Genomic DNA, 72,089 nt, shown 5'->3' with positions numbered 1-72,089 from the left:
GTTTCTATGATCAAATCATCTGTTTCAGAGCCCATCTCTATTACCCAAACAGTCCTAGGGATGACTGCTTCCATCCAAATTTCATCCTTTTTTATCACAAAGCAGATTTCCTTCTTATATTTGTCAACCATCTTTTGTGATAGTCTGATTCTCTTCTTCATTTTGGCCTTAAATGCTTGAAAGAAGTCATTTATATTATGTTCCTTGTCTTCTCCCATATTATTGAATAGTTTTGTTAATTGTTTGCCTACCGGTATATCATATCCAATTTCTTTGTAGCCTATACCAGGAACCTATTTGCATATGTGTAGCATTAGGCATACTAACAGATTTCCAAACTTAAAGGTTCCTTTCTTGTCCTTCTTGATTTTTCCAAGATTGTCAATTAATTCATCCTTTAACCATTCACATACATCAATCTTTGCATTATCTGTGACCATATCATAAGCTCTCTTAATGCATAAACTTGATAGTAAATTAAGTCTATTTGCATGAGTGGCCTTATACCCTAATATCATGCTGATAAATCTCACAATAATGTCTTTTACATCATTTACTCTTAGAGACCTTTTATCAGATGTGGCACCAGTTAAATCCATAACTAGGTCATTGGATACCTTCTTGGTTTTATCTGGTCTTTTCCCGGTGGTCAGTAAACCTGTGACAGCTTTCATAGCTTCTTTAGTGATTTTATGGATTGCATCTAGCCAAAAAAATTCTCCATGCACCCTGCTTAAGACTATCCTAATAACATCCTTGGGAAATTTGGGAATGCTAAGGATCTCTATGAATCCTAGGGTTTCAATGTGTAGACACCTAAAATTGTCATGTCTAATTAAATAAATATTTTATTTATTTAATTATCTAAGCCTAATTCTTCTATTAATTAAATAAATCTTTATTTATTTAATTAATTCATTTATCCTCTTCTAGCCTTATTTCTCATTTAAATAAATACATTTATTTATTTAAATTATCCCTTTCCTAAATTAAATAAATATCTTATTTATTTAATTGTCCTACTTCTTCTATTAATTAAATAGATCTTTATTTATTTAATTAATTCATTATCTTTTTCTACACATGACACATGTCATTCATCTCTTAATTCCTACACTACCTACCCCTTTCATTATTTTGGTATTTGTTATACCTACCCTCTAATCCTAGCCAACCTCTCTTTTTACACCTCTCAATCTTAACCCTCCATTTCATATTGTGTCTTCTATTTAAGGAGATGCTTTCTTCATTGTAAAACCCTAACTACTTGATCAATTGACTACACTACAATTCTACTTGCAACCACATTCCGTTCTTTGTTGAGCTCTTGTGCATACATAAATCTGAGAGCAAGCATATCAAACAAGATCAATGGAGATAGGAAGAATGGAGATCAAAACCCTAGTGGACATGTGATGGTATAATCTTTGTGATTTTGAGTTATTTGCATTGTCTTAGGTTATCTTCATATGTTATGGTGGATCTTTGTTCATTGTTAGGCTAGGGTTTAGTGGTTGAATCCATTTTAGTCTTTCAATATTGTTGTTATTTGCTATCCATTTTCACCATACACATTTTGGCATGCCCGGTGGGACTCTTGTCCCTTTGCATTTAACATTTTTGTTGCAGATTTTGCATTTTTGAAGTTGCAGATCGGACGATTTCGATGATATTTTAGGTTTTTTCCGCGTCTGCGAGTGTTCGGATCGCGTTTTTGTATTTCAGAGGCGTCTGTGATATCTTGGATCGCGTCTGTGTTTCTGTCATTTTCTATTTTTGCAGGTTTCCGAAAATCGCGTCTGTGATTCCGAATCGCGTCTGTGCATCATATTATCGCGTCTGTAGAAGAAAGAGGCGTCTGTGTTCTTAGATAGCGTCTGCGAATCACAGAACCGCGTCTGTGTCGGACAGACGCGTCTGTGTCTGGTATAACAGCGTCTGTGCATTCTGTTTTGCAAATTTTTCAAGTTTTTCGATTCGGGTTTTCGGATTTTGTACTTAGGGTTCCAGATCTGGTTTATTTTTGGCTAACCTTTTGCAGATCTAGCTAACCTGATTTGTGCAGCTTGCTTTGGAGGCAAATACGTTTTTGTTGAAGGCCCCTTTTCACAAAGTCTTTTTGGGTTTTCTAAAATTTACCTAACTTGTGTGCTTGCAGGAAGGGGTTATCATTTGAAACAACCCAAACTACTAACAATTTTGTTGCAGGGCCTTGGCTAGGGTTTTTGTAATTTTATTGTGTGCCTTGTTTTCATAGCTTAGCAAACACTTCAATTGGTGCACTAAAATTGAACCATTGTCTTTTGTGTCTTGAGCAATAGGCTCTTTTTGTTTATTCTTTAGAGGGCCTGTCTTCCCGTGTGGTCATTAGGACTACTAGTGAGAAGAGAACGACCCAAGTGGTACCAAAAGAAAAGCCATCTTCTTCCAAGCCACTATAATCAAATGTATTCATGGTGAAAACTATGAATAACATGTGCTGATTAGTTCATACCGACACTATGTCTCCCCATAAACCCGTTTGATCAAATTTATTTGATCATTTGTAGGGCGTAACCCCTACCGGCTGGGAGCCTTCTGTATTTACAGAGCTGAAAGTGCCGCAAGTATGGCCACATGAGCGGATGCCCTTACTAGCACCTCATTGTTTTAGATGCCCAAATCCTTCTAGTTGTTGAGGCAGGAGGTCGGACCTCTGGTAGCGGCCCACACACATACGGTTCTTAGTAGAGATACAAAGTTCGCCATGGGGAGTTTTCATGGGGACTGATGCTTGGCTGACCCGAGAAGTGAGTGCCGAGGGTGGAGCCAGTGAGGTCAAGCATCTAAGTATCCGCTCTGAATAGCGTAGCCTCGGGGGTAAAACCCCATGTGGGATCAACAATTATTGTCCTGGCCAGCCATAAGAATTGTGCTTGACTTATGATAAACATTCAAACACTCAAAACAAAACAGCAAAACATTGTGTCTTTTGTGTCTTCAAGTGTATGAAAAAACTTTTTACATCAAACAACACACTTTTTGGAGTCTAAACAGTCTGCAAACATTGGGTCATCAACACTGTGTCCTCTTGTCACGAAAAACAGTCAAAAAATCAGATTTGGTCACAGCAAAACAAATTCACAGATAGGAAAGATCGCACTAAGGTTACAGAAACGCGTCTGTGTCTGTTAAAACCGCGTCTGTGTCAGATAAACGCGTTTGTGAAGTACAGAATAGCGTCTGTGTTTTTATCAGCGTCTGTGTCGAACAGAGACACGTCTGTGTCTGGAAATCGCGTCTGTGAAGTATACAGGCGCGTCTGTGTCCACAATTGCAAAAAACTGTTACAGTCCCAGCAAACATCAACAGGAAAATCTCAGAATCACGTCTGCGTCAAACAGAGTAGCGTCTGTGTCTTAAAACCACGTCTGTGAAGTATACAGAGGCGTCTGTGTCAGGATTTGAAAAGTTTAACAGTCAAGCAAACAAAGAAAATCAGTTTCGGCATACTTGAGCTTCCTAGGTTGTCTCTTCAGGTTTCATCTAGCATTCAGCCTGTTCTAAGGTCTTACATAGTCCATCATTGCTTCATACCTCATTTTACATTCATACTTGTCTAAACTTGAGTCAAAAGGTCACTTGCTTGTCCTCATCATACTTTGTCAACACACTACATACTACTACACTTTGCTAAGTGGTCCCTCATTAAGGTTTCTTACCTTTGGGTCTCATTTGGTCTTACTTAGAGTCATGGTCAGCTTACCTCATCAAGAGAAACTATCCTCTCTTTGGAAGTCACACCTACTCTACTACATACATACTTGGTCTTACACTTTGGACATTGCAAGTAAACTTCAGATTCATTTACATTCCATACAACTCTTGGTCTTACATACTCTTTTCATTTTCGTCTAGTCTCTCACATATTGCTAAACACCTAGTTCATGGTTGAAACCCGTCTTCAAAAATCTAGGAGAAAAGCTAAAGAAGCTCAAGGGTCCGTAAACATGAGTTGTTATGAGTATGACAATGATGTCTTCTACAATCCTGAGCACACTACATTACTAGACATGAATGTTTATAGACACAATCCAAATGTGGAAAGCGCAAACGCTATAAACAACAATACTACACTCAATGATAATGTGGACAATTCTTCAATACTATCAGCAGACATACAAGAATCTATAATGGATCCTCAATTCAATAGATTGGTTGAAGAGATAATGAGGAGAGATCGTCAATACTTTCTAAACATGATGGCACAAAGTGGAGCCAAAATACCGCATGATTTTGACTTATCTCAACTTATGGAAAATAGACCTTTACAACAAACTCAACATAACATGGATCAAAGGAGACCAAATAGTGGAGGACCCAATAATATGATGTCGGAGTCACCATCAGTTTTGCTTCAAAAACCAGCAATCCCACATATACCAGCTCAAATATATGATACTTACACCCAAAGACCATCATGGAGGCCTTATGTTCAAACACATGCTCAAGATATGGGTCAATTAAGACAAGTGGATACACAAGGACATCCTCAAAATTTTGACACAAGGAGACCTCATGTCAAAATTGGGGGCAACACAATGGAAAATGAAAGGCCTATTGAATATGGTTTATACACACAAAACAGATATGGGGTCCCTCAACAAGAAATTATGCCAAGTGCTCCATATATGTCGCAACAATATAGACCTCCATATGGACATGTCTACGATCAGTATCATCCATATATGCAACAAGTTCCTCCTCAAATGGGTGTTTCAAACATGGGACATGCTACAAGAAATCCATCTCCTCCCAAAAATAATTTGGAGCAACAAATTAGAGATCTACAAAAGGAAAGTGGAAGACATGGGCACATCAAAACCCACATATACTATGAGAGATATATGCCCTTATCCCTTCGATAAGAGCATTCCAATGCCTCCGTTTCCTCCGCACTTTGCAACGCCGAAATTTGACAAATATAGAGGGAGAGGAGACCCCAAGGCACATATAAGACAATTCTTCACAGCTTGCATTGAGGTGGCCGCAGAAGAAACATACTTAATGAGGTTGTTCCCACAGAGCTTAGGAGATCAAGCGATGGAATGGTTTTCTCAATTACCTCCTGGTATTAAGTCATGGGGCGACTTAGCAGAAGCATTCATTCAGCATTTTTCTTACAACATTGAAACAGATGTCTCAGTTACTACCTTGTGCAATACGAAACAAAAAGAAGGAGAATCTTTTGCGTCATTTTTACAAAGATGGAGAAACTTAGCTAGCAGATGCTCTTGTGAAATCCCGCAGAAACAAATGGTGGAGATGTTCACACAAAATGTTAACAAGGCTATTGACTATGATCTCAGAAAAGCTTGTTTGTCTACATTCAAGGATGTCATTGAAAAGGGCCTAGCAACAGAAAAGGTCTTAATTGAACAAGGAGTTATCAAACTATTCAAAGAAAACAAAGAGGACTTTAAGGGAAAGGACAAACCAAAATTTTGGAACAAGAACAAGAACACAGTTAATGATGGTGTTGTTGATGCCAACACAGTGAGACCAAAGTTCGTCTTTTCTGGATCAAGTTCTACCAACAATCAAGTGAACAATCAAACGGCTGCTAAACCACGAAGGAAATATACTCCATTGGGAGAACCACTTGAATCAGTATTCAAAAAGCTTGTAGCAAACAAGGTGATCACGGTCCCAGACTTTCCTCCATATGAACCAAAGGTCAAACCAAATTGGTGGAATGATGATGAATATTGCGAATTTCATAAGAGCAAGGGTCACAAGACAAGTAATTGCCATCGATTGAAAAACATTGTACAAGATCTCATTGACAGAGGAGATATTGAGATTGAGGGACATTCATCTAATCAAGAGCATGAGGTGTTTAAGGAACCATTCCCAAAACATGACAAGGGAAAAGGCAAAGTCACAGATGATCAAGCCAATTACACCAGAGCATCTTACAATTATGATTCCACTATTAATCACATCTCAATGGACAATCATATTTCTACCATTACTATCAAAAATAAAAATCCTGAGAATCCTCCTCAGCGACCTAAAATTGTCCTAAAAGGTGTGGGATCTTCGTCCACATCTACCTCCGAATGTCATGTTACAACCCGTCGAGGTAAGATCACATTGCCAGGTACCTCTACTAAGAATACCAATCTTCCGTCAACTAAGCCTGAGTACGATCTTGTAGAGCAATTAGGGAAAACACCCGCACTCATTTCTATTCTTGAGCTCTTACGTATATCTCCTGCACATAAAGTTGTCCTTGACAAAACCTTGAGAGATACTGCTGTCCCTACTGATCTAAACGTGGACCAGTTCCAAGCCATGGTGGGATACCTATCCGTTCCACACTCCCTCACATTCACAGAAGCCGATGACGCCTCCATAAGTCAGCCTCATAATGCACCTCTACACATTGAATCCTTCATACATAAACACCGAATAAAGCGAGTCCTGATAGATGGAGGAGCAGGTCTTAATATTTGTACATTGAGCACCATCAGACAATTGGGATATTCTGACAAAGCTGTGAATTCTATGAACCAAATCACTATTAAGGCTTATGATGATGAAGAGCATTCGTCCAAGGGCACGGTCATCTTACCACTAAGAATAGGGCCAGTCACGAAGGACGTGGTTTGTCAAGTCCTGGATCTAGACCTCACGTATAACATATTGCTAGGACGTCCATGGATTCATGAAATGAGGGCAGTCCCATCAACGTACCATCAGTGCATAAAGTTTCCTCATAATGGAGTCGAGGTAACGGTCAATGGTGATCCAAATCCATTCATATATTGCAATAACTTAAGATCACATACTGAGACTATCATTCCTAGCAATCGTGAGGCTACTCCTTCTTCAGCATATATTGATCCTGAGTCATTAAAGCCCTCGACATCCAAACAAGGTGAACTTAGAGCCAAGTTTCAAGACAAAGGCATGGGAGAATACACTCTGAATCAAACAATGTTCTTACGACAAGTCATGAACTCCCCCAAGGAATATGGGAGGCCACATCCTAATAAGCAAATCTCCATCATGCTACTCAAATGGGATCCTACCGTCTTTCAAAAATGGGGCGAACTAGAGGAAGAAACTTTATATAAAATGCTATATAAGGACGCTGAAGATGATACACGTGATCAAATTATAATACCCTGTGAGAACTATGGCAAAGGTTTCAAAATTCTACAAAGATTTGGGTATGATGGAAAGAGTCCTCTCGGACTACGCAAAGAAGGTGTCATGGAGCCTCTACAACCTGAGCTAACTACAAGAAGGGAACGCTCTAAGGGGCTTGGTTTTCTAAATCCCAAGATTCAAAATAAGAGAACAAAACAGATATGGCGAGTCAAAGTGGCTGAAGTTCAACAAGAGGATAATTATTCCACAGACTCCAATGAGTGGGAATGGGGTTCAGACAAATCCTCCAGCGACTATGAACTCAATGAGACATTTAGAGAGCCAGATGAACCTACAGAGGAGGAGGAGTTTTACAAGAAATTCAGAGTCGGTCAAGAACCGACCCATAAGGATCTCGCACAAGCTTCATTTCAAGGCCCTAGGTCAGGATCACATAGGATGAGGACACCTGTCCCTGAGGGTGCTACTAGTGATGATAATTTGGACTCACTCACGATCGACACTGATGAGGAGAGTGCCATTGACGACCTCGATGACTACCTTGACATACCTGAATATAACCACATCTTCACTATTAGCCTTGCGAACTCTAAAAACACTAAAGACCTTCCCCTCGTTCACCCCCAACTCATTGACTGGGATCAGGATGGACCACCACAGTTTGATACATTTCAAAATGACAAAGCTATTGTTGATTATCTTGGCATTCGCGATGATCTTCCTCTTGGAGACCATAAAGCAGGATATGCCATAGAGCTTAATAACATGGCATACTTTGGTGAGGGTGTCGGGCCTTCTAGTCGCAAAAATGTGAAAATAAAAACAAAACAAGGGTCTTATGGCGAAAACCACACTGTGGCGCTCTCTGACTCTAAAAAAGTAAAAAGAAAGGATGTATCTAAGGGTGAAAACCTCTCTGAGGCACCCGAAGATGGAAGGCTTGACATTCTCCCAGCATCATACAAGGAAAAATCATCCATGTTGGTAGAGGAGACTATAAGGACAAACATTGGTACAGTAGAGGTTCCACACAAAGTATTTTTGGCTCAATCATTGACAGAGGCTGAGAAAGCAAGGTTCATAAGCTTCTTTAAGGAACGACAAGTCAACTTCGCATGGTCTTATGCTGATATGCCTGGACTAGACCCCGACTTAGTAATGCATCATTTAACAGTCAAACCGGGGGCAAAACCAGTAAAACAGAAATTGAGGAAAATGCATCCACAGGTGGCATTGCTAGTCAAGGCAGAGCTGGAGAAATTATTGGATGTCGGATTCATACGCCCAATTGATTATCCTGAATGGATTTCCAATTTAGTACCTGTCAGCAAACCAGATCGCAGCATCCGAATATGTACAGACTTTAGGGATATCAACAAGGCTTGTCCGAAGGACGATTTCCCATTACCAAACATTGATTTAATTGTTGATCTCACAGCAGGCCATGAGATGTTATCTTTAATGGACGGATTTTCTGGATATAATCAAATCAAGATTGCACCTGAAGATCAACATAAAACATCATTCACTTGTCCATGGGGAACCTTCTGCTGGAATGTCATGCCCTTTGGGCTAAAAAATGCAGGTGCCACGTATCAACGAGCCATGACTACTATCTTCCATGATCTCATGCATGTAACGGTGGAAGATTATGTTGACAATCTTTTGGTTAAATCAATAGACAGAAATACACACTTGGATATACTTTCAGTTACTTTTGATAGGCTGGAAAAATACAAGGTAAGATTAAACCCAAAGAAATGTGTCTTTGGAGTAACCTCCGGGAAGCTCCTAGGATTCATTGTGTCTAAAAGAGGAATAGAAGCGGATCCAGCAAAAGTCAAGGCTATCTTGGACATGCCGCCACCCAAGAATATCAGTCAACTTCGGTCTTTACAAGGGAGACTCCAGTCCATACGAAGATTCATAGCACAACTTGCAGATAAGTGCAATCCTTTCCAGCACCTGCTACACAAAAACATCAAATTCAAATGGGATGAGAACTGTCAACAGGCTTTTCAGGCACTTAAAGACTATCTTTTGAACCCGCCATTTTTGATGCCACCAATTCAAGATCAACCATTGCTACTTTACATATCAGCTACTCCAACAGCACTGGGGGCACTCCTAGCACAACAAATACCTGACGGCAAGGAAAAAGCAGTCTACTATATCAGTCGCACATTGGTGGGATATGAGCTAAACTACACACCAATTGAGCGTGCACGTCTCGCTGTGGTCTTCGCTTCACAAAAATTACGACATTACATGCTTACTCACAAGACCAAGTTGATTGTCAGAATTGATCCACTAAAATATCTTCTCAACAAAGCTACACTTACTGGGCGACTGGCCAAGTGGGTAATGATTTTGAGTGAATTCGACATTGAATACGTGGACAGAAAAGCAATCAAAGGACAAGCCATCGCAGATCAACTGGCAGATGCTCTCATGATAGATGATGTTCCTCTACAGTCCGAATTTCCAGATGAGTCCATTCTAACAATATCACCTGCAAAGCCATGGCAACTATACTTTGATGGCTCATACACACAGCATGGGGCAGGAGCAGGTATACTCTTTATAACTCCCCAAGGTGATTCTATACCAAAGTCATACCGCTTATCATTTCCATGCACCAACAATATAGCGGAATACGAGGCATTAACAACGGGGCTAAGAATTGCAGTTCAGTGGAAGATCCAGGAACTTCGTGTTTTTGGCGATTCTCAACTTGTCATCCGTCAAGCAACTGATGATTATCAAACAAAAGATGAAAAGCTAATGCCTTACAAACAACTGGTAGATGATCTGAAACAGCACTTTGCAAAGATAGAGTTTGAGCAGATACCAAGAGAACAGAATCGTGCTGCTGATGCCATGGCTACAATTGCTTCGCTCATTGATCTACCGCAAAATGAGACTCGTTATGAGTTCCTGGTTGACAACTTGCTGATTCCGTCATATGAGATCACTCCTACAGAAATGATATGTGTTGTTGGTCCTGAATCCCAGTTATATGGTTCCATATTCACATACCTTCGCGACAAAATCTTACCTCCCGATTTATCGAACAACCAACGCCGCACTTTCATCCGCCAATCCTCTCGATACGTTATCCTAGCTGATATTCTATACCGACGAGGTCTAGATGGCACCCTCCTTAGATGTTTAGAGAGTGACGAAGCTCAAATTGCGTTACGAGAAGTACACGAAGGGATATGTGGTCCGCATACTAGTGGTCCTACCTTGGCCAAGAGACTCATCAGGACTGGATACTACTGGCCTACTATGGAAAAAGATGCATATCAGTTTGTCAAGAAGTGTAAGCAGTGTCAAATTCATGGAGACCTTATACATGCACCAGCACAAGAACTACAGCCACTTGCATCTCCTTGGCCCTTTTGTCAGTGGGGACTCGATCTCATAGGCAAGATTCACCCTCCTTCTTCCAACGGACATAAATTCATTATCACGGCCACAGAGTATTTCACAAAGTGGATTGAAGCCGTGCCTCTCACACAAGTTACTGGGAAACAAATCGCTACTTTCATCCTGAACTATATCATTTGCCGATACGGGATTCCTACTTCCATTATCACCGATAACGGGCGTCCTTTCAAGAACCAAGATGTTCGTGAACTCTATGAGCGCTTCCATATCTCTCACCGTTTCTCCACACCATACTACCCCCAAGGTAATGGCCAAGCTGAGGCGTCTAACAAAACAATTCTCAAAATCTTTAAAAAGACAGTCGACGACGCTGGCCGTAACTGGCATGTCCAACTCAATCCAGCACTTTGGGCCTATCGTACCAGTGTCCGCACACCTACAGGAGCTACACCCTACTCACTTGTCTACGGTGCTGAAGCCATCTTGCCTATTGAGGTTGAGTTACCTTCTTTATGGGTCTCCTTGAGAAACATAATCAACGATGAAGACTACAGGGTCTCTCGCTTACAAGAACTAGAACTGCTGGAGGAACGACAACACACTGCTTTTAATCATCTCAAGGCTTACCAACAACGAATGAGTCGCAGTTACAATCACAAGGTCAAGCCTCGCACATTTGAGGTAGGTGACTTAGTACTCAGAGAGAACCCCAAGAATCAACAAGACAGAGAAAAGAAGGGCAAATTTGAACCCAACTGGCTTGGTCCTTACATCATCACAGCAGTATATGGATCTGGGGCATATCAGCTCTCAACTACAGAAGGTGAACCCTTGGAGGATCCTATCAACAGCATGCACCTTCGCAGGTTCTACACATAAGCTCTTTGGAACATCCTAATTCAAAAATACAAAAAAATCAAAAAAATTCAAAAAAAAAAAAAAAAAATCAAAATAAAAAAAAAAAAAAATCAAAAATTTCAAAAATACAAAAAAATTATAAAAACAAAAAAATCGTTACTTGGTGAAAACCTGGCAAATAGGCGCCTTGTGACAGCAAAAAAATTGAAAAATTGAAAAAAGTAAAGAGAAATAATTTTGTCCAACGGTGAAAACCACTTCGGTAGTGCCCTGGGCAAGTACCATGGTGAAAACTGGGTTCCCAGCGCCATGCGTAGGGACTTTGCTCCTCCCTCCTTCAGGATTCACTTTCATCCTTTCACTTTGCACACACTCACAACTTATTCGCTCACAATAAACTTGCCCATTCCCATCATGGCTTGTTATTGATCTACCTAAGATTGGTTAGCCATCTATAACCCTCCCCTTTCACTCCCTTTTCCATCCATACTAAATCAAATCCTATCTGTGACTATGGCCAATTCCTACGTCTAGTAATGGGTGTGGAACTAAGAACATCACATGTTTCGAGGAGTACAGTTTCTTTCAGCTTTCTTCAGTCTATCTGCGCACAATCCGCAATAAAGCAGCATTTGCATCGCAGATCCGCAATAAAGTTCCATATTCTCTGCAATAAAGTATCAGTTTCATGGATTCAGTCAGTTTCAGATGAGACACAGCAGCAACAATGGGCTTCAACAAATCGAATCTTTCAACAGACTCAGACAACATATGGTTCAGTGCTATCTATCCTTTTTGTGAAAGTGAACATTGTGACCACAATCGAATAAGACTTAAACAAGTGACAAGAGACACTAAACTTGAGGACTACAGTGGATTTTGGTGTCGAGTCTTGGTTTTCTTTTGATTTTATCTTTTTGGTGACATGTCTTTTAGCTTTTCCAGGATGTCTTTGACTAGAGATTCTATCTCCAGGATGTCTTTGACTAGAAAGGCGAGGATGGGGTATCGTCACCTATTTGCATTTGTTGTCTATGGATTGTCTTTTAGTAATGCTATGACTTGTCCAAGGATATGAGGACACTGTGAGTCTAGTGTGAACTGGGGCATTCCTTGTTTGTGACTGTCTTATCTCCATGCAAACAGGTACAATGACTTTCTAGGTCAAACAAATGCCTTGATTGTCATAACCTATTTTGCCATAATAAAGCTCAATGATGATAACGCACAAGAAGCTCTTTCACGTTCATATCTTTTGTCTTCCATCCCCCTTTCTTGATTGACTTCCATTGTCCTTCTCGACTCTGCGTAGCCCGCTATCACATGACTGAGTATAATGACACACCAAAAACATTTGCATTTCATGTAGTTGCACCTGCATCACCACATATAAGCATTTCATACATACATATAGATATCACAATTGCATCACATCCTGCATACAACACATGTTAGCACATCTCACATTTTCATTATGTAAATAATCATTTGCAGTATCATATTCATTTGCATTACATACATTCACATTTGCATCATGCATCACATATACAACATAAAAGAACAAAAATATATTGCATCATATACATATTTGCATCCATCACATAAAGAACATCTCATCACATAAGGTACACATGCATATAGCTGCCGCAAAAATGAATAATCTCATATATAATCAAATGTGTCATAATACAATGATGTCAAAAGAATCATATGGCTACAAAAGAATCACCCGCAGGTGTCTACAATACAATAATGGTACATATACTGATACAATGGGAGCCCACTATAGCTATGAGGAACTCCCTCCCTCGGAGCTGCCTGGCCTCGACGGAGTCTGAGCTGTAGATGGACCCGCTCCAGGATCCCCCTGTCTCTCTGGTGGTGGTGGAGGACCCATGACCCCACCGCTGGATGCCTGCCTCCTACGACTCCCTCCCGTAGCCGTCGCTGTGCGCGACGATCTATGGAAGCTCCTCGCCCGCTGATCCACTGGCATGGCACCATAGTATAGATCCCTCCAGTAGGCGATCTCCTCTCCAGCTCGCAAAACATATGCGTAGCCTGCCCCTGCATCCTCTGCTGCCCGCCTACCTGCCCTCAGAGCTGTCTCGGCCTCTGTGTATCTCTGGATGGCCTGATCCCTCTCCCGCTCTGTGTCTCGGACCCTGATCCTGAGGTGGTTCCTCTCTCGAACCAAATCCTCAATCTCATCTGCCTGGCCCTGGCAAATCTCCCGCAGCCTCACCACCTCATCCTCCTCAGAGTCTCTGCTCTCCGCCTCTGCCTGTGGCTCCTCCTCTACAGGTGCCTGTCCCTGTGCCTCTGCCTGCACCTGTCCCTGTGCCTGTATAGGTACCTATGGCTGTACCTGTCTTTGTCCCTCTGGCTGCACCTGTCTCTGTCCCTCTCTGGGACCCTATGCTGCTGGCACCTGTAGGGGCAGTCCACCCCGTCCTCTCACCACTGGAGCTGCTCTCTCCTGTCCTCCCTCCCTCCAAGGTGCTACCCGTCTCTCTCCCACCACTCCCCTCCGCCTCCGCCGGCCCCTACCTCCATCCCCTCCTCCATCATCATCCTCTCCTCCACCCTCTCCATCTAGTGGCTCTGTCGGATCTGTCAATCTGGGAAATGGATGCTCTGCCCAGTACGCAGAGTACTCTGCGTCCATCCCTGCATCATCTACCTCTGGCCACATGTCCCATGGCATCGGCATCATCTCCGCTAGCTGCATCACTGCCTGATCATATGATAGCAGTGGGCCAAACTGCACCTGATCTCTGACCGTACGGGCATACATGCCCGAGCCTCGTGGCATCCGCTGGATCCGCCCAAACTGCCTGCATACCCTATCCACCAGCTGTCTCTCTAGTATATAGGGCGTCCGCCCGATCAGGTACCTACTCCGAAAGGTGTAGGGCAGCTCCACTGTGTCATCCTCCCACTCCTCGCATCCTAGATACGGCCTCCAGATCACCATGTCAATATCATTAATAACTCTCCTCCAGTGCTCCAATCTCCCAATCCGAGGCTGGGATGTAATCATGGCATACAGGTGCACGAAACTCTGTCCCTGTCCTCTGCCTCTGAAGTGAATCGGCCGTGTGATGGGAAGGTGCTCATAGGCCCACACCTGCAAGAGAGTCACACCGCAGCCCAAACCCACTGATCCATGGTATACAAACTGATGCAGCTCATAATACAAATGTGCTAGGACACATAGCCCCCATGCATACCTAGTGTGCTCTGCCATCAGCGTCTCCAATGCCCCTCCCCAACCCACCGCCAATCCTCGTGTGGCCCTGTCTGGACACAAATATCCACTGATGACTCCCCCAACAACTGCCGGCAATGCTAATCCTGTGGCAGTCATGGTGTCCCAGGCTACATGACCTGCTCGCATCTCCAACTCAGGATCCTGAAAAACCCATCTCAATGCCTCCCTGTCACCGTCACGGTCGTAGGGAATCAACTCTCCATCAATAGGAACATGCAGAATCCTATATACATCCTCTAATGTCACTGTCATCTCACCCAGTGGTAGGTGAAACGTGCATGTCTCTGAGTGCCATCTCTCAGCCAATGCAGTCAGCAACCCCATGTTTGCCTGAAACTCGGGCACATAGAGCATATGTGTGAGACCCATCTCCTCAATGGAAATCATGTCCTGAATCGACAACTCTGGTCGCAGTCTCTGAGTCGATGGGAATCTCTCCCGTGACTCCAACATCGGCAAATACTCCTGCAGTCAAGCAACTCAATCATGTCAGTTATCGTGGCATTCACTGTTTATCACAAAATGCTACTCGCTACCTAAATGCATATGGCTATCTACCCTAGTGACACTCACTGTTCATCACAAAGTGTTGCTATTTATCCTAGTAGTGCTCACTGTTCATCACAAAGTACTACGTGTGTGACATTCCCTGTTCATCACAAAGTGTCACTCACATTCACACTCCCTGTTCATCACAAAGTGCTGCCTATCCTGGTGCTCCCTGTTCATCACAAAGTGCCTTAATCTATCCTAATCTTCCTAGAGGACCTGCTTGAGTGTATCCTCTCAGCAGCTTATCCAATCGACAGTGTATGTTCATCACAGAACTGCCGATTTGACCTAAAAGACTAAAACCATGCATTTAAACACACAAACGCACTTTTTCAACACACACGCGCTTTTAACTCATAAACGCGCTTATAGACTGCATACACGCGCCTCTGCAACACAGACGCGCTTTCTGAACACAAACGTGCCTATGCCAGACACAAACGCGACCAGGGAACACAGACGTCCATACATGACATAAACGCTATTAAAAATCACAGACGCTACTAAATTTCACAAACGCGTCCGCATTCAACACAAACGCGGTTCCAGGCACAGACGCGCCTGGATCCGACACAGACGCGCCTGTTGGACACAGACGCGCCTGGCGCTGACACAGACGCGGTTGCGCGTTTTTACACTTTTAAACTATCCTATTCCTAGCACATTTATTGCTCCTAAACATGCATTTATGACAAAACTCGAAATGCGTGAAAGTACGAAGAGGTTTTCGGGTACTTACCGGCTCTCCTGCATCGGCTGGTCGCTGGAATCGGCGGACACGGTCAAATCTATGAATGAATGTCATCGCTGCTGACTGCTGCTGCTCTTTTCTCGCTCTGCACTATGATCTTCTCGGGGTGTGGATGACAATGAGGATGTCTTTTGCCCGTGGCCTATCTTATAGCCTAGCCTAGCCCTCGCCTGCATTTTCCCGAGTCCGTATTCTTCATCCCGTGACTCTCTCACTCTATTCGCTCAGTCCATTCTATCCCATCTTTCTTATCGAGAGATTGTCTGCAATCTTTTCAGACATTTTCATCCAATCTCTCGAGGGGGCATATAATTCCTTATTCTGGGGCAACTCTGTATCAGTTCATCTTATCTTCTTTGAAACAACGCGACAAGCCGCATTGTCTCAAAGAGGGGCAAAATGTAGACACCTAAAATTGTCATGTCTAATTAAATAAATATTTTATTTATTTAATTATCTAAGCCTAATTCTTCTATTAATTAAATAAATCTTTATTTATTTAATTAATTCATTTATCCTCTTCTAGCCTTATTTCTCATTTAAATAAATACATTTATTTATTTAAATTATCCCTTTCCTAAATTAAATAAATATCTTATTTATTTAATTGTCCTACTTCTTCTATTAATTAAATAGATCTTTATTTATTTAATTAATTCATTATCTTTTTCTACACATGACACATGTCATTCATCTCTTAATTCCTACACTACCTACCCCTTTCATTATTTTGGTATTTCTTATACCTACCCTCTAATCCTAGCCGACCTCTCTTTTTACACCTCTCAATCTTAACCCTCCATTTCATATTGTGTCTTTTATTTAAGGAGATGCTTTCTTCATTGTAAAACCCTAACTACTTGATCAATTGACTACACTACAATTCTACTTGCAACCACATTCCGTTCTTTGTTGAGCTCTTGTGCATACATAAATCTGAGAGCAAGCATATCAAACAAGATCAATGGAGATCAAAACCCTAGTGGACATGTGATGGTATAATCTTTGTGATTTTGAGTTATTTGCATTGTCTTAGGTTATCTTCATATGTTATGGTGGATCTTTGTTCATTGTTAGGCTAGGGTTTAGTGGTTGAATCCATTTTAGTCTTTCAATATTGTTGTTATTTGCTATCCATTTTCACCATACACACAATGATTTTGTGTTCATCTTTTACTTTATCAGTTTCATCACATATCACAGATTTGAACATTGTCTTAATCTCTTCATCTCCTAGTTCCTCAATGTTGCAGTGAATGTAAATTATAGAGTCTTCAGCATAAACTACTCCTTTAGGAATTTGAGAAAAAACACCTAAAGCATCATCTTTCTTTGCTACTTCAGGAATTATTTGAAATACGGGCCTAGGTCTTTTATGATTTCTACAACAGTAGGGTTTGCTACATATTCAATTGCAGAGGTGGATGCCATGATAAAATACCTTTAACTACCTTTGGGATGGATGATTGCTTGGAGTGTTCTTTCTTTATGCTTGAAATGCCTTAGCTCGGAGTCTTCGCGCTCTTTGTAGGTTTGAAATCTCAGTGAAGTGAAATGGAGCCAAAACCACAAATCTATAAACTTTATTTGCCATCTACCACATTAAATGTATGTCGGTTAAGTAATAACTTAACATGTCTACCGATATGAGTATATTTCAACTTCTCATCTCTAACCGAGGGAATAATAGCATATGTGTCATTTGATTTGCCAAACCATCAAAGAAACTTTCTTCAATTCGATGAAGAACTTCTTGCCGATGGAGCATTGTTATGTCCTTCCAGTGCAGTAATACTCTATTTTGCCAGTGGGGTGTTAATTGATTCTACCGGTGGAGGAGTATTCCCAACATTTAGATCTATTTTTCTAATCCATTGTTTTGAGAATTCCTACTTTACCTCTTCAACTTTTTCTTTTCCTTTCAAGCTAGCACCTTTGTTGTTTACTGGTGTTCCTTTGCTTATGTAGAATTTTGCAATATGCCCAATCTTGTTACACGCATAACAAGTTACATTGTTTTTTTGAATAGCTTTGCTATAACCTATGCTAGTTTGTGTTCTACATTGATTATATAAATGTCCATATCTTCCACAAACATAAGATCTCACATTCATTCTACAATTTTCTGAGTTGTGACCAACTCTATTGCATTTAGAACATTGACCGGTGGGTGTGTTGATGTTCTGATAACTTTTAGATCTACATTGATTTGCTCTATACCCATACTTATTACAATTAAATCATTTTCCATTGAATTTATAAGCATTAGGTTGTCTTACCAGCTTGTTGTGATCCTGAGTATTTGCAGTACCAGAGCTTTCACCAACTTCAAAGCCAATTCCACAAGTATCACCATTAGGTTTTTGAGTCTTCAACAAATCACCAAGTTCCTCTAAGCTTTTCTTGAATTTATCTTTGTGTTGATTTGCAATATCTAGTTCTCTTTGTAAGATCTCTTTCTGTCTCATTAGTTCATTTGAGTCATTCTGTGTATGCATCAGATCTATCTTCAATAGGTCATTTTCATAGCTAAGTCTTGTGTTCTCATTTGTTGCATCACTTAGTCTTCTAGTCAATTCTTCTTCATTCTTCTTCGTATCTTCAATTTCTTTGCAAAATCTCATAGTCATATCCTGCATCTCATTCTTTGTTGCCATGTTTTCTTGCTTCGGCTTCCCTATCATATTATTTAGAGTTTCCTTTTCATCATTCTCAAATTGCATCTTTTCACAAAGTTCTCTTCTCTTGTTTCTTGCAGTGGTGAGATTTTCTTGAAGTGCCTGAATGATATCCTGAGCTTCTTTTAGATCATCTTCAAGTTTGATGTTTTTCAATTTTTCTGTATCATAGTCTGAGAGAGCTACTTCAAGTTGCTTCATCAAGTTTTCCATCTTTACCGATGTCAAGATCTTCCTTAAGCTATTAGGCTTCTAAAAATAGAGGACTAGGCTCTGATACCAATTGTTAGGATTCCCACAGATGCTGAGAGGGGGGGTGAATCAGTATCTAACCGGTTATTGGAATTTCTTATCTTAAAACATGCAAAACATAATATAACAGTGTACTAGTATGCAAGAAATAATGCAATAAACAGAATTAAGAACATCCACATGAAAAGCACACCATAACACAATTATTTAATGAGGAAACCCGGTGTGGGAAAAACCTCAGTGGGATTTGTGACCCACAATATTTTCTTACTAGCCAATAAGAGAATATTACTTACAATAGGAGGGCCTGCACATGCAGGAAGGCCACTTGCCTAGAGCTCACTGCTCAATTGGAAGTCTCACTGACTTACAATGTGGATTATATAAATCCAATATCTTGTACTGCTTTAACATAGCATCTTCAATGTACCGATTTCTGCTCTATTCTTTACATATACCCCTTAACCTATATTTCACATAATAGGTCTGCCTAATTTTGCCTTATCATATTTTCCTACTTCTTAAAAAATGTCCTACAATGACTTCTTATATATACAAGTCATTTTACAATGATATTGAGTCGGCTTACAAAGTTTATTAAATAATAAACAAAATATATTATAACAAAATCATGTCGGCCTCTATGCTAGTATACTTGCTTTCTCTGTGTCAGTGTCGGTGTCCTGAGTGCTAGCGCAAAGTGTGTTTTGCTGATGCCGGTGAGTTGCCTTGCCAGTGTCATAGGATTGTAAGGTTGCCATCAATGACAAAACCTTCAATCACCTTCAATGTCTCATTGGAGTGTCCATATGCCAACACATGCTTCGATCATACAAACATGTTTTATTGAATGAATAAACATAGAAATTATTTCATTGGATATTCTTCCTCAAAATCATACAAAATCTTTAAATGCAATTTCCTATGTAATAACAGTTTCATCTTCTTGAATTATGTAACGCATTTCACATGTGTGTCCAGGTTCATTGAATCTAGTAACACATTTTCACTCGATTCAGATTAACTCGATATACCTTCTTTGCTGCTCGGTAAACATATAAACCTTACTCGGTAGATAGTCTGCATATGTCTCGGTTCACAGCTCAGTGTGTATCAACTCAGTGACTTGTCTTTCTTCTGTAACCGACAGCGGTGACCTTAGTGTTTACCGAATGGACTTTTCTGTATAATTAACCGACTAAAGTATATAGGATGACTTTGGACATAAAACTAATGACAAATTAGTAAATAGAAACAATCTCCCCTTTTGACATTAGTTTGGTATGTTTGACAAAACTCCTTTCAAAGTCATAACACAACATCTATATACTTGCAAAATAAACTGAAATGACAGTATATACATTGATCAAATATATACTCAAATACATACTCCCCTTATCAATGTTCTATACATAACTTGATGTTCCATACTCTGTATTTCATGCTCCTGATGATCCAAGCTCCCCCTATCAATTTCAACTGTACACTCAGATACTCTGTATACTCAGTACTTTGTATACTCGGTACACTCCCCCTTTTTGACAAACATCAAAACTAGTTACCATTTGGTGGGGGCAACTGATCAAAAATAGATTTATACTTTGTATGAGCATCTGTAAGAGTGTTGGTAAGTGCATCCTTGACACTTTCCATTAGTGAATTCTGAGCTGTAATATCAGCTAACAGTGTGATCAAACCATCTAAAGTGCTTCCCTCTACTTGAGTGGACAATTGGGTAGCTCGGTTGATCTGCTCTTGAACTGATGACAAATGGGGAATAAATAATGTTTGAAGAGTCATGATATCCATCCTTATTTTATGCTCTTTATTCCGAAGTTCTAACTATTGAGCCATAAGTGTTTGTAGCCTTGTATAAAAATTCTGAATAGAATTTGGCTCAATAGTCAATTTACTTAAGAGATCGGTAATCTCTTTTTCAATGACTTCAATCTTATCCTTGATATCTTTGATAAAGAATGAGAATGTACATAACTTCTGGAATAAATAAATGATATGCTTGAGTTGAGGGGACAACTCAGAAATGAATTCAATAAGCTTTATTTTACCTATAGCAATTGCTTTTTGCACTTGTTCAATCATCTTGGCAGTTATCTCTTTATCTTTCAATTTGCTAAGGTATTTAGATGCTTCTACTCCGGATGCCTCCAATTGAGTGAGTAGTTAATCCACTTGCATATGGATGGCAACATCTTTATTGATGGTAGCTTTAGGTATCATTTCTATCAATAATGTTTTGACCTTCTGAAGTACTCAGTTCTTCTATTGAATAGCTATCTGTCTTTCCTGCTCTGCTTTGGCTTTACAAAGCTCACCGAATTCTATCAGTGCTTGCCCTTTCAATTTTGCAATGTCAACATTCAGCAACACAATAGGCTTTGATAGATCTATCTTAAAACTATGTCTCTTTTCTTTCTTCTCCTTTAATGATGATGTCTTCACTGGTTGAATGGGTACAATGGCTTTTGAGACTTGTCCTTCCTTGGTATGTTTCTCGGTAGAGGCAACACTTTTGTCAGTTCCTGTAGCCTCTGTTGTATCCTTTGGTGTTTCCTTTCTTGGAATTTCAGTGGTAACTATTTTAGTGCATGATGGTACTTGGGAAGTTTGCTCGCTGGTGGCCTGAGAGGTAGGTTCATCTTGTTTATCCTTTGGAGCCTCTATGCGTTTGTCTATGTCCTTTGGTTTCTCGGCTGAAACTTGTTGGGTTATCAGAGGATAGGACTTAACCTATTCCAAAACTGATTCACTTGATACCAGTTTGGCATAGGCGCTTCCTTCTATCATCTCTTCTTCATGTGCCTCAATGTCTATTACATCCTCATCTAACTGAATAGTGGAAGCAAGATCTTGCTCGGTGATGTCAACTATTTCTTCTTCACCTTTTGGCTCTTCAGTTTGAATCCTGAATATTTCCTTCCATTTTTCTTTAGTTTCATTCTCAACTTCAAGATAAAGGCCATTCATCATTTTCAAGGCCCTTTGTTTTACTTGAAAATTTGTCTGGTAGTTTTTCAAGTGATCTCTTATTTCATCTACCAACATATCTGGAAAGAGATGTACCAAAACTCTTTCTCTTATTTGCTTCTCTGAGTCCATAGCATATTTCCATCTATTATCAATATGTGAGTATAATGCTTTTGGAAGAAAACCAGTCACTTCCAATGGAATCACTCGGAACTTGAGAAGTGTACTAATTATAGTCTCTTCTAATTGCCTCTTCTCTTCATCTGTTCTAGTATCATATTTTACATATCTAAATGACCCAAATCCACCATATTCCTTTAATTTTACACAAAAATTGTCAACACTATGTACATCTTCCTTTGTGCTTTGTACAATCTGAAGTTTATTTACATCTTCTAACTTTGTGTCACTTTCCAAAATTAGTCTTCTGTTCTTCTTTCTATAAGTTTTTGTAACCTTACGCATTTCTACATTCTTTTGCTTCTTACCAGGTGACACAACAGATGATCTGGTGTTCGGTCGCTTCACTGGTGGGGTCGGTGATACCCTGGTTGCATCCTATTTCTTTCTTTTCAAAATTTTGCCCTTTGGCAACTCGGTGCTCAGTGTAATTGCTGCTTCTTGAGCTTCAGATTCTTCCTCGATTGAAAGTTGATCACTCTTGGTAGGAGTGGAGGTAGAGCCTTCTCCAAACTTTTCAGTTAAATCCTTGATCATTCTGGCGGCCTTTCTGGTAGCCTTCAAAACAACAATGCTCATTTTTACTTTCTCTTTCACCTCTTCATAGGTACCATATATTTTCTCAGTAGCATGCCTTGGAAGTGATAATAAGGCATCTATCTTCTATTGAGCAATGTTGAAATATATCTCATAACCCATAGGTGGTAATGATTGAGTTCTGGGTTCTACTGCATTGACATAACAGTAGTCTGTATCCAATTCAAAACATATAGTATCCTTGTATTTTTCCACTAGCTGAGGTGTAATCCTGTTCCTGCTATGCATTTTTTCTTGGAATTTGTTGAAGTAATCATCCATTATCATATTGAAATTATCACCTAGCTGATTGATGAAATCATTTATTTGATGGGTGATAGGTCGGTGTAATTCCCAAACAATGTTACCAACTGACGGAAAGAATTTTTGAAAATAGAAGAACATACACACTAAGAGTGACCCAAACTTTAGTGTGTTAGCAGTATTATTCTTCTTTGGTTTCCTTATTCACTAGTACATTCGATTCAAAATTTCGATGGCAAATCGTTAGAATTCCGACGGATTTTTGTTGCACTACTGACAAAAAAAGCCGTCGAAAACTTTTTGTCATAAGTTCTGACTATCCTTGTGGTTGTCGCAATTCCGACATCAACCCCATCCTTTTTGATGGCCGCCATTGATACTCATACCCAGAAAGAATATCGTCTCGATCTGGGGCTACCGTCAGAATTCTGACATCAAAGCATAAAAATTTTGACAGAGGAGTGTCGTCGGATGCATAGCATCCTCGTCGGAACTCTCCTGGAGGCCATCGTAATTTTAACCCTTTGGTGTCAGAATTACGATGGCCTCTAGGAGAGCTCCGACGAGGATGTTGTGCATCCGATGGTACTCCTCTGTCGGAATTTTTACGCTTTGATGTCGGAATTCCGACAGTAGGCCGATTTTTCAGAAAAAAAAAAAATTATAGAAAAAGATTGGCATTGGTATCTCTATTCTATCTCTTTTCTCTATCCCTCTCTACTATCTCTCTTCTCTCTCCCCTCTCTAGGTCTCTTTCTCCATCCCTCTCTTCTTCTCTCCCTCTCTACTTCTCTTTCTCTACCCTCTCCAGGTCATTATCTCTTCCTCTCACCCTCTCTCTCTCTCTCACCTCTAGTCTGTGCATATGAGCCTTTCAAACCCACTCGGGGGTAAAATAGCCCTAAGTTGGCCTTATTTTGAGGAAAAATGCAAATGTTTAAAGGATAAAATCAGTAATTTTCTACATTGCTGACCCCAATCTATGCAAACCTTCTTGTTATTTGCGCCTAAATCTGTGCATGAGAGGAGTCCAAACCCAATCAGCAAGAGAAGAGCACCTTCAGTCAGCTAGAAGGAAGGTAAATTCATGAATTTAATAAACAATTATTGGGTTGGCCAACCTATGGAGGTGAAATGAAGGCAAAGGTAAAAAGGAAGCATATAAAACAAAGATCAAATGCTCATCAAATTCAATTTGCAACCAATTAAGAGGAGAAGAATTAGGGAGCAGGTCTGTGAATTAGGTTATAAAATCAAATTAAATTTATTTGTGATGCATTATTTGTTTTTCATTTCATTCACGATATGTTCTTTCTTGCTTTCAGGATGTGAGGACTTCATTACAAGGAAAAGAACACCTTACCCAGCACGTAGAGCATGTCAACATCATGCTTCAATGCAAGGATGAAGACACTTGATGAAAGGAGGTTTCAAGGCATGAAAGAGGAAATTGGCATCATGGAGGGTTTTCACATCAATATCAACACCAAGATTCACGAGTTTAGGATGGCAACATGAGGAGCTAAACCTATTCAAAGCTTTCAACAATGCAATACAAAGGAAGGAGCATCTCAAGGCGCAAGGACAATGTAAAATGATGATCAAGATATTATGAGGATTCAACAAGGAAGAAATAGAAGACTATCTTGCATTCCCTTCGAAAATCAAAGAATAGCAATCAGTAGAATAAGGAGAAATCAATAAGGATTGCTTTAAAATGAAGGGATCTACAACACGATAGGCCATATGTAAGACATCAATCACCAATGATCAAGGTATTCAAGTCAGAGTTACAAAGGTGATCAAGGTTGGATAGATCAAGAATAAGTGGGTTCTACATCAAGCCTAGGCATTACAAAGTCTATATCAAACATATTCACCAAGGTGAATTACCCCACAAAGAGGTAGATTTTTGAATCTCAAAGAGGATTTCATCAAAGAAAGCCATTCAAGTCAAGTATATGCACCATGAAGTTCAAGCAAGCATCATCGGTATGGAGATGCAACAAAAGGAGGACCAAGCATCATCAAACATATACTTCATTAAGCACACAGTCACATAAAAGGATCAAGAACTATCAAGAAGATGGAAGGACACAAACATGATCAAGTAGATAGTTTTAGAAGAATTAATCAAAAGCTAAGGACTTGATCATCTAGATGATACAATTTGGGAATATGTCCCACCACCTTCATCATGTTGAGAAAACTAGATAATGTTGAGTATCAAGAGATATTGCTCAATCACATAAGCTTTGTGATGATCGACTTGGCAAGTTGAGTTGGCATCCAATCATCATCAACCTAATCAAGTGAAGCCACATTGACATGTCCAAGTTCATCGTACTTGATTCATCTAATGAATGAGCTAGTGACACATTGCAATGCATCAAAGTTTGTTCAAGCATACCTAACCTATTTCCTCATTGGTTAGAATTCAAGGTGGACATGTGTCCTATTCAATGTAATTATTTAATTGGCTAGAATGGAGTTTGTTATAACAAGCCCTAATTAGGGTTTCACTATATTATCTCGACTATTGATTTGATAGTCAATTTGGGCCATTCATTATAATGGGGGTCTATAAAAGGCCTAGCCTTTTCATTTGTAAAGGTTAATAGTTGCTAGTCAACAATTAATAGTTCATAGATAGCCGTTAGATAGCAAGTATAGTAGAGTAGGAGGAAAGAAGGAATTGTTGCCAAGACTTGTTGATTTTAATACATGATCTTCATTGAAGCATGGTGGATTTCTACGTGTAATTTCTACATGTTGCATAGCTTCTTGTTACTTCTCAAGTTTAGATAAATTTCATATATTGCAATGGAGAAATGTGATGATTTCTTGATGGAATTCCTATTCATACTATTTGTAATTTGCTGGTTGTAAGTTGCAATGTACGGTTAGTCTGAACTTCATTAAGCATAAGTTCAATTGTGAATGTTCACTTAAATTGCGCTAGTTTTGGGTATTTTAATGAATGTTCATGATATGAAAACCCTTCGTTATTCCTTAGAAGATTGCATTAGTTTTGTGTACTTGTTTCTGCATGGCAAAGCAAAGCTTGATTATGGAATTCGTCTATCAAATCATCATCCTTTATTGTCACTATTCTTAGGATTAAATTAGATCTCTAAACCCTTTATCTCTTTTATCTTTTATTTTCCAAGCAAGTTAGTGTAGAGTCCAAGTTTCGATAGAGTTCAAGAAAAATGTAAGCCCCCTTGCGATTCTAGCAAAATCACACCATATTCACTAAGTCTATCCCATGCAATTAAGTTGCATAGTTCGTATTGTAAACCTTGGAGTTGCTTTGATTGATCACTTTGTTTAGCATTCAAAGTTTCTTTGTTCAAGAGATGAAAGAATACCTTGGTATTTTATTGTGTTCGCGGTGCATAAAAAAACATCAATAGGTGGTTCTAGATGAAAGATAGTTGTGGGTTTGCATGCATGTTTAGTGCATGATTCAAGGAGGTTGTTTGCAACTTTCTTGTTGAGGAGATGTTGGTATGCAATCATTAGTCCCTCGTCATCTCTACAATATTTTCTTGATGGATTCCTTGACTAGTGGAATTGTTTGGCAAATCGGATTTGGAGTTGATTTGGTGTCTTTGTCTTGAGATCCATATGATATTTCTTTGTATCTCAGTTTGCAAGTTATTGATGTGATGATGAGTTTTACATGCATCATTGTTTTAGATCTACAAGTTACGCAGTTGTGTGGATTTAATCCACCCATTGGTGATGCAGAGCCCTTGTTGTTGAGACAGGATCCTTCACTCAAGAGCCCCAAACAAGGACCCTAAAACTTCTACAAAGACATCAAGGTTTGGATTGGTTTCAATTTGATTGTTTTCATACCTCTCCCCATACTAAGCCATCTGGACAATGCCAATCCCATAGTGTCTCACAAAAGTCTCTCAGGACTCAAAGGCCACTACACCCAACCAAAGGTGGACACACACTTCCTAAGGCAATGGGGACCTCCAATACCTTGATTTACTGTCCTATAGGGTTGATAGATCTATTCCAATCATCAAACATGATGTATTGAGAAAAATTAGTACTGCTACTACAATTAGGCCTGTCACGCCTAGTAGCCCTGCCAGTCTGAAAAAATTAAGGTTTCTTGTTACTTTCTCAAAAGACCTTTGCAAATGAGAGTAGATTTTGTTTCATTCAAGTGAGTGCCAAAGGATTCAAAAAGGGTTTGGGCAGATCCAATGTCTAAGGGTTATAAACCCAACTTCACTCCTAGGCCTAATAGCCCTAATTAGGCCACCTTAACAAAGGAAGTATACTCAAAACCTGCTGCCTGGGAAAATTAAGACCTAATAAATGTGGGGGACATGGATAAAACATAAATTACCAAGTTATAGCCCCTGGTTCCACCGCTATCATCATTTGTGGGGTCGGATGCATACCTAGCCAAGGTGGTCACATAGAGATGCCCACCTCTAAAACTTCAAACCCTCTCCTTTACCTGTCACTTCCCTAAAAAAGGTCTTGGAAATATTAAATTAAATTTTCACCACTTTCTTCACCCCAAAGTCCATACAAATCCCATGAGGTATCAGCAAGAAAAACTTATATTTGCTGTCAAACCCTAGGTAGACTGTCAAATCTAGGGTACCTTCACAAAAAACCACTTTTCTCACAGCTCCAGAAGAGTTAGAGGCTTATACTTGTTGCATTGGAAAGGTAAGACACATGACTTTCATATTCAAGAGGTTTTATGCCCTGGAGAAAGCTGTACTATACAAAATATGGGAAATAGCAGCAAAATGCAGGAAAAAGACAGATTTTTATTGGTTTCTTTGTTCACAAAACTTTCATTTTCCTTCAACAACCTTGCCAAAAGTTGGAATTCGACCTTTAATGACCCTTCCAATAGTTATCAACTGATTTTGGAAACCAACATGGCGATTTGGAGGAAGTTGCAATTTTGGGTTAAAAGTTGTCATAGTTGCTTGACAACTTTTGACATTTTGTCCTCCTAAACACACCTAGACACTAATTGACCCCTAAGACACTTAAAACTCTTCAAATGCACTAAAAATTCCTTCAAGGCATGAATAACCCCAATTTCCATATACCCAAGGTGGTTTATAACACACTTACCTAGGGCATAGGCTTACAAGGTGGGGTGACTTATTACATCAACATGAAAATAAACCAAAACTATCCTTAAGTGTTTCAAAACCTGAAAACCAATCAAGAGGAGTTTGATTCTTCAAGAATCCCATGATTTGAATTTGAAGATGCCTCTGCATCAATTGGCTATAGTGATATGACTTGAATGTGGACTGTCTATATCCACAAATCTATGGTCATTTGTGCATTGGTATGTTGCACTAGGGTGGGAGGAAGTAATATTAGAGTACCTAGATAGTTATATATTGCCACTCTTAGTGTGGGCCACTATTAAGGGATTCTTGAATGGTCATGGAAGGCATACAATTTAGTTTGCAGCAATGAAGTTCCCTCAGAGGGCATGATGCCAAGCTTTTTTGGGGGGAGTTACCTCCCCATTTGATGGGGAAGTTGCATCTTTTTGGACAAGACTTGGCTTTGATTGTGAAAGTTATGCTTGCATGATTATGAAAGGATATAAGTTTTACACGTAGGATCTAGATTCTTTCTTTCCTTACCTATGCGGGGAGAGATTTTCCTTCAAATCATGCACAGCCGAGGTAAACCTCTTTGGAATAATAATAACAAGCATTTCTTTAACAAAGTAAATTATATATAAGAGCAGTATATGCATGGATTTACAAAAGTGTCATGCAGAATGTAGATCTATACCTTGTTACTTAAAAATAGAAGTTCTTCTCCGTGTTCATTTTTCCATGATATAACTTGACCTTGGGAAACCTTTTGACTATCAAGAAGTGATTGCCTCAGATGAAAGTAGTGATAAATGTCACTATCAACAAAAGAACAACCAATAAATGATAAATTTGCAGTGAGATCATAGTGCCTAAATTAGTCTAAAACCTTATAAGGATCATAACCAAGCCATATAAGCTTCAAGAACAATTTGAGAGCATCAAAGTCATCTACCAGACATTAGAAATTGTCAAATCAATGACACATTCATATCAAGCATCTTTAATTTTTTGAAAAGTAAACCACATTTCAGATCTAGATGACACCATAATGACTTTGATTTCCTATTGCAAGATATTCCTCCATCATGTATTGCTTCATCAAAGTTCAAATTTTCTTCTTCAAGGGCTCTCAATGATTCTCTATATAGGATTCTTCATGTCTATGAGATCCACTTCATTGGGAGGCCTACTTAAACATTTCACATCTGTTTGTGGACTCTCACCTTTCAAACATTTCACATCTTATAATTGAGCTTCACTTTGTTTTGAGAATAGTTTAATATTCTCTACTTAACAAGACCAACCACGTGAAGGTGGAAGCTCATTTGGCCCCTCCCCCCCCCCCCCCCCCCTAACATCACTCTAAATTCCCCATTAACATCTAACATTCATTCATTCTTTCATCCATTATTAAAATATAACATTCATTCATTATCACATAACATTCATTAACACATAAAATTCATTAACTTTCATTAAAACGCAACATTCATCAATAATCATCAACACATATCATTCATGAACATTCATTAGCACATAATTACATTCATTACACATAAAAATCAGTCATTATCAAATAAGGTAGATTACAATCATTTCTTTCTTTGTTTTTTTTTGAAGCTATGAAAAGACTAAGTGGAACATCGGTTTCTTCATCATTTCCCCCATCTATGGATGTTATGCCCTCTTCTCGTGCTCTTGATGTATGCCTAGTCCTATATAAAGGACGAGGATGCTGAACCAAAGGGGGGTCCTCTGCAATAACAAAGAATTGGGTTAAATTCAAAACATTTTTTTATTATTGTTACAAGTATTTCATTAATTTAAAGAACACAACCGTTACACTATTTACCTGATGGGGCCACATCATTTTGTCTAGCCTCAACCTCGACATGTTGAGCACCCTCTAGATCCTCCGGAGTTGAAATACGAAACATTACATTAATCAATACACCAATTGCAATTAAATTTGTTTAAAGGAATAACAGTGGTCCTCTTTACCTGATTGGGGAACATCACGTTCCTGATGTTGTCTACCTGGATCATGCTCCACTTGGTCACCACCGACTACATGCTCTAAAATATTAACAATAAAGGTTACATTAATTACTACACTAATTTTCAATTTAAGATGTTTAATTGTATTAATAATTACATAAAAAAATTTGAATAGCAAATGAATACCTCCACTACTAGGATGCACATCTGGACCTTCATGTATAGGTTCTATTCCATGATTATCATGCTGCATTGCAATGTCATGCGCAGTGTTATCATTGCTTGCTTATTTAAAAAAAATATAGTCACTTTATGTTGAAACTTAACATCAAATAGATCATTGGTTAAGTATTCAATTTGAAATAATTTTCATTTAGCTTAATTACCGTTGTAAAAGATGCACCAGAATCTCGTGTTTGCCCACTCAATTCTCATAGCCGTTCAGCCACGGCTATATAGCTTTTCTGGTAGCCAATTCTCTTGTCATCTTCCATGGGCGCTCTATTGAATTCAGAGCCCTGCATTTTTGCTTAGTATTGTGAATTTTGCTTGTATTGTTTGATCAAAAAAAAATTGTTTACAATTTATAAATATTTTGATGTGATACTTAATTTACTGATTCTTACAATTCGTGCGGCACATTTCATATAACCACCAGAGCCGAGTTTGTGTTGTCCATGCTTTTCTTGTCTTTCCTTGGTTGCCTTTGATGTGTCACTCAATCTATGAAAAGTTTGAAATATGTTAGATTATATAAATATAATGAATAATTAGTACATATTCACATTCTTAATAGTATCACATACCTTCTTCTGGTGTTTGGTGGTGTATTTCCTTTTTTCCTTTCAATTCTCTCCTTTGCATCCAAAATCAGGTCCTTCCACTCCCTCTCTGGAATCATGGGGGGATGCTCATACTTTACGTTCTTCTCTAAACGTGTCCTATATTGGTCCCTCACATACTTCATATATATGCCAGCTTTTTCCAGGAGCTTAGTCTTGTCAAATGTGTCATTTCCAAACAACCCTACCATACGATTTTTGAGTTCATCTTTTAACTTTTTTTCTTGGTCATTCCACCTTTAAAGCAAAAACAAACCTGTTAGATTTAGAAAGAAACTGAAGCTACCTTTGATATAGTTCAAGAAATGGATAAAAGGAAAACTATTCTAGCAATGATATGAAATCAAAATAGTGGATAAGGGTTAGTTCACGTATGATGTTCCACCTTTTATGTATGGTGGGCCCAAATATCTGCAATGAAATGTCATTAAGATTTTTATAAAAAATATCATTTCCTGCAAAAAAAACATGGGATCATTAGTCCAAAATGAGTGATTAGTAAGTAAATTACAATTAGACTATATATAATAATATTTTTAAAGTACCTAGAACCTTCTATATCTTCAAGGGAATCAATTCTTCATTGCTCACCACCAATGTGGTCTGCAACGTTCCTATACTAGCAATATGGGAAGATCCAGGAAATGATGGTATGTTATTAGCAGTACTCGCCTCTGGCACATCCTCATGTGCATCTCCTGCGACAATAAATGAATCCACTATGAAATGCCTCCAAGAAAGAACACTTCAAGGGTAATAAACACATAACGAAAGAGAGAGAAAAAGAGGGATCTACCACCAGTGGGCGGGTCAACACGAGCTGGTGCAATAGATGATGTCTGCATGCTACGTGTTGCCGACATTGCAGTCGGCAATATAGTTGGGCTCGACCTCGGACCCATGTCAACACCTAAAGAGTAATACATTAAATATGTAAAACATTAAAAAAGCAAGTTCACAAGTCCAAAGGAGTGGTTTTAATATATAGAACATGGTCATCACCTAAACTACTCGCAATACCCTAATCATCGCCACCGGGATGATGAGGCCCTATAAATTTCTATAAAAACAACACATACATATTTTAGTTAATGACATAAAAGAGATAAAAATATAAACCATTATTGAACTTTTATTATGATTAAAGCTTTCATTACTTCTTACTTGCAAGGTTTCCATTGTCATCAACAATAGTTGCACCCTCTTTGTTATCTCATCAGTTTGAGGACTTATGGTTGCCAAATCAAGAATATCTTGCCTAATTTTTCTAATATTCTTATGTACAAATTGCATAGGGTTTACGGTAAGTGCGATGTCATCAGCGCATAACACTGTCGATTGCCCCACATCCCTATGGAGGTGTTGAGGTACTGCAGGTTCCTTTCCCTTATCCTGAAACATCCATCTGTGACAAGAATATAATTAACACTATCAAGATTACTTCAAAACAATTAAGAAAATATCATAATGTAATAGTATGATTCTATCTAATTTGTACAATTACAATGAGGTTTACCTGCTCTGTAGAAGTGTCGGGACCTACACCCCTATCTGTGCTATGTGGTGGATCCATGTGGCCCTGTGACAAAGAAAAAATATAAAAACGTTAGCGAAATGAAACCAATAGACTTAGCAAAAAAACTTAATAATACAATGGTTTATTGGATTCATTAATTGGAAGTTGGCTTAAATGGTATATATATAGTACGTACCACCCCCATGATAGTAACTTTGTTTGTATCTATACGATTCAAATTGTAATCGATTAGCAGCTCTTCCCCTGCACTTATTGATTTTATCGCACATACAAACACACAATTTCCCTCACGTGCCTCAAATATGCAATTGGGTTGCTTATTAGTTGACCCAGGTCATGTACTATTTATAAAACCTACAATATTCTCTGTTGCTTTTGGCCTTCCATCAATGTATACAGCCACTCGTTTACTTTGATCATTATCTTTTTGTTGTATATAATTGGCTGACAGTGCATACCTACGCATACTTTTTTTATATTGAACAATCTGCATCCAATCATTATAATTGTAACAAGGTCCAACAAACTCCATCAATTCAGCAACTTTGTTGTAACAGACCTTTATGTTGTCCATGGAAAATAGGCCCAAACCATGTAATTATGAAGGTGCTATGCGGTATATCCTCTCATTAACACAAAAATTAGTGTTTATTGGAGGAAGTTCCTTGGGAACACATTGTTTCAGTATATGTTTGTACCTCAAGGGCAGCTCAATGTCGCCTTTGGTCTCATCATCATAAGAACATGACCCCCCTTGTGCAAGAAAAAATTCCATGCGTTTATTGAATTTTCTTCTAATCTTTTGACCTCTAGTTGATCTCCCTATTTGAGATCTACTACATGTCTCACTTTCCTCTTCTATTCCTGCATTTCCCTCACTCGAGGAAGACACATCTGACAAATACCTATTTGGTGATACCTGTGCACCATCAAATGAGAGAGTTAGTTGGTAATGAGATAGATATTTTGCAAATGAGGGTAATATTGATGAAGAAGTCGGCCATAAAGTTGATGTTGAGATTAAAATTTGAGTAAGTCCAACTGGGGCCTCAAGTGTTGATAACTGTATTAGATTTTCTGCTAATGTTGATGTTTGAAAAACTGAGGAAGTTTGTTTTTCTTGTAATTTTTAAAAAATATATTATTTCTATAAGGTGTATCGACTTATACCTGTTGATCCATGAGACTGTGCAGGATCCTCGTCAAAGGGGTTCAGGTTCCTGCACCAACAATTGAGCATCATAAGCATTACATTTGTAATTTGATAAACAATAAATACTACAGCATCATAAGCATCATAAGCATCACATATGTATCATCATATATGTAATTGAGCATCATAAGAATCACATATGTATCATCATAAACATGTAATCCATCACATACATATCATAAATCACCATCCATCACATAGCTAATAAGTAGTCCACATTCCATAAATAAACACAAAGTTCAAAAAATGTCACATGTATCATCATAAGCATGTAATCCATCACATATGTATTTTAAATCACCATCTATCACATAGCTAGAGGTGCATCATGAATTAATTAAGTAATGGCATTAGAATTCAAAACATATGAATTATTTATGTAACCATATAAGTCAAATCAATTTCTATCAAGATATCAATATTAAATAGATAATATAATAATCACATCTCATACATTTCGTTCATGTCATTGATCTTCTTCTTCATCCAACTCATCATCATGACCATCATCATCATCATCATCATCCTCATCGTCGTCGTCATCATCCTCATCATCATTGTGTTCATCATCGTCACCATCATCGACACCATCACCATCACCATCACCGTCATCATCAGCAGCAGCACCATCATCATCATCAACTTCTTCTTTGTGTACATTTCCGTCAGGAACATCATCGAGTAACTATCGATCGTGATCATCTATATCATCTTCTACTTCTTCGGTATCTTCTTCTTCCATCACATTATACATTATTGGCCTTCCTCTTGGATCATGTCTAACAACAAATGACCAACCCGGTTTATGTGGAACCTCTGAGTAAAATACCTGCTCACATTGACTTGGAAGAACATAGGGCTCATCCCCAACTCATTCAAATGACCTTGTATTAACCATTGTAAATCCATTATCATGTTCGATAACAGTTCTATCAAGATCATTTATATTCAGTCGTAGCCTATACCATTTGATGATGAACAAAACTAATTTGAAGGAATTAAAGTCACACTCAAGTATATCATCCAAAATGCCATAGTATCGATTTTGAGACACTTGAGGATGTATGTCATTTCTAGATGAAATATTGGTCACCTCAAAGACTGCAGTTATCCCAGAATCACAAGTTTTCTTCGTGTCATCTAACTATTTGATGCGAAATTTATGACCATTGCAGCACATAGCCTTGTGGTGTTTGACCTGCAATATGTCTAACATATTAAAATTATTGCATCATGAGTTGATAAACATACAGGTGATTAATAAAATTATACGTACCTGTTGATCTCTTAAACCATATGCTAAATCAATTTCCCTTTGTGTAACATTGGAATCTCCATTACGATGAGCTTCTTTAACCAATGAAGTGACACCATCCCTGTTAATGTGCGACCAAAATGTTGACATCATTCAATCCACATCGTCATCCAATCAAGATTGTTTGCAATATACAAATGTAGCGCATCCCACTCCTGACCAACTCTATAAATAATTAATAGACCACTTACAATTGATTTATTTAGAAGATGAAGAATTAATTTACTACAATAACATCTTATAATTACCTCTCACTTTCTTCAATCTACCTTTCCCCATCAAGTGTTCCCCTTCGAATTTATTAATGGGGTTGGGATCCCAAATGCGATCTACATGGATTTTTGCTGCAAACTTAGGAAGATATTCAATAATGTACACCATAGTTTAGTATACCATATATCCTTCCACCATAGAACCCTCAGGATGTGCTCTTTGTCGAACCAAAGCCTTCAAAAATTTCAAGTGCCTCTCAACCATCCACATTGACCTAGTGTGTACAAGTCCACACAATTCGATCTCCTCAACTTGGTGTATGAGGTAGTGTTCTTGTGCATTGAAAAAAGTTGAAGGTAGACACTTTTGCATTTCACACATTAGATTAGGGATTTTTCTCTTCCAATATTTTATATCTTCCTTGTGGATTTCTTTAGATGACAACCACCTAATTAAAGAGATTGAAGACGCAAAAATATATAAACGAGACTTTACAAAATAATATACAAATATATTGCATAACAAGTAAAACAAATGGCAAATATAATATCTATACAACAAATTGAACAAACATCACTACTTACCTCATGTATTTTCCAAGATCATATATGACTTGCTTGATATTATTGTCGAAGTGGTCTGGGAGAGATAGAGGTAGAACGTACTGCAATAATTATAAAATGATCTTTTCATTGTTTTCTAACATAATACAATGAAAAGTACATGCGCAGTATACAAATATATAGTAAATACACAAGAGCGTGAATTACCTTAATGAAGGTATGCCAATCATGCGTTTTCATCCCTAGCCCAAATTCACTCTTCTTTGATATGAGATTGTTTATGTTCGCAACAAATCCTGTGGGAAATCGAATTTTTCGTATGACTTCTTTTATAGAGTTGCTTTGTTGCTCCATTAATAACCAAGGAAGGGCACTTATATTAATCTGATCTCCATTGCTATTTGATTGAATGACATTTTTCATTGCATGATTGGATTCCACAATGTCACTACAAATTTTGACAATTTTTTCTTTGTCACGCCTTCCATCCAATATTTTCCATAATGTCTCTATTATATTCTTTCCAATATGCATTGTATGAAACAAATGCACAATTTGTAGCTGCTCGTAGTAAGGCAACCTACTGAATTGTCTAGGATAACTTTTTAGTCCCTTTGGAAGGCGGCCATTCATGCCTTGATGACCTTCAGTATCATCAATTACATCATCAGTAAACAAAACACGATAGAAAAATTCAAATTCCAAACATAAACCATTAGATGGAATGACATTACCTTGACGATTAATTCTATTATATTCCAACTTCCATAAATGAGGAGTCATTCTTTGTGGCTTTGATGTAGTCTCTTCTTTCCCATTGAAAAGATGTTTTTCAGTATTCCGCTACTTATGATTTTTGTGAAGAAAGTGCCTATACTCATCAAACACCTGCTTTCCTAAACTTTTTGAATGATGGGATTTCATCTTTGGACCACAAACTGGACATGCAAATTTTTCCTTTGTTTGAAGACCTACAAGATAATGTATAATTCTATTAAATCTTTTAATTTTTTATAATTATAATTATCATGCGCAACTTGAACACTATAACGTACCACAAAAATGTGTTAGCCCTGGGGCATCATGTATTGTCCATAAAAGCATTGCATGGAATTGAAATTGTCTTTGTCCTATTGGTCTAGAGATGTCATACATGGTCACACCATTCCATAACTCCAGCAACTCGTCAATAAGAGGCTCAATATATACATTCATATCTTTAACTTGGTACTTGCCTAGTGGAATGAACAAAAACATTACATAATTATTATGACCATTTTACTGCAATATTTATAATTAAATGTAGATGACTATTAAATGATAAAATACCTGGAACAATCATTGCCAACATTATGTGCTCCCTCTTTATTGACATCCATGGAGGAATATTATTGTTGATAACAAAAATAGGCCACATCAGTAAACAGATCTCAACTCTCCAAATGGATTGACACCGTCTGCTGCCAATGAAAGCCTGAGATTACGAGGTTCTTCTTTAAAGTGTGGCCACTTTTCCTCTATGTCCATAAATGTTGAACCATCTGCAGGCATTCGAATAATGTAATCTCGACTTATATTGTGTGCATGGTAATCCATAAATTGTGCCAAGCTAGTGCGCCTGAATAATCGTTGCATATGTGGAATAATGGGAATATAACGAAAAACCTTGCGAGGCACCTTTTTGTTATTTGATCTATTTGATATCTACTTATATGACATTCAGGGCATTCTGTTCCAAATTCATGTTGTTTATGATATATAATATGATCATTGGGACAAGCATCTATTGTTTGATACTCCATTACAATATCTTTCATAATGGCAGATCATTCTTGGTATGAGAGAGGTAGAATATTTGATGGTGGTAAGAAAAACTCACCTATCAATCTACAGCAAAAAAAAAAAGTTTGAGGTGTTAATATAAAGAATATTAATGGTACATGATTCACCATTTATTAACTGTAATGACATGTATGACACACCTTAACATATGAGAGATTGTTATGTTGGATAAACCATTCATAACCTTCAAGTTCACCAACAACAATACAGCAGAGAGAAGAGTTGTTTGGGAGCCTTTGTAAAGGGGCTCATATGCCTTCTCAAGAAGAGGTAAATCATGAACATCAAGGTCATCCTGATCATCATGATCAGCTGTGCCAGTACTAAATGTGTCATGGATCAATGTATTTGTACCATCATCTTCAATTGTGTTTGCTGGTGCATGATCATCATCTTCCATGGGATCATTATCTTCAGCTTTGATATTCACACCTCCATGTTCCTCCACTTCCAAAACCATATTCTCAGGGTTTTGTTGATCCATACCATGTGCTCTAGGGTGCTCCACCTATATAAAATTGATATACATAAATAAACCATGATCATGATCTCATTATCAAGTGATTTCTTATGTATATAAATTGTTAAAACGATATAATGAACAACTTACTAGTGGATGATAATCATGTCCCCCTTCAATGTGACCATGCTGCCTACAATGTTTCTTAGTTGTTTTGATTAGAAGTCTTCTACTCTTTAAGCCCTTACAAATTTTGCAGGGACAATAACATTTCCCATCACCTTTTCTTTTCAAGTTAGACCATAATCTAGCAATTGTCTCCTTATTTTTTTCTTCGCTAATATTATCTGACATGGTCTTTCTTCACAGGCAAAAAAATTAGGCTATGGAAACTTTAGTGCAAAAGCTTCACAAAAATTGCAAATTGAACCAAAACCATTGAACTTAATAGAGAACATATTTAATGTAGCTAATTGTGTGAATTTCTGAGCATTGTTCTGCAAATTCTTACTAAAAGTTTGCCTGTTGCAGACTTTCTGAGAGACATTTTTGAGTATTCTAAACAAAGCATTTATTTAAACATACACTTATTCATCCACATTGTAGGGATAACAATACAAGGCTCACATATTGGTCTAAGAGGATGCCATGGTCTCACAAAGTAACCAAGAACCATATGAAATGATGGTCGTCTTGAATCCACACACAACTAGGGAGGATCCATACGATTATGTATGACTTCCCCCTTGTTTGTTTAATGGGATTAGCCAGCTCCAAGACATAGCTGTCAATAATCACTAAGAATGTACAAGTGGATCATAGCTACCCATACAACAAACACTTAACCCCTATCCTCAAATTTTCCCAATGTTTGATTCCTTATATACACTCATCCAAGGTTATCTATGTCGATCTTGGTGAGGAATCACATCACAACAAAGAAGGCAACATTTAAAAATAGCAAGAGTTTCACTAAACTGCCAAAGATCATAAATATTGAAAGAAAGAAAAAATAGTAACAATAATAAGTCAAATAAATGTGTTCAATTCCACATAGCAAATCAAACATAGCCACAATAACTACACAATAGAGAAAAATCACAATAGTGATTAAACTAATTCAAACAAGATAAAATAAAATTGTTGGCCAATGCAACAAAGATGAGAGATCATCAATAATTGAAGGAAACTTCACAATCCTTAAAAGTGCACATTACATAACTATACGACTAGAAATTGTGGCTAAATAGAGTGAAGATTCATCATGACTCCAATAATAGTCCTTCATGTGTGCATTTGTGGCATGAACACAAAAACTCCCACATAGTATGGCCATGTACCTAATGGAGAAGACATGCCTAGGCTACATGCCCAAAAAACATGACTATAATAATAGTCCCTCATGCATGCATTTGTGGCCTGCACACTACAAATCCTAGCATATCATGGCAATACACCTCATAGAGAAGACACACCTAGGGCCACATTGCACATAGCAACGTGCCTCACAAAGAAGACATGCATAGGGCACATGCCACATAGCAATGTGTCTTATGGAAAAATGTGCATGCATGTCACACACCAAAGCTATATGTATACATCATGAGTTACATTCAAATGTTATCAAACACAACCTATTGTATCTAACATGAGTTCCTCTCTACATGTGTGCAAATCTTCCAACACTAATCGCCACTAAGAAGGAATAATATAAAATGCATCTTCAAATATTTGTGTGTGTGTGTGGAATTGTGTCTTTGAACCCAAATCACTACCATCAACAACATGTAACCATCACCTACACTATATCAAAACATAAGTATGGTGTGACATCATATCTATTTGCATAATGTCAAAACACATGCAAACATGAAAATCATCATAGCATGACAAAAATCAATCTCCACATGTTGGAACAAAGATATAAATAAGATAATAGGGTAAGAGGAAACCCATACCAAGAACCACATACCAACTATCGGCAATGCCATCAAGATAAATGTAGGATAGGATACCACTATGAGCCATCCAATGGTCCATTCTATGAGGAGAACTAGGGGATACTATCTTTGAAAGGTGTGGTCAATAGAGATAATCCCTACTAATGCCACAATATGTCACCATAGCTTCTTGAGTTTTCCATTCTTCTACTTAACACCACATTTATTGAGTTCCTCAACAGCGAGGTTGGTTCTCAATAGGATGCACAAACATGTAAACACACAAGCATGGTTTCATCATACTTGTATTGTATCATACTTGTACAACAATACAAATTCATTTTTCTAGTTAATTACTTAGTGTAAAAATAACTCCATTACATAACATAGGGTAATAATCACCATAAGTTTTCAAATAAACTGCCCAAACATCAATTGGAGTTACCCTTTCTAAGGTACAAACATAATTTATTTATAACTTCAAAATTAAAATAATTACAATACATCCAAATAAGTTCAATAGTGCATGGAAATAGACAACATGATCCATAATTAAACCCATAAATTACCCTAATTGGATATGCTAATAAAATGGTGTCTCAAATAATAGAGATCTGGACTTTATTTCATCATACACAAGCATGGTTTCATCATACTTGTATCCAAATACACCATCCATAGATAGGTACTCAGTACCACAATCTCATGGGTACCCTTTTAGCTGAATTTACCCTATATTTAGGTGAATCTACCCTTGTATCATTCCTTGATCTAGTATGTCATTCCACCAATCAATAATTTTTCCATATTCTTAGGAGAATACACTATCCCTTAGGTGAATATGCCATATCCTTAAATGAATCCTCCTTGTCATCATCCTAAGTCCTCTTTTTGTTAAGTCTTATCCCTTCATCTTTAGGAAAATCCACCTATCCTTATGTGAATCTACTTTCTCTTAGGTTCATCTATTTCACATAAATCATTTATCTTATCCATCTTTCTTACGAAAATGGTGAATTTTTCCTATCCTTAGATGACTACACTCCCATTTAGGTGAATCTATCTAGTTTTTGTCTCCTTCCATTATTTTGTCCAAATTTGTATCCTCTAGTTTACATGAATCTACTTTTTCTTAGGAAAATCAACCCTATCATTCTAAGGAAAATTCACCTTGTCATCATCCTTAATCATCTACCTTTCAAGTGTATAGTCCATCCATCCTTGGGAGAATCTAACATATTATTGGGAAAATCCACTCCCTCTTAGGTGAATCCACCTTTTCCACCTTCTCATTAATCTATTATTTGTTCTAAGAAGGACACAAAAGTGGATAGAAAACAATAGAGGAGATAGTACTCAAACAAGTACTAAGGAATTGCATTAGTGACATGTCACAAATGTGAGTTATACATGTTCCAAATTGATTGATTATCATGAAGGAACTAAGTTATCTACAATAAATAGCCACCCAAGAAACCCATTTGCTTTAGGAAAACTATCTTCTTAGTAGTAGCTTAATTCTTGAGACACTTGATTTAGATATGATCTTGTAAATGGTGTTAAAAAGAGTAATTAGTCGCCAACCAACCACACTCTTCATTTGTATATTTAAGAATTAGTTTGGTCAAAACTTAATCTTTGAAAGAAGGTAAAAGAATTTTTAGGCATATTATTTATTTATTTTTAAAAAAAAGAAACAACCACCTCACCATTCCCTTGACCCCTAATATCCCCAGCATAAGCCACGATGAGGCATAATGCAAGGTGTGACACCAAGAAAGATAGGGAGATGGCCTTTGAATAAAGACATGCCACTTAAATGAGGATAGAGTGAAAAAGGCCCCTAACATGCAATGCCCATATAAAGAAGGCATCCCAGTTCATTTTCAAAACATCATCCAAGCAATCAATGTTCTGATCAATGCATCAAGGCACAGTGAAATAGACCCAGAGAATGACCTGTCAGAACTAAAAACATCCTTTGATCATATAAGATCAGAGCACATAAGAGATGAAGGATAGGTAAAGATAATATGTACTTTATGATGTTTGATATCTTCTTGTTTGTCTTGTAGGTAAAAGCAAAGAGGCGGATTTTGAAGGAATTCTATTACATTATCAGACATGTAACAACAAAAACACCAAGTTTAGGAAAGATTGGGCATTAATGAGAATTACCAAGTTCTGAATTGAAGTAAGGATGAAAAGATAGGAAGGAGAGGATAGGTCATTCTTTTAAAACATCAAACAGTCTAATTCAATGCAGGTGTAGATTGAGAGATAACTCTAGAAATCAAGATTAAAGATCAGAGCAAAACAAATGAGTGATCAAAATCTGATCAAGTTCATTTGTTTGTACAAGTGAAGACAAGTAAAACTTGATCTTCCAAATCACCTTATGCAAATGGAACTTTAATCATCGATTTGGGAGTGAAGGTTTTGTTCACATAAGGATGAGGTAATACAAATGGAGAACCTAAGACCGACTTGATGCAATGCGAATGAATGATGAGGGGCAGATTTGTTTATACAAATGAATAAGAAAAAGCATCAAGACCTTGTGATACCAATGAAAGGGAAATGATCGATTGAATTGAGGAATACCACAAAGTCAAAATCCAGATGCAATTGAAATTGCAAACATCGAGCGAACAAGCTCTGCTCTGCCTGTGGTTCGAAAGCCGACTGTAAATCCATGTATCTGACTGTGGTTTGGAAGCCAAATGTGAGTGTAGTTGTTCCTAGGTGCCCCCCGGTTAACTAGGAGTAAGAAGAAGCTGCCTGGTTATATCTAGATATATAGATATAGAAATAGATAAGTAGATGAGGGAGGCTACGCATTTGTCATCAATGCCAATATTAGTGAAGGAAGAAAAAACAAGGAGGTCCGATTGTCTTAAACAAGTTCATAATAGTGAACTCATCAAACAAAGAAGATCAAAATACAGATTTGTTTACACAAAAGAATGAGGAAACACCAAATTGCTTGCACAAAAGAAACATTCAAAATCTGCCCAAGTGAAAAATTGCAAAGGAACCTAATATGGCTGATCATGTTAAGGATTGCAAAGCAAGTTTAAATGGCTGATCAAATCAAATCTTGAAAAGGTCCTTCTAAATGTTGCCAAAAACCTTACCTTGCTTGCAGTGCAGAGATCGCTCTGATGGGGGGGGTAGCGGCTTCAATTTGCTTTACACAATGAAAATGCGTTGTTTTTTTTTTTTTAATATAATGCCCGTGTTCGTCGGAATTCTGACGAACATGGACATTTTTTTTTTTTAAAATCAAATTTTCACACAATACTCCTTGTTTGTCGGAAACCTCCGTCGGAATTTGACCCCAAATGTATTAGTGATTGTATTTAGATTTTCAAAAAGATTCTTCAACAAAATCAATTTGCATACCCTTTTTAACAATTTTATAGGCCAAATCTATAGTTGCACATGGTACACTGTTTTCTCTTGCCGACTGGAATAAACAATAACCAATAACTCTAATAGCAAAATTAAGTTCTGCATATTTCACATTGTTCAACTTAAGACCTCTGCTATCAGACTCAACACCTGTTAATGTTATCAATTCCTTCTGTGAAATCATCTTCTATGCTCGGGCATGGTCAAATATAGGGTATCCGGTTATCATGTGAATAATCTCCTTGGTGATCTTGACAGGTTGATCCTCTAGCCACATAAAATCGTCTTGTACTCGGCTCAAGACAAATTTGACCCATTGGGGTTTGAAGACTCGAGGATAGGTTAGGGCTTCGGTTAATCCCTTGACTTTGATATGCTCAAACTTGCTATCCAGATTTCCATCGGTGCACAATTTATCATACATATCCTTAATCTCAGTATGACCTAGCTCATCAACTCTGCACTTAGTATAAAATCTAACATCTTCGATCAATAGAACCCTATCCAGAATAAGAGAGAATGCAGTTTTCTCATCAGGTTCGGAAGCCACTTTGGTAGGTAAAAGTGTATTTCAGTGTAGGCTTCTCAATGGTTTCTACTACAACAAGTTTTTGAACTTTGGGGGCCATTTCAAACTGAAATTCTACTTACAAAGTAGCTTAGGGTTTCAAATAACCTGAAAATGCTTCCAACTTAGTAAATACTTCGCAAATATTCACAACTTGACTTGATTAGTTAACTACTAAAAATGAGGCTTTAGATTTACTAAATACCTTGAATTCGCTCTTGGAAATGTTTGATCGCCTTTTGATTCGCTTTTCTCTACACTTTGAAAACTGGTAAGTAAAAAAAAAGTGACCACGCTCAATACTTTAAATATCTCCTTTTGACCTTATCGGGATTCATGTGGTTAGGTTAAATAGGCATTAAATGCACTTGGTTTCACTTTACCGACTAACTCTCTTATAAGCTTTTACCGACTAGATAGGTTTAATACTTTTACCGACTTCTCTGGTAAATCAAAAGACTAGATAATTTTTTGAACTTTCTATTGCATCTTAGCTATGCAGATTTTAGAATTAAGTGCATAAATATATAGGAACTGTTAAGCTCTAACCTTTGAGAATGCACTCCCTTCATACCTTTATTGACTAATTCGAAGTAGATGCACCTAACTCGGTAGATAAGGTGCTCCCTTCATTAGTTGACACATTTTTCTTCTTTTTCCAAAATTTTTGCAAATTGCTTCTTATCTCCTCAGTATCTCCTCTTGTTTGGTCTCTGCAGTCTTTAGCTATGTGTCCAACTTTGTGACAATGAAAACATGCCATTCCTGGATTTCTCCATGATCTCCGGTTGTTCATTCCAAACCTTATCATACAGTTTGCACTTATATGTCCATAACTTCCACAACATTCACACCAAATTCTTGTATTGTAATCCCATGGTACTAAAGTATATTGTCAATTGAGATTTGTGTGAGTTCGGTAGCTTCTAGTGTTTGCTCGATGTGAAGTCCACATATAGTTTTTCTGCTTAAACCAACATTTCTTAGTATTGTGTCCATATCTATTGCAATTGTTGCAAAACCCTTTGTATTTTGCCTTCTGATAATTGTTGACAGACTTTGTTCTACATTTCTTAGATGTGTGACCATACTTATTGCAATTGTAACAATAACCATAAAACCTAGTAACATTCGGTTGCTTACCTTTTTTGATCCGGCAAACGTTGGCAGTATGTCCTTGTTTTCCACAGTAGTTGCAAATAGGCTTCTTGTCCTTGATGTTCTCTTTGTTTCCAGCTTGCTTAGATGATTCTCCTTTCTCGTTAGTGTTGATCCCTTTCTCGGTAGAGTTGTTTCCTTTGTAACCAAGTCCTGCATTTTTGTTGGGTTTTCTCATATTCAGTTGTCCATCCAACATTCTTGATGCTTCATGGCTTTTCCTCAATGTTTCTTTTGACTTATTTTCTACTTCTAGTTCATTAGTCAATCTTGATATTTCAAGTTTCAATGCTTGGTTCCCATTTTCTTTTAGTGTAGCTTCATGATGTGCATAGTCCAATTGATCAGATAAATTATGTTGAACTATAGTCATCCTTGATATTTCCTCATTCTTTGCAGACACCATTGCTTCTAGCTGTTGTTTTTCTCCTTCTATAATTCACTTATTATCTTCAGTTGTTCTCAATGCATCAATATTTTCAGTCATTTGTGTGCTAAAATACTCATGTTCCCTTCTCATTGCTTTTAGTTGTTCATTAAGTGCTTTGTTCTTTTCTTTCAGTTATGCAATCATTTCTTCAGATTCTTATGATATGTTGTGCTCAGATGATGTCTCAATTTGTTCCACCAACTCTTGTGAGTCATGTAAATCATCAGATGACCTTCTTCTGACTTTCAGTGATCTTTGCATTTGCCTCTGCATATCTGCAATCATTTGATTAGCATGTTCCAACTCTTCTTGAAGATTCAAAATCCTGCGAGATTGTTTATAGCCTTCCATTGATAGGATCTTTCTCTTTAGGCTGTTAGACCCTTTACCAAGAATATGGCTCTGATACCAATTGTTAGGTCTTACTTGGAAGGCTAATGTACTGAGAGGGGAGGGGTGAATCAGTACTTCAAAACTTTTCTTAAAAAATAATTTTACTGATAAACACAAACTATGTATTATTGATCTCAAAGATATGTAATACTGAAACATAATCATAGAAATAACATACATCAAAATATCACTCCATAACATAAAGATTTTTGGTCACGTAGAAACTCTTGGTTAGAGAGAAAAACTGCAATGGGGATGGCACCCACAACTTCACTACTGTAGTAATCAAGATTGCTCAGTTAGAGCTACATGTTTAGCCATTTCTAATAGCTTACCCTGTTAGGAGTATAAAGTTCTTTAGTTCTACCTTGCTAAAGGATTTTACAAACACTTCTACAAAAACGTTGTACCTGGTTAAAGGCTTTACAATTTATAGACTTTATTAGAGTCTTTTACCCTGTTAAAGGTTTCTAACACAACTTAAATAATTCAATCAAAATCTTTACAAAATATCTACAACTTCACATCTGAAATGTTATAGCAGACTCTATGTGCTCAATATGAAATTACCTTGCTCATAGCATTCCTCGGTAATTGATAAATCAACTCGGTAACCACTTCTGTATACTCTGTCCTCTTAAACTGTTCTCTGAAACCTTCTTGGTAACATGTGATTATCTCCATCAATCTTCTTTCTTCTTTACTGAACTATGTCATTCCTTTGTGTCTCTTTTCTTGATTGACTTTTCATATCTCATTTCATATACTCAAATCATTCTGTTTATATAGATCTCTGAGATGATGATCTATTCATGCTTCGATCATACAAACATGTTTTATTGAATAAATAAACATAGAAATTATTTCATTGGATATTCTTCCTCAAAATCATACAAAATCTTTAAATGCAATTTCCTTTGTAATAACAATTTCATCTTCTCGAATTATGTAACACATTTCACATGTGTGTCCAGGTTCATTGAATCTGGTAACACGTTTTCACTTAGTTCAAATTAACTCGGTATACCTTCTTTTCTTCTCAGTAAACATATAAACCTTACTCGGTAGATAGTCTACATATGTCTCAACTCATAGCTCGGTGTGTATCAACTCGGTGACTTGTCTTTCTTCTGTAACCGACACCGACGACCTTGGTGTTTACCGACTGGACTTTTCGGTAGAATTAACTGACTAGAGTATATAGGATAACTTTGGACATAAAACTAATGACAACTTAGTAAATAGCAACAAACCATATCATTTTAGCATAATCAACATCTTGTATCAACTATCATGGAGCGAAATCGAGCATTTGTAGCATAGCAAGCACACATCAAACCAAAAGACAAGAAAATCAAGGGTTTCAAGAGAGTTTACAATTTCATTGTTAATCATTTTCTTTTGAAATTCCCTTCTAGTGTCTTTATCATGAGTGTGGTTAGATTTTGTGTTTGTTTAGGTGGTTAGCTTAGCATAATTTCAATCTTCTCAATTTTGCACTCACAATTGTCTACATACATCTCTAAAGAGACAACAAAGTGCTCAACATCCCTTAAATCAAGGAGGGAAGTCCCCTCCATTCCAAATTTAACCAACACTTCATCTTGAGGTTGGTCATCACCCTTTTCCAAAGAATAAAGAGGAGATAGATCCTCCCACCATATCACCTCTGAAGAGGACATCTTCTTATGAAGAGCTAGATCTATTGGAATCCAAGAACACTGAGAGAGGAGGGGGGGTGAATCAGTGTTCTACCTGAATGTTCAATTTTAACCTTATTATAACATGCATTCACCAACCGGTAAACCGGTACATATATAATTGAAATAATTAAAGCAATCAATGAATCAATCACACAAATTTAACACCATAACACAAAGAATTATACATGGAAAACCTCAAAGAGGAAAAACCACGGTGGGATTTGTGACCCACAATATCAATCCACTGGCCATATGAAAAGATATTACATAATATGGGGGCCTACAAATGCAGGAAGGCTTACAACATAGAACACACTTCTCAACACAAAAGATTCTCACTAACTATAGTCACTTTGAATAATAAAACATAAGACTAAACTCATTTAATGCATCTACTATGCTTGATTGAGTTCCGGTTCAAGCTTTGATTGTTTCGGTTTTGAAACCCTAAACCCTTATCGGAATAACCTTCGCATTACAACATCCTAAATTACAATCATTACCATCATATCCTAACATATCTCTCATTACACAAAATGATCTAATCAACTAACCTATATAACCTTACAATCCTTCATGACTCATGTCGGCTTACATAGATAATTACAAAAATGATTATACATGTTGACTCTTTACATATATACATAAATATCAAAATGAATTTCCGATTTCTAGATCCCCCAATGATGTCGGCCTCCTATACCGGTACCCTATTTGTAAGTCATGTCGGCCTTCAATGCTGGTACCCATAGAATCCTTCCTACTAGGAAGATACATGTCGATGCCGGTGAAGAACCAAACCAAGGAATGAAGCTGAAACATGTTGCCATCAATGACAACATATGAAACCAATTAGATGAGTGTCAATTGCCAACAAGATCTTGTGACTAAAGGCTACCATTAAGGCACTCCAAAGGGGTCTGAATGGGAGGGGTAGATTTACCATTGAACCCTTAAACCAAATCTAGAATCTTCTCAAAAGAAGTCGAGAAGACATTCTCAAACTTTTTTTCTTTTGATTCAAAAATAGTCAATTCTTCCTCTCCCGAGTCACCTGAAGGAATAGATCCCTCAAAGAACACCTTTCCTTTCTCCTTCCACACCTTCTTAGAGGGGTGAGGCTTAGGTTGAGGTTTAGAAGGACAATTCTTTGTCCTGTGAATTTCTCTTTTGCAATGAAAGCAAACAAAAGGCAGATATTTAGACTCCACCTTTTGTTTTAAGACTCCTAGGTCTGAATTAATCTTGATAGTTGAAGGGAGGTGAGCCAATTGTTCAATATTTAAACAAATATGAGTAAATACCAATCTCTTCTATAAAGAAGTCATTTCATCAATGGTCAAAAGTTTACCAAAAGAACTAGCAATGCCTTTAAACACTTCTTTTGCCCATAACTCCATGGGAAAGAAAGGTAAATGAACCCAAACCAAAGCTGCATTAAGACAATAGTTAGAGAGATTAAAACTAGGCTCCCATTTCTTTAATGTCAAGGTTGACTTGCCAATAAGCCAGAATCCGCCATATAAAATGAACTGCAAGTCCTCTTCACAATAGAATGAGAAGGAAAGGAAACCCCTCGTCATAGTTGAGACTTCAACCTATCCCTTAAGCTTCCATTTCTTCTTTGAAAAGGCTCAAACCACATCAATATTCGAGCAAGGACCCAAAAATTTCCGCACAAGAGAGATCTCAATCATAGACATGATTTTATCAATTAAACAAATAGGGACAAAGATAGAAAACTCACCATTAGTTGGGTTAGAGTGATTTTGAACAGGAGAAAACAAAATTTTGTTCGTAGGCTTGACCCCAAACAAGGCTACCCATTTTGAGGCTGCCCCCACATGTCCAGATCACCTTGATCAATACTTTGGGGAAGGAATCTTCATAAGTACCACCCAATTGAAGATGGGCCTGAGGGACATTATCAATATCACCAATTGTCTCCTCACTTGCCTGAATCGAACCCAAGGGAATAGTGTTCTTGATAATCGAGGACTCACCTAGCACCTCATGATTATTACCACCCTGACCATTTCCAAGCTCGAGGTCTTCGTTCTCCTTAGAAACAACACCAACAACTACTCCATTATTACTATCTTGCAGACCATCCAAATTCGAATTGAAGTTTCTTGCCTCTACAAGATTCAAACATGCTACTCCAGTCGCTCCACCAAAAGAGACCTCCATTGGTTAGTTGTAAATATGTATTGCTTACTTTAATAGTGTTGTGTCTATGCATTTTCTTGATTTTTTGTAGTGATTAGAAATAAACCTTGTTCATGTTAGGTAGCGTGTTTTAACATGTTTGAGTGTATGTACAACATTTTTTTAATTAAGGCACCTAACCCTTTATTTGATAGCTCTTAATCTTATGTTGTTTGCACTTTGTTATATGTAGGTTAGCACTAGTGTGGTTGTGTTTACCTATCAAATCAACTCAACTCTTATTATTTTTAAAGAAAAAAGTGACATTTCATCTTAAAAGAGTTTTAATAACAAAAAATGTGATCATGATTGATACCCCTTGATTTACACAATAAAAAACCTCTTAATCTTTTACTTTTATAATTTACATTAAAAATTCTTAAAAAAATAATACCATAATCAAAATATTATCTCACAATTTACTAAACAATATAAAACTCCATATTTTACTCAGGCAAAATGAATATTTCCTCACAAACCTTATCCCCTATTGTATTTCAATATTTTTTTTCTAATAACAATAATCAAAGCTTTGAGTGAAACATCCAAAGATGGCGACAAACACTATTAAATCAATTATTTGGACATCCCAATGTCTACATTTTTTATATGGAACAAAATCACTTCTTGATAAGGACTCTAAATCATGATATTTATCCCACCGACACATAAATGCACAAGGAGACAATCAACTTATATTTATTAATCCATTATCATTATTTTCTTGAATTAAGATACAACATATATCACTAAATAAATAATGGCCCTTATATTTACATCAACTACACTTTAATGGTACAACTTGCTTAACCTTCCCAAATTGCCCACTAAAATTACAATTTAGTCCCTTCCAAGAAAAGGGAATAATTATAAACTATTACAAATTAACCTTTCCAAGGCCAATATTATCCAAATTTCACAAGTGGCCATGCATTGATGTTATCAATCACTTTAAAGTGGGGTAAACCTTGGAAAGGTACAATTATTTTCCTTGGAAAAAAGAACTCTAGTGGACTTATTATAAAGGATTCTTGATAGATTTTGTGGATTGGTGATAAAGAATAAATGTATACTATATGAGTATGAAAAAGGGAATGGAATTAGATATTAAACAAAAAGTTTTATATAGAAATTTATAATAAGTAGCTAATTTGTGAGGTAGTATAAATGAGTCTTCCCTGCACTTCTAGTTATTACCACCCTACCCATTTCCAGGCTTGAGGTCTTCGTTCTCCTTAGAAACAACACTAGCAACTGCTCCATTATTACTATCCTACAGACTATCCAAATTCGAATTGAAGTTTCTTGCCTCTGCAAGATTCAAACGTGCTACTCTAGTCGCTCCACCAAGAGAGACCTCCATTGGCTAGTTGTAAATATGTATTTCTTACTTGAATGGTGTTGTGTCTATGCATTTTCTTGCTTTTTTGTAGTGAGTAGAAATAAACCTTGTTCATGTTAGGTAGCGTGTTTTAACATGTCTGAGTGTATGTACAACATTTTTTTAATTAAGGCACCCAACCCTTTATTTTATAGGTCTTAATCTTATGTTGTCTAAACTTTGTTGTATGTAGGTTAGCACTAGTGTGGTTGTGTTTACCTATCAAGTCAACTCAATTCTTATTATTTTTGAAGAAAAAAAGTGACATTTCATCTTAAAAGAGTTTTAATAACCAAAAATGTGATCATGATTGATACCCCTTAATTTACACAATAAAAAACCTCTTAATCTTTTACTTTTATAATTTACATTAATAATTCTTAAAAAAAACAATACCATAATCAAAATATTATCTCACAATTTACTAAACAAAATAAAACTATATTTTACTCAGCCAAAATTAATATTTCCTCACAAACCACCTTATCCCCTATTCTATTTCAATATTTTTTTGCTAATAACAATAATAAAAGAACCCTAAGATGGTGACGAACACTACTAAATCAATTATTTGGACATCCCAACATCTACATTTTTTATATGGAACAAAATGACTTCATGATAAGGACTCTAAATCATGATATTTATCCCACCGACACATAAATGCACAAAGAGACAATCAACTTATATTTATTAATCAATTGTTCAATATTTACACAAATATGAGTAAATACCAATCTCTTCTATAAAGAAGTCATTTCATCAATGGTCAAAAGTTTACCAAAAGAACTAGCGATGCCTTTAAACACTTCTTTTGCCCATAACTCCATGGGAAAGAAAGGTAAATGAACCCAAACCAAAGCTGCATTAAGACAATAGTTAGAGAGATTAAAACTAGGCTCCCATTTCTTTAATGTCAAGGTTGACTTGCCAATAAGCCAGAATCCACCATATAAAATGAACTGCAAGTCCTCTTCACAATAGAATGAGAAGGAAAGGAAACCCCTCGTCATAGTTGAGACTTCAACCTATCCCTTAAGATTCCATTTCTTCTTTGAAAAGGCTCAAACCACATCAATATTTGAGCAAGGACCCAAAAATTTCCCCACAAGAGAGATCTCAATCATAGACATGATTTTATCAATTAAACAATTAGGGACAAAGATAGAAAACTCACCATTAGTTGGGTTAGAGTGATTTTGAACAGGAGAAAACAAAATTTTGTTCTTAGGCTTGACCCCAAACAAGGCTACCCATTTTGAGGCTGGCCCCACATGTCCAGATCACCTTGATCAATACTTTGGGGAAGGAATCTTCATAAGTACCACTGAATTGAAGATGGGCATGAGGGACATTATCAATATCACCAATTGTCTCCTCACTTGCCTGAATCAAACCCAAGGGAATAGTGTTCTGATAATCGAGGACTCACCTAGCACCTCATGATTATTACCACCCTGACCATTTCCAGGCTCGAGGTCTTCGTTCTCCTTAGAAACAACACCAACAACTACTCCATTATTACTATCTTGTAGACCATCCAAATTCGAATTGAAGTTTCTTGCCTCTACAAGATTCAAACGTGCTACTCCAATCGCTCCACCAAAAGAGACCTCCATTGGTTAGTTGTAAATATGTATTGCTTACTTGAATGGTGTTGTGTCTATGCATTTTCTTGCTTTTTTGTAGTGAGTAGAAATAAACCTTGTTCATGTTAGGTAGCGTGTTTTAACATGTCTGAGTGTATGTACAACATTTTTTTAATTAAGGCACCTAACCCTTTATGTGATAGGTCTTAATCTTATGTTGTCTAAACTTTGTTGTATGTAGGTTAGCACTAGTGTGGTTGTGTTTACCTATCAAGTCAACTCAATTCTTATTATTTTTGAAGAAAAAAAGTGACATTTCATCTTAAAAGAGTTTTAATAACAAAAAATGTGATCATGATTGATACCCCTTAATTTACACAATAAAAAACCTCTTAATCTTTTACTTTTATAATTTACATTAAAAATTCTTAGAAAAACAATACCATAATCAAAATATTATCTCACAATTTACTAAACAATATAAAACTCCATATTTTACTCAGGCAAAATGAATATTTCCTCACAAACCACCTTATCCCCTATTGTATTTCAATATTTTTTTTCTAATAACAATAATCAAAGCTTTGAGTGAAACATCCAAAGATGGCGACAAACACTATTAAATCAATTATTTGGACATCCCAATGTCTACATTTTTTCTATGGAACAAAATCACTTCTTGATAAAGACTCTAAATCATGATATTTATCCCACCGACACATAAATGCACAAAGAGACAATCAACTTATATTTATTAATCCATTATCATTATTTTCTTGAATTAAGATACAACATATATCACTAAATAAATAATGGCCCTTATATTTACATCAACTACACTTTAATGGTACAACTTGCTTAACCTTCCCAAATTGCCCACTAAAATTACAATTTAGTCCCTTCCAAGAAAAGGGAATAATTATAAACTATTACAAATTAACCTTTCCAAGGCCAATATTATCCAAATTTCACAAGTGGCCATGCATTGATGTTATCAATCACTTTAAAGTGGGGTAAACCTTGGAAAGGTACAATTATTTTCCTTGGAACAAAGAATTGCAGCGGAATTATTATAAAGGATTCTTGATAGATTTTGTGGATTGGTGATAAAGAATAAATGTATATTATATTAATTTATGAAAAAGGGAATGGAATTAGATATTAAAAAAAAAGTTTCATATAGAAATTTATAATAAGTGGCTAATTTGTTAAGTTATAAGAGATTTGAATGGCGTGAGGTAGTGTTTGAGTTATGATTTGAAAGTTGCTTATAATTATCTAGGAGATTTTCACCATCGGATTGATTTGAAATCTTCTTATAATTATCGAGGAGACTTTGGTATCAGAAATTGATTCCCACCATACAATAAGTTTTCCTTTTCTTTTTTTTGTTTTTGTTTTTTATGTAAATATCTTTTGTCAAAATTGTGTTGAATTGTCAAAGAGCTGCAATTCAATTGATTGAGCACAAGTAATGATGATGACGATATATCCTCGATTTTTCCACCCACAAAAGTTCAATTATTTTGAAGATACGATATTATGTCACATGTAAATTTGACAAAATAAATATTCCTTAATTCTTAACCCTCAAATAAAATAAATTAATTTTAAACCCGCAATCAAATTTTTCCCAATAAAATAGATACTCTTTAATTCTTAACTCTCACTTTAAATTAATTATTTTCTTAACTCTTCATAAAAAAACGAATCAATTATTAATCTTCAAACCCAAAATATCAAATTAAATTGTAAAAATAATCTAATCTAAATAAAAAATCATATTAAAAAAATAAATATTGTGGCGAATTTTCTTTTACCAATTTGTATGGGCTTCATTGATGGACTAAGCCTCGTTTGAATGTTACACCTCTATTCAATTATTTATCAAATTTGTCAAACATGATGAGTTTTTATTTTCAATGGGTAGAATTATTGGTAAGTGAAAAATGATGGCATCCGCATGAAATGGGATATTATTAAGGCCTTATATAGTTTCTAAGGTTGGCCCATTTCCCATTGTTATCAAATGATGTAGTTGGCCCACTTGGAGATCTAGATAGACACTTTAGTTGCATGTGTCCAATGGCTGAGATAGCTTGAAACTTAATACACATGAGATTCATCAATCATAAGATATCTATAAATGAGTCTCCCCCTGCACTTCTAGACATCATGAGGGCATGGAGATGGAAAAAAATATTCTTTTAACTTTGTATGAGTTTATATCATTGGTGATTTGATGACCAATTAAGATCAAGATTCTTTGGTATCTCTCTTTATAAGGCTATCTACATCAGTAATTTTTTCACAATTCAATATGGCACATCCCTCATGTGGCATGAGAAGTCTAGGGAGATAACAACTTTATATAAGGAAAGAGGCTCTCCTTATGATTAATCAAGGTTAACAGTGTAATTATAAGTAACTAAGTATAGATTAGTTAAGGTGAATGAAATATATGTATGATTAATAAATTTGAAACTTTTAATAATTAAACTAAAAAGTAAATATAAAAGAGAATGATTTTTTATTTTGTGATTTGAAAAAATATGTCAATGATTATTTTGGTTAGTGAATGTCTCAAAATTTTTATTAGTCTTGTTTCTGTTAGAGGTCAATTTTTTGGTCTAAGTTGTATTCATGGTTATGGATTTGTCCTCTACATTTAGGTTTGACTCTACAAAATATATAGCTCTAGTTTGTCATTTATTGGAATGATAATTATTTATCTAGCTTCTTTTCTACAGAATATATAGCTCTAGATTGTCATTTACTGGAATGATATTTACTTATTTAGCTTCTTTCCAATATCTGATGGTTGGTAGCATTTATGATCACCTTGAAAGGGTTATTGTCACGTCTTAAGGAGATGAGTTCCCCTAGGTCAAATCCAAAAAAATGTGTGCAAAAGTTCAAATACAATAGGGAAAGGCCCTAGAATGAAGCATGTAGTTTCTTTATTTATTTAGTACACCAAACTTAACACGTTGTTATTAATTAGTTCTTTAATAGTCTAAAATGAGAGGATTCTAAATGATGTTTGGATGATTACTTAATGTCATAGAATGCATCATTTATCTTTAAAGACATGCACTTAGAGTCAAATTGCATGAAGTATGTACTTAATTGACTAGTCAACCAAAATTTTGTTTTTAATTTTAGAAAGGAAAGGGTCAATTCTATAATTATAGAATCGGCCCCACAACTATAGAAATGACCTTGGATGATAAACAACCAAATCTAGGTGGCTAAAGGCTATATCTAGGTAGTGCCAATTAAATGTAATAGATGCATGGATAACAAACATGTATTGAATGTTGTGTGTTTGATGATAAGGTGGCGATAAGTATGTGGGGATGTGTGTATGTAAATAGGTAAAGGCTAGATAAATGGGCCCAAATTTATACATAATTGTGTCATTTGTTGATATGTATATGCACTAAGATATTTCATCAAAACCAATATAAAACAAAATAGAAAATGACATAGGTAAGCTAATTTCACCATTAAATTTTTACCCTCACTTTGAGATGCATACCTAAAATTATCATGCATATTAAGGCATGTAGCAATCACAAGCATGCCCATAAATTAAATATTCAAACATGTAAGGATATGAAATGAGATCACTATAAACTAATGGCCTTGCAAGGTGTGATCATGTGTGTATGTCTTTTGGTGTGCACTTTCCATGTGAACTCATAAAATAGAAGAAAAATTATGCAATGAATAGCTTGTCTCATTTATAAAATTCAATTATATAAAACAATAGCTTGCCAATTATCTAAGAAATGGGAACAATATGCAATAAATATAAAGGAAAGTTTTTACTTTTTTAGAAAATAATAAAGATGTGTTTGGTGTGTGACCATAGGATGATAAGACGCATGCAATACAAGGCATGTTATGTAAAAAATCTATGTATAACAAGAGTGATCATTCTTAGTAGATATTTGCACTTAAAACTTAACATAAGCATAGTAGTGAAAATATATGTTTCTCTTCAATTGGATACATCTATATGATGCAAGGAATTCAATGTCTAGGAAAATTATACATAAAATAAAATGCAATCTATAGATAAAGAAAATGTAATCTATAGATAAACATATAAGCATGTGCATCATACAAATAAATATCAATATTGAAGACATCATGTGATAAGAATGTGGATAAGGCATGGTTAACATATATGGGATGGAAATAGTATAAAGGAAGTAAGATTACCACAACATGCAATATGTATAATGTTGATACAACCCTCAATGCTATAAAATACTTATCCAAGTATGTAAGGCATTAGAGTGACATATTTTCTTAATCTGGCATCTAAGAGAAAGAGCACACAACAATGTAGGTAAGGGATAATTCTTAATGGATATAGGTAGGAACAAGATAATGTATGGGGGAAGGTATGAAAACCATAGTGTATAAGGAATATTTGGTAAAACATTTCATGGGAAATGATGCCTATTGGTAAGGGAAAGACATATCTAAGACATAACTAAGTCTTGGATATAAATTTACCACTTATATGTAATACTTGGGGCTTAGTACTTCAATCTATGTTCCCCATTTTGTCACTAACATTGGTTTCATTTTTGGGAACTTGATTAAGTTGTTCAGAGGAAAGTAAGGAGAAATTTTCAAATTTCAAAATTCAATCTAGATAGAAGAATTGAAAGGAGAGATAAAAAATTTCTTATACTTTTTGAAATTATCTCCTTGGTATCAACCTCGTGAGGGGAGATTGGGCACCAAGGGGGTGGATAATGGAAAGGGGGGGATCTCCAAAATGGATCCCTAAAAGGATGTTACTAATAGAAAAAAATATACCAAATAACTACCATTACAAGAGAAAGGATAAATGTGATAAAAAAAATAGAAAACACCCACAAAAAAAGAGATAAGAAGGCATGAAGAGATATTAGGGAGCAAATTGATTAACAAGAAAAGTTAGCATGATAAGCCCAAATAATGAAGAGAGGATATCAAGACAACATCGAGAGGTAAGGAAGACACCATAGAAGAATAGAGAGTGTGGTGAAGAAGAAGAAGAATAATGCCAACGAGGGTGTTTTTTAGCAAGCTAAGACAGGTTTTGCCATGAACGGAGGAAAGGAAATTAAAAAAGAAACATGGAAAACTCTATAAAGGTTAAATACGCATTGGGAAAAAGCAAGAGAAAACCTAACAAACTAGGAGAAGAGCATTAAAGACTATGAGAAATCTGAAGGTTTTTGTTAGAGTATTGTTGAAGCATAGGAGCTCCACCCTACCAAACTCTCTAAATGTCCTATAATTCAACTAAATCTATCTAACATCATCATCATGTTGGATGATAGGTTTTTGAAATTCCTAAAAAACTCTAAAGAAAGATTTGTCCAATAAAATAGAATATCTACTAGAACTAGTCCATAAAATTGTAAATAAATTAAGATGAGAAGAAACAAAACAAGAAAGTAATTTCATCTTTAACTTAGGGAAATACTTATTAACAATACATAATGAAATATCACTAACAATTTAAAATACATAAAAAAAAATGAAGATATTTTATGAAGAGTCACAACTCTTAGACGAGGACCCATCCCCTATGCAACATAAAATAAGGATATGGGTAGAGGAGATGTTGCATAAGGAAGATAAGAGTAAACAAGAAGACAAGGCAACAAACTAAGAAGAGATTTTGGAAATAGAATACTTTCAAATAAAGTTAGCAAGATATAAGGCCAGCAAAGATAAGCCCTATATAGTAAGAAGTGTGAAAAATGAGAACACATATACTCCGTCACTTGCAAGCCCAAACCAAAGAAAGAGAAACCTAAAATGGAGTCATCAAGATTTTTTTTGGTATTTAAAAAGGATTCTACAAAATCTATGGAGCATACATTCCTCTTGGATTCACTCTAGAAGAGAGAGGATATTGAAAAAGATAAAATTATACTTCTAGACTTCACGACATCCTTGAGGAAGGACACCCTAGATTGGTATAAGAAAACATATCCAAAGCATGAAGACTAGGAAGAAGTAAAGAAGGATTTATTGGCTAATTTTGACACTTCAAAAGTACCAACTGAGAGTGTAAGTAAAATGAGAGAAATAATACAAAAGAGAGGAAACATACTAAAAGAATATGATAGAAGATTCAAGGAGGTAACCTAGAAGTTAGATGGACCATTAACAAAGAATAAAATATGGAATGGTTCATATTTTAACTATAGAGAGACATCAACTATTGGCAATTTGGAGGAATTGATTATGTGTTACATTGATGTTTGTCATTGATGTCAACACTAGCTTGTTTGTTTGTCTACTGAGTTCTAGTAGACTGGTTGGTTTGTGATGTTGATCTGGAGACTATCTTTGGTAATCTACAGTATGTTCAGATTGGTGGAATTGGTTTGGTTCTGTCATTCATGTCATTCAGATGCTTGTCACATTTAGTTGGTTTGAGATTTGGTGATCTGGAAGCTATCATATGTTCTAGTAAGACTTTTGGTTACCGATAAGGGATGTACTGGCAGAGCTTTGTTGAAGATCTTTTGATGGATTTAATAAGTAGTGTTGGTGCAGATTCTAGAAGGTTTTTGGGATGCTGATGATTATCGTGTTCGTGTTCCACTTGATCGGTGGTGTTGCATTTAGCACCGGACCTAATGCTCTTATGTTAGGTTATGGAACAGTTTATGTAACGTGTTGGTGGATGCTCCTGATGCATTATCGGTTGGATGTATTGTTTGGTTAATGTTTTTCAGTCTTAGGCCGAATTGTGTTATCATTGGTTGTGGGTTTATGTAATAGATTTATTGTATTATCTTTTAGGTGGCCAACCTGATTGTTTAGGTCTCAGGTTGGTATAAATATGATGTTAGATCTCTTTTGTAGATTGTGGTCATGGGTTATGGGATTATTTGTGTGATAATAAAGTTGTAATCATATGCAGAGGTTTTGGTCGATCATAGGTGATTGAATTGGTTTTGTGTAAGAGGTTCTTATTTTAAGAGTATACAAGACAAATATAATGATGTTCTTGATCTTATTCATACTGATTTGTGTGGCCCTGCTAGAATAAAAAAATTCCAGGGTGATAGATATTTTATGCTAATCATTGATGACTATTCTAGAATGGTGTGGGCTACTTTTCTAAGGGAGAAATCTGAAGCTTTTGAAAAGTTTAAGATCTTTAAAGCTAAAGTTGAGACAGAGACAAGGTTGAAGATTAAATGCTTAAGGTCTGATCAGGGTGGTGAATTCACATCCGGTGAATTTAACAGTTATTGTGAGAAGTATGGGATAAGGAGATAGTTGTCTGCACCCCAAACACCTTAGCAGAATGGTGTTGTGGAAAGAAAGAACAAAACTATCTTGGATGCAGCTAGAACTTGTTGGCAATTGACACTCATTGGATTCATTTTGTTGTCATTGATGGCAACAAGATCAAATGGAATTTATATACCGGGGAGTATCCAGGGTTACATCGACACCGGCATCAAGTACTTCAAGGAAGCCGACATCAAGGAAGATTTATTTAGAAAATCATTTTGTAATTATTGCCAAGGATGACATTGAATATCTTTTGTAATGTATTGTAAGCTGACATAAGGCATATTGTTTGTAAGGATATATAGGTTAGTCTGCTAGGTCATTTTGAATAAGGGTGGCATAGGAGAATATAGAAAATTGGTATAATGTGAAGTATATGTATGTAGATCACATGTATGCGAATGTTATATAATGCAATGATCTGTAGATAGTCTGGAAAGAATTCTCGGAGGAGAAGAGATACTAGTAGAAGTGTTCAGGGTTTATGAACCGGTACAAAATATAACTATAACTGGAACTCTTTTTGGCATAGCAGATGCATTTTGTGAGTTCATTATTACTGTTTCATTTCAATAGAAGCTTGTAGTCAGTGAGACTCTTTTTGTGGTGAGCAATGTGCTATAGACAGTGTGCCTTCCTCCATGTGCAGGCCCCCATATTATGTAATATCCTTTCATATGGCCAGTGAACTCATATTGTGGGTCACAAATCCCACCGTGGTTTTTCCTCTTTGATTTTTTCCATGTATAAATTCTATGTGTTATGGTGTTAATTCATGTGGATGATTTATTTGTTTTGTTTACTGGTTTATGTGTATGGTATAAAAGGATAAAATCTTATCTTACCAGCAGAACACTGATTCACACCCCCCCCTCCCAGTGTTCTTAGATCCCAACAATTGGTATCAGAGCTAGGTACCTCAGAAGAAGTTTAATAGCTTGAGGAAGATCTTGAAACTGGAATCTTTGAACATGGATATGGAAAAGCACCTTGAGATGGCTCTTGAGGATTATGATGCTGAAAGGATGAAGAACTTGAAACTACAAGATGAATTGAATTCTGCAAATCAATTCATTCTTGTCCTGCAATAAAGGTTATCATCATCTCAAGCCAAGAGAAAGGAACTTTTGTAAATCCCGGATGATGAGAATAAAAATGCACTTAAAGAACAAAGACCGAAACTAAGTCAAGCAAACATGCTCATGAAGAGTGAAATGAAAGATTTGACTATGAGGTTATCAAAAGATATTGAGGATGGATAGAAGAAGGAAGATAATCTTTTTATATCTCTGAAGAACAAATTTGATAAATGTGGTAGATTGACTCATGAGAATAATTTGTTGAGAACTTATTTGGCACACTTATGAAACAATAAACAAGAACTTGAAAGGCAAATAACTACTCTGAGAGATGATCTGACTACTACAAGTGTATAAAGAAAAATTCAAGATTAGTGTTGCATAGTTGGATGACTTATTGAAAAGACAAAGGCATAATGATGATTGTAGAGGATTTGGATTTATACAAGGTGAAAGCTCTGGTACTACAAATGAAGTTCAAACAACCGGTATGCAGAACTCATCAGAACAGAGGAAACTGGTAAGGCAATCTAATTCTTATAAATTCAATGGTAGATGTTTTGTTTGCAATAAATTTGGGCATGTGGCTAAACAATGTAGAAATAGAACAAATCAAAACTACAATTATGTTCCTGGTCAATGCACAAATTGCAAGAAATATGGTCACAGATCAAAAGATTGCAAAATGAATGTTAAATGTCATGCACGTGGAAAGTTTGGACATTTTGCTAATCATTGTAGGTCAAGGAATGACACCGGATATGTCAAATCAATTCAAAAGAACAATGTTACATGTTATGCATGCAACAAAATAGGTCATATTGCTAAGTACTGTAGAAGCAAGACTCAAATGATTAGCAATGATAAAGATAATGAGAAAGGAAATAAAAAGGTACATGAAATACAACAAGACCATACCAAGAGATGGGTTAGAACCAAAATGTGAATAAAACATCCACCGACAAAAGCAATACAACCATAACACAAGATATTTGACGTGGAAACCCAACTGGGAAAAACCACAGTGAGATGGAACTCACAAGTCACTATCTGCAGAATAGAAACCAGACCGGTTAAGGTCAGACCGGTTAAGGTCTTACAATGTTCTTCACCAGAACAGATCCTGTTAGGAATTTCAATCTCTATTAGGAGATAAGTCCAATTAAAGACTACCATGTTAGAGGATTTTAGATTCACATGTGTGAACCACCTTGTTAGAGGATTTTACAAAGGCTTTGAGGCCTACCCGGTTAAGGGCTATAGACTTGTCAAAGATGTGAGTAATCAACAAGTGTTTGATCTATCTACTAGCACAAACTGCTTGGTTAGATCCAGTATTGCTCACAGCTAATGCATTCCAGTATTACTTCAGTCTTCTCTATCTCTCTCAGTTACAACTTGATCTTCTCTGATAAGATCGCTCTCCACATCCACCTTAAACCCCAACTTAACATAAACCCTATTCGCAACTTCTTCAACAACACAAAAACCCTCAACATGATGTCCTTTTAAAGGAATCCGATTTCATGTCGGTCCAATAGGATTACATTACAATTTCCCAGGTTCAGTGAATCTAGACATACTCAGTAACATGACACAAGAATCACCGTCAATGTGTCGGCACTGTTAAACAATCGATGGATTGGTAACTCATCACAAAATGTCGGTTGGTAACTCATCATAGAGTGTTACCGGTTCATACAAAATGTCGGTTGCCGGTTTGACAAAAATGAAGACTAGTAAGAATGTGTTGTGCCGCTTTGCTCCCTCATACCGCTTGTGATCTATGAACCGCTTGGGGTCGTCATGCCACTTCAGACCGAGAAACACATTCTGCAAAAACACTACTAGTCTAAAGACTAGAATACAACATACTGGTTGGAACAAATACCGGTTGAGCATGAGCTCATCCATATAAAGGGGATCTCAATACAAGTGTGTGTCCATCAATGACAATCACAACATAAACATCAAAAATGCCAACAATCTCCCCCTTTGGCATTGATGACAACACTTAGGAAAATAAAATTTTGACATCTAAGTGTTTTACAACAAAAACTTGCCATTAACAAAATTGCTCCCCCTAAGCACACACACTATCCCTTAATCAACAGAGTGTATAGCAATTTTGCATTCAGAGCATAATCATCATAGCATATAGCATATATCATAGCATATATCAAAATTTCAAAACAGATACTTCTCCCTTTGATATACTTCTCCCCCTAATCAAAAATTTTAAGACCATCAAAATTTTAAAACCATATACTTCTCCCCCTTTTCCAACAATGACAAAGTACCACTGCAAAAACCTGTTTCCATATATATAAAAAAGAGTTTATGACAATAATGAATAATACTTGTTAAAAACTATTTTGTAGTCCTGCAAAAATTGTTTCATGGAGAGAGACCAGGACTCAAGTAGGGAGGTTGCCACTTCCTTCTCTGTCTGCATTTGTGATACCTGTTCCTCCATGGCATCTATTGTGCTCAGTTCTTGAGTGATTGTTAGGGCATCCAGGTTTAGATAGCATTTCTGGAGAATTTTCAATCATGGAAGTAATACCAGTTGAAGTTCCTACAAATCCCTAGACCTTGTGCTGATCTCTTGCTCTATCTTGGCTGACTGGATCTAGAACTGGTGAATGGTTTGCCCATATGCTGCCAAGGAGTCGTAAGGAGTCTTGAATGTGCTTAAGTAGGACTGTAAGTCCGTTTGAAGCTATTGCTTCTTGGCTAGCACATCATCATAGAATAGATGAGGTTGATAGATTTTGTTGAGTAGCAAGTTTCCCTCATCCAGAGCACTCCTTATGTCCTTTCGATCCTTTGACAATTCAGTCCTAAGCTCATTCAGTTTCTTCACCAGAGCAACATTAAGAGCCTTTTGGTGCTCTTTCTTTACATTCGCCTCAGCTGCTTCTTCTAGGCTCTGCACCTAATCATCCACTACAATACATAGAAGTTTGAGTTGTGCTAGTGATGAATCAGTGTCAGGAAGATTAGTACGGGTGATTAAACCGGTAAGTGTGTCTACAGCTGCCTGAATGATGTCTTGTTCATTTTTCCTGTGAATGATCTCAAGGCGCTCTTGAGCAACCTTGATGCTCTGCATAAGCTCTGACTCGCTTGCAGATTGGAGATCGATAGGACTAGAAAGATCAACTAGTGAGGGTTGACTTCCGATTGCCTTCAGAGTCTCCAACTGACAGCGTTTTACCGCTTCACGTTCCTTGGCTTCTTCAACTTTCTTCTTTTCCACTTCTCTTCTCTTCTCCTCTTCCTTGTCTTCTTCTACCTTTTTCTTCTCCTCTGCTCTCTTCTTCTACTCTTCCTTTTCTTCTTCTTCCCTCTTCTTCTTCTCTTCATCTTCCTTTTTCTTCTTTTCTTCCTCTTCCTTCATCTTTTCTTCCTCTTCCTTCTTCCTCTTTTCTTCTTCTTCCTTCTTCTTCTTTTCTTCCTTGCCTCTTCTTCTTTCTTTTTCCTTTCTTCTTCTTGCTTCTTTTTCTCTTCATCTTTTCATTTCTCCTCTTCCTCTTTCTTTTTCTCTTCCTCCTTTTTCTGTTTCTCATCTTCATCCTTCTTCTTTTTCTCTTCATGTTCTTTTGTCGCTTGATGTGTGTCCACAGCTTGTTCACCACCCTGATTGGCCTATTGCCCCTATTCAGTTCCCTCAGAAGGTATGTCCTGAGTGACATCTTCTATATCTAGGGCATCGACATCTATGGTGTCGATTGGTTCCTCCACTAGGTTTCCTTCCTCATCAAAAACTTCATCCGGTTTGGAAATAACCGGTTCCTTTTCTGCTTGGAGGTTAGCCATTCGAGCTTTGTGAGAGCTGATAGCATGGGCCATGTGTTGATGTGTATCCTTTTCTACATCATCAACTCTCCCTTCCAACAACCAAAGTCTTCTTCTCCTTGTGAAGAAGAGACCTTTATTTTGATCTAATACATCAAATAATTCTGAATTTGAGAGTTTGGGGAAGTAATGTGCAAAAACTTTCTCCCTAATCTCTTGTTCCTTTTCAATGGCAATGCGCCATTTGTTATCCAATGCTTTAAACAATGAATCCGGTGTCTGAGATTTAATCTCTGATGGTGACCGGTCATTTTTGCATAAATAAAGAATGATTTCCTGCAGTACTTCATCTTTTTCTTCACTATTGAAATCATCATAATAATCAATTAAATCATGAAGTAACTTTCTCTTAATATTCTTTACTATTCTTTGACAATGTGTCAAAGGTTTGTAAGAGGAGATATCTATATTTACCAGTGCGGATGCTGCCAGTTCATTCTTCTTCACCTTCTTGGTCTGTCTAGCCTTCTTTGGTTGTTCATCAGACTCAGTTTCTTCGGAGTCCATTTCATTTGCCTTAGTCTTCCTCTTTCTTTCGAAGACTTTTGCCGATGTTACCTCCGGTTTCTTCTTTGCCAGTGACCGCTTGGTCACTCTTGGAGTCTCAGTGGTAGCTGGTGCTTATGCCGCAGGCACTGCCTTAGCTTTCTTCTCTGCCGGTTCTTTTCCCTTTTTCACCGATGGTTCTTCAACCGGTGTGATCCTCTCCAAGTAGGTTCCGGTTCGCTTCACCTTTGGATCAAGAGGTGAGGCAATAAGGATTGAAGCATACCCTTCCAGCATGTCAAACATGACCTCATAGCCCATAGGCTCCACTTCCTCCATTCTAGGCTCAACAGCCTCCATTAGATATTTGTCCACCTGAATAGTGAAACAGATGTCATCTTCATACTTCTTCACTATGTCACCTAAGATTCGCATCCTCTGACTCATCTTTCTTCTAAACTCATCAAATTATTTGTTCAGTATCTCAGGGTAGCCAGTTCCAATGGCTTGCACACTTTCCTTTATATGCTTGGTTACCAGTTGCTCAGGGGACCACTGGACATTTCCTACACCCGGAAAGTAGCCTTGGAAATAGAAAAACAACCCTACCAGTAGTTGTCCAAACTTAAATCTCAATGAATTGTCCTTTTTGATTGCCTTGAGATTTAACAGGAGTTGCCTCTACATACTGGTGCATAAGTCAAATGATTTATCCTTTATAATCATCTGGTAAGCGGCATTTACCGCTGCAGCTGATACAGAATTAATCTTGTTGGCTGAGAATGTCCTGTAGCCTATCACCATGCAGGCGTATTTTACCAGTTCATCCTTGATAGGATTAACTGTCATACCTCGTGAATCACTTGTCGAACTGGTGAGCTTGGTCATTTCCATTTTGCTTACCGTTATCAAAGAACATTGTGGAGAAGTACTCTACTGATATATGTTTCATGGTGAAGACCGATGAAACCCTCATGGAAGAAGTTGAACCAAGGACCATATGGGTTACAAAACTTGGCTTCTTTCGTACCCTCATGCTAATCCTATTGAGGTGGATTTGTCTCTTATTGAGGTGGAGCGTGGCATTATGGGTGTTGTTGGAAGTTATTTTGAGGGGACTTTTACTACCCTATTTTTGGTGGTTGGTTGCATTAGAGCTATGAATGTTATTCTTTTGAGGGTTTGTTCCTTTGTTGACCCTATTGAGGTGGGGGATTCTTCTATTGAGGTGGAGACATCTTATATAGAGGCAAAGATAGGCATTTCAGGTGAGGAAGGCACTTCTTGTAAGGGGGCTTATGCAGTTGTTTTTTTTATGGTTATGGGAGCCATTTAAAAACCCTTGAAGATGGTTTGGGGTGCTTGTCCAAACAATCTGTTTCTACCCTTCTTCTTGGTCTTGGATGCTTAGGAGAAGTTTAGTATGATATTATTCTAAAGGTTGTGGAAGACTTAAAAATCCACTCACCTAGATGTTTTTTGTTTCTAATGTTCTTATTTCTCTAGGTCTTAAGGTTATGGGAGACTTGCAAAAAACCAAGTTATAGGTTATGAAAGCCTTGCAAAACCCTGTATCTATGTTTTTCTAAGCTCTCTTGCTAGTTGGATTTGGCCTTTTGTGTGGTTCAACTAGTACTTTGATGCTTATTTTCTAGTAATTGGTTAATGGTTGGTTATTGGATGGTTGTTGTTTGTCTTTGATGTTTCTTTGTGCAACATTTTATTTCTTGATTCTCGATCCCGCAAAATCCACCTATAAGGAGTTTCAGGTCCCCTCAAAACCTGTTTGATCCCTAATAAAAAACATGATTTGGTAATAATGCATGTTATGCACTTTTGTGCCTTATAATTTTCCCTAGGTATTTTTATGCCAAAAGAATATGTGTCTAATTCATGTTATATTTACAAAAATAAAATTAAATAAAAATAATTTTCAAAAAGAATGGATCTAAGGTTGAACACCAAGTTAATTACGTCTAAAATATAAGGAGATAAGGATAAATTAAAATGTTAAGACTTGAGTAAGTGAGATTACATATAAGAAATGGTTGGGAAAACAGTAATTGTTGGCAATTTTTGTGCTAACCTTAGCAGGTTTTGACCATGCGGGATAAGGTCACGCAAGATAAGAAAATTCAAAGTAGGGTAGGCTTTTCCATTATCCTGGGGGGTTAGAAAGACATTAGCAGTTGCCCAGGGGGCATTAAAAAATAACTAAGGCATCACAGGCCCCAATCAGCTAAGTGTTTGGTGGGTTCAGATTAGTCGGGGGGATAAGGTCACGTGGGATAAGAGAACCAATGGAGAAAAGGGGGCTCTTGGCTTATCCCACGGGGTTAAAAAGACAACAACAACACACGGGATTAGGAATTGTCCAAAGAAAAGAAGAAAACCTTATCCTGTGGGGTTAAAAGGGGCACAATGTGATGTCGCAGGATAAGAAGCGATTGAAGTAAAAGGAGACTTTATGCTTATCCCGCATGGAAAAATGTTTGGCGGGTACTAGTCAGCATCCTCAAACAATAGAGGAGCAAAGAACAAAGTTTGTGCGGGATAAGAGTGATCAAAGGATATGAATAATTTTCTTATCCCGCAAGGATAATGGACAATGCAAGAAGTTGCGCAGGATAAGAGAACAAAGAGAAAGAAAAGGACTTTCTTATCCCGCGGGTTTAAGAGAACAAAGAAAAAGTAGAGAAGTCTTATCCCATAGGGTAAAAAAAGGGCACAAATGTTCCTATGGGATAAGAAACATTAAGATGGATGTGTGCTTTTCCTTATCCCACGGGGTGAAAAGAACAACAAGAAAGGGTCGCAGGATAAGGAGGATAGAAGGAGATAAGCTAGAAGGCTTATCCTGCGTAGTGACAACATTCAGATTATCAAAGAGAAACAAGGGAAGCCTCATGGGATAAGATCCAAGTAAGAAGAGGGTAAGCCTCTCTTATCCCGCGAGGTAAAACAAAGACATCAATGGTCCCGCAGGATAAGAAAATAAGGATAAATCAAAGAGATCCTTATCCCACAAGGTGAAGTCGGGTAATGAAAGATGTTGTGGGATAAGAAAACAAGTAAAAGCTTATATCATGGGGTAAAATAGAGCCATAGAGATGCTGTGGGATAAGCACTTGGAGAAGCTCAATGATCAAACACAGCCAGGGAAGCATGGAGTCGGGGTTCCATGTTAGCCATTTGCGGTTGTTGGATCTTCTTATAGGCCTGATCCGACAACCATGTTTTAATCACAGATTGGGCTTGTTGGATGCCTATGTGGAGAGATCTCAGACATCCATCTTCATGCAAATCTATCAAATCGAAGGTGGATGTTTGAGTTTGTGGTGGCCATTGAGTTTTGAATGCTTTGCAGGAAGGTGGTTGTCGACCCAATGGTCAAGGAAGTTCTTTTCTTAGTCGGCACCCGATTTCAGACCCGATCTCACTCCAACCACCGGATTCGCTCACCTCTACTCCAGATTGGAACCTACAAGTGAACTTCAGATGCCACTCATGCCTTTTCAATGTGATGCAGAGATTTTTTGTCCCTGCAAGTGTGCTCAACCATTCTTGGTGACAGGGATTACTTCACTAACAGGTGTTTTTGCTCTTTTCTAGGCTGAAGGACATCTTTTGGACATTATTCTAACTTGCTATCAGATCTGTCGATCTAATCTTCTCCCCTCTTAGATATTTTGTAACCCAACCCTGGTTAGGTTTAGGATTTCTTGATTGTAACCATCTTAGTTATGCCTAAACTATAAGGGTAATTTTGTAACCTGTTCTCAAGATCTTCTCCTCTTTTTCTCTTATAGTAATCTATGATTTTTGCAACTATAAAATCACCATGTCTCTGTATTAATAGAATTTGCTTGCCTTATCTAGTTTTAGTTTATGCAAATTTGTGTATCTCTTTTACCTGTTTGTGTGAATGCATCTTTTTCTTTCTTTCTCAGCATTTGTGATAGTGTTGACTCCTCTTATAGTGGCATCTGAGAATATTGTTCCTTCCCCTATCATCTTTAAGAATTCCAACCTTGACTCAGTCTTAGAAAGATAGACTTAGATAGAAATTTGTGTATCTATTGTGCAGTTTTATTGGTGTTCTGTGCAATTACAGGTGGGGGTAGATCAACTTTCAGTCTAGGTACAAGCCTTATTTTTTTCTTTCATGCAACCCTTCTCTCTCCCTTTTCCCTATAAGAACATAGATTAGTTTTATCAGTGTTGGGTCGGTCCAACACCTACACTCAGATTGAATAAGAAGTCGGCCTTCTCCAAAGATTCAACCTCACATTTAGCAAAGTCCCACACTTGAGAGGTTGATTCAATGTTTCACAAGGTTGATGATAAAGGTTTATTGGGTCATCAAAGGTGCAAACTTTTGTGACAACAATTTTTGGCACGCCCAATGTGACCAATTTCAACATACTTGTTGAAGATTCAGTGTTTTTCATGAGCAATTTAGCCTTTGGAGGCAATCAATCAAGCACTTAGCGACTGTAAGGGACAAATTCAGACTCTTGGTGATACGAGTTGCATCTTTATGCAAAGTCAACACACCAAATCATCATCTAGAGATATTTTTTAATTCATTCAACTTGCTTATGCTAATTATAGGAGAAAGAAGAAGTAGACATTCTTTATCACTTGTTAGGGGAACCCAAGTTGAAACATCCACACCCCTAAGGTCCTAGTCTATCCCTCCTATTACAAGATTAGCATAGCCTGAAGGCCCTACCATCCATATTAACAGACCCTTATATGCAATGGCGGTCCCAAGAGAAAATACCTTTGTCACCTTCAATGGTGGTAGTCCCTTAGTCCTAACTCAAAAGAATGACATTCCAGTAGCAGCCTTCAAGGCTATACACATTTTTACTAGAGAAACATCTACCTCCCCTGAAGAGCGTATCCAGGATGTGTCATGTATCTACATAGTGTTTGATGTCACTAATGACAATGTAGAAGTAAGGCTTCTTGCTTCCTCATTCAAAGGAAAGGCCCTTCAATGGTACATAGGACTAGCTCCTTACTCCATTCACAATTGGGACGAGTTAGGGGAGAAGTGCAAATATTTTGAGGACAAAAGTGACCATCTATCACTTATGGAGTATCTAACTACAATCAAAAGAGAACCTCATGAGTTCATGGGTGATTTTAATTATAGATTCCAAAAGACATGGGATAACATCCCATCATTGGTAAAGCCTTCATATAATAATATTTTTCTATATTTTCTTAAGGCTTTAAATAATGCTATTACAGCTATGATTGAGTCTATGGGAGGGAATAATCTCCCAAGGGAATATGATATTGCCACAAGGGCAAAAAATTGCTTAATACAGGTAGGAAAGTTGTCTCCTAGGCCCCCAATGCCCTTATTTCCAGAGGCTCCTCCATAGCAGCCTATTTTGTCTCCTATTTTGGTGGCTTCCACAAGCCATCTGCTCACACCTGTGCCCTCTCCCTTATCTTATGAAATTAAGGAACCACGAGCCTCTTTTGAGACATCAATGCAGAAAATGATCAGTCCATTACAACAACAACTACATGGGTTTAGGAATGATTTGGTCTTAGTCAAGAGACAGTTGCCATGGGCTAACAATAGGGCTTATCAGCCCCAAAACCAGAATTATCAGCAACAAAGATTAAATTTTCAAGGGCAAAACCAATGGACAAATGCTAGACCTTTAAATAGCTTGAATCCATCAATTGCAAGTACTTCAAAGGCACTAGTGCTGACACAGAACAATCTTGCTTAGGAACAAGATTGGTGTGTCCCATGCAATCAACCACATAATCAGGTCTCATGCAAGAACGGTGAGTTTTCTCAGGCCTTGGTGGCAAAGAATGAACCAACTATCTCAGGGCAGCAACAATTTGTTGATATTTCTAGTCATCCACATGGGGATACAACTTTCATGAATTGGTAGGAGGCTAATTATTGTGGTATGAATCAAACAATTGGGGATAGTGTGACCAGCAACACAAGATCAAAAAGGAGGGCCATAGATCCTAGTGCTAATTTTGTAGCAGCAGCTCAGATTCTATCTGTAGCTTAAGCTTCACAGCTTGTCCTACAATCTTCAATGTCAAATTTATTTAATAAGGTGACTGCTTGAAACAAAGAGCAAGACTTGACATAAAATGTCAAGGAGGGAGAGCCACCTAAGGTTCCTATCACACCAAAATTAGACCTAATTGCTATGAAGGTCCCTACTAAGGTTGCCATCCCCTTTAATATTGTTGAACAAATGAAGAGGGACAACCTTAATGTATCGATGTGGGATGCTCTAGCTATCCCATCTCAAAGAGACCTACTTCAGGAAGCCCTAAAGGGGATGTATGTTGCAGAAGGTACCAACCAGGGTTGCAATTCTTCAACTTCCACAAGCTTGGTGCAACCTTTGGATGTAGAGAGTTCAAAGAAAATTAGTAAGCCTCTCCCTTTTTATCTGTCATAATCATAGGAGATAAACTTGTTTATAATTGCATGATAGATAGTGGGGCTAGTAGTTCAGTTATGCCAAATGGG

This window comes from Cryptomeria japonica, chromosome 3, assembly GCF_030272615.1.
Source record: "Cryptomeria japonica chromosome 3, Sugi_1.0, whole genome shotgun sequence".
Classification (NCBI taxonomy): Eukaryota; Viridiplantae; Streptophyta; class Pinopsida; order Cupressales; family Cupressaceae; genus Cryptomeria; species Cryptomeria japonica.
The sequence above is the reverse complement of the archived record's forward strand: the minus strand, read 5'-3'. Positions refer to the sequence as shown.